This window comes from Diadema antillarum, unplaced genomic scaffold, assembly GCF_040938485.1.
Source record: "Diadema antillarum isolate AM-2024a unplaced genomic scaffold, OU_Dant_1.0 seq00000234_RagTag, whole genome shotgun sequence".
Lineage (NCBI taxonomy): Eukaryota > Metazoa > Echinodermata > Echinoidea > Diadematoida > Diadematidae > Diadema > Diadema antillarum.
In genome coordinates, this window is record NW_027271283.1 from 939,364 (window position 1) to 1,000,311 (window position 60,948).

The 60,948-nt window shown below is 38.0% G+C and overlaps 3 protein-coding genes across 4 annotated transcripts; 2 read left to right on the top strand and 1 right to left on the bottom strand.

The window, feature by feature from the left end:
* Positions 1–4,464: 4,464 nt before the first annotated feature.
* LOC139729313 (large ribosomal subunit protein uL16-like) lies at positions 4,465–13,586 on the top strand. The gene is made up of 6 exons (XM_071640240.1): positions 4,465–4,490; positions 4,647–4,678; positions 9,740–9,798; positions 10,434–10,680; positions 11,534–11,696; positions 13,180–13,586. The coding sequence occupies exons 2-6, from the start codon at positions 4,656–4,658 to the stop codon at positions 13,336–13,338; spliced, it is 651 nt and encodes a 216-aa protein (XP_071496341.1). The 5' UTR covers positions 4,465–4,490; positions 4,647–4,655; the 3' UTR covers positions 13,339–13,586.
* Positions 13,587–17,221: 3,635 nt separating this feature from the next.
* LOC139729354 (tRNA (guanine(26)-N(2))-dimethyltransferase-like) lies at positions 17,222–33,208 on the bottom strand. The gene is made up of 15 exons (XM_071640283.1): positions 33,163–33,208; positions 27,899–28,038; positions 26,999–27,195; positions 26,652–26,737; positions 25,466–25,728; positions 24,772–24,959; positions 23,702–23,927; positions 23,333–23,481; positions 22,657–22,737; positions 22,173–22,251; positions 21,435–21,569; positions 19,570–19,764; positions 19,088–19,278; positions 18,298–18,394; positions 17,222–17,534 (listed from the first exon to the last, which is right to left on the bottom strand). Exons 2-15 carry the CDS (start codon positions 27,986–27,988, stop codon positions 17,472–17,474), a joined length of 2,040 nt encoding a protein of 679 aa, XP_071496384.1. The 5' UTR covers positions 27,989–28,038; positions 33,163–33,208; the 3' UTR covers positions 17,222–17,471.
* A 343-nt stretch (positions 33,209–33,551) lies between these two features.
* LOC139729315 (uncharacterized) lies at positions 33,552–52,597 on the top strand. 2 transcript variants are annotated; one of them, XM_071640241.1, is made up of 5 exons: positions 33,552–33,658; positions 34,367–34,483; positions 48,701–48,917; positions 49,272–49,600; positions 51,563–52,597. In XM_071640241.1, the coding sequence occupies exons 3-5, from the start codon at positions 48,735–48,737 to the stop codon at positions 51,672–51,674; spliced, it is 624 nt and encodes a 207-aa protein (XP_071496342.1). In that variant the 5' UTR covers positions 33,552–33,658; positions 34,367–34,483; positions 48,701–48,734; the 3' UTR covers positions 51,675–52,597. The 2 variants fall into 2 exon arrangements, with proteins under 2 accessions (XP_071496342.1, XP_071496343.1); XM_071640242.1 differs by having other exon boundaries at positions 33,641–33,705.
* Positions 52,598–60,948: the final 8,351 nt, after the last annotated feature.

The window sequence follows — 60,948 nt, forward strand, 5'->3', positions numbered from 1 at the left end:
TCATTGTAATTCGTTTTTCGTCAAACATTTTCGAAGACAAAACATTCAGAATCGTCAATTGTCATTCAAATTCATCCCTCCCGCTGACGGATCGCAGAATAGATTAAAATCGTTTTTGTTCACACAATTTCATGAATATTTCATTCAAATTAGTCAGATGTTGTCGATTCTATATTTTGATGGTGAACCAACTTTAAGCCGACATATTTTTACTTTCTCTCGTAAATTGTATAGTTACACATTATTCCCTAACCATTTGCTTAGACAATACACACGAAAAACATGACTGCCAACCAAAATTGATTGAAATAAACGACAGTCAAAAGACATAACCCAGGACAGTATGTCAGTGTCACCTTCTGAACTTGAACTTGTAATGTTTAGGTTTTCGCATCATAATGCATGAAGCAAACTTTAATTTTTGTACCCTGGAAAGCAGCAAACATAATTATGTTATCCATTCTTTGACATTAAACAGGCTATACAATTCTACACTTAAATTTTGTCTTTAATCATGTTTGCCTAGAAATCGTTTGTCAGTGTTTTCGTTTGCGAGACGGTTACGTCTGTTTGTATCAGTGTGTACTCGGATTGCTTGTGTGTGTGTCTGTATCTGTGGTTCTGTGTGTGTGTGTGGGGGGGGGGGACACTTGTGTGTATGTTAACTCCTGAATGTAAAATGTGAACGGTTGCAGAAAAAAAAAATACATGAATGACTGGAAAATCACACCGGATAGAGATATGAGACGAATATGAATGAAAATTTAACGAAAATGATTGACAAAAGACGAAATCGATCCTGCTGTTTTGAGTGCTGCGAGTGAGACTGACGAATTTTAACTGTAAGTGACGAAAATGTATGCCAAATGACTAAATTGAATGGATTTTATTTGAAAATGAACCACGAAAGACGAATTTGAAAGTAAGATTGGCCTATATTCCCGACATCCTGCGACGAAATTGAAGTAAAAATTTGTGAAATTGAATGAAAAAATTTGACAATGCAATGGGAAAACCTATATTATTATTATCATTATTATTATAATTATTATCATCATAATAATAATTGGTTAATTTTCTATCTCTTTCGATATCTCTTTCTATCTCTCCTATATTATCCCCCTTATCCACGAGCATCATGTTGGACCCCCCTTCTCTTATTACGTATTGTATCATCTGTTGCCAAAGGGTCAAGCTTATAGCTTATTTTTGGCGACCGTTCTGTATGGTAATTCATAACACATGTACTGCATTTATGTCACAGATGTATGTGTAATCAAAATTGTTGAAATTGTAGAAATTAGCTATAATGAGTATATATATATATATATGTTTGATTATGTTGACAAAAATTTTTAAATGATGCCATACGGATAATAAATAAATCAAATCAAATCAAATTAATTAATTATCTATTAGAACAGGTATAGAATATAGGATATATAGTATAATCATACATTGTAATTATAATTATGTAAACATGAAACAAACACCAGAATGAACCAAAATGGATACACTATACGGTACATGTTTCACAAAATGAAGAAAAAGAAGAAGAAGACGAAATAAATGGAGACAACATGTGTGTCAGGGCACACAAAACGTAAAGACATTTATTATTGCCCGTTTAGGCATGTGAATCCACACATGTTGCCTCTAAGAAGTTAACAATCATTCAACTATTAAGTGTTATCACTCGACCCCATGACCCATGGTATACACATCTATCTTCAAACAAGCCACTATAAAAACATCCAATTTACAAAACACCCCCAGATAATTATCTTTAAAACATGAAACACAACAATGAAATTCCAATCAATAATCATCCATCCATTGACCCCATGGTCCAGATTATTACCCCTTCTAAAATGACATGCAATAATACACACAAGGAAGATGAAGGATCCATAAATACCCCTTTACCACTTACTCTTTTCACAAGACGAGTGTGCCAAACAGTCTTAACATGATTTTCATTCCGTTCCAGTTAGGAACCCTTTTCTGGCCCATTAATACTGTATAAAAATTCCGTCGGCCTTACACTCCGTCCCGTTGCACCCGTTAAAATATATTCCGAAGGGACGGAATTTATGTTAAACATGATAGCCTATAATTTTCTTATGAATAGAGAATTAGTTTATTTAGCGTCAAAAGGATGAAATAGAGCCACGCTAAATCATTGATACATTATGGAGCGTGAGTGACCAAACTCGAGACTATCATTACAGGGGAAAAAAAAAAAGATAATTTCGTGTCAAAGTATACTGAAAAACATGGTTTGTTTAAAAAAAGATATTTTGAACGAAAATTTAACAGTATATTATTGAGCAAAGTTAATGCCAGATATTAACTTTTATTAGGAAGGGTAATTTATGATAAAACTTGACATTTTCCCTACTACCATGTATAAGTTTTTGAGCAAATGATTTGAAAATAAGTTCTGTCCCGTCGCGCAAAAAAGGTATACTTCCTGTTTTACTGGTATTTTGTGGAAAAGTCTGATGTCAAATATATTAGACATGTATAAGGGCCTACTTTCAGATTCTCAGTTTTTATATGATAGGACTATATAGCATTATAATACAAGAAGTGTCAATAAGAAAATTTGACCATGCAGTGAACACTATTTTTAGATCAGACCTATAGTAATAACAGCATTATGTGGGTAGGTCACTATAGCCTATGATATATGCCGTATGTTGAACATTATGAGGGTCATGATGATTATCATCAATCAACGTAGACTGCAAGGAGGTGTTTTTTTTTTTACAGTTTTTGCTTGAATACAGATAAACTGTGGACAGATTTGACATCAATTGTATGGCAAATCATTCATTTACGCGTCAACCTCATTTAATGTGAGACATACGGTGCATGCAGTGTATTAAAAGGCAAAGTCCACCGCCATAAACATGTGGATTGAGAGACTGCAGAAATGTTGGTAGAACACATTGGTGAAAGTTTGAGTAAAATCGGACCATCCATTCAAAAGTTATGAATTTTCGAAATTTTAGTTCCAGGATCGCTGGATGTGAAGACTACTACAGCTTGTGATGTCGTATGGGTAGAACGATATAAAGAAAATATAAAGAAAATCAACATATTTTCACTTTTCTCGCATGATAAAAGAGCATATGACTTGCCTCTCTCAGAAGGTACTAGAGGGAGTAATATTACCATGAACATTAATATTTTTGTTACAAGCTGAGGAAATGTGCACTTTTTCCATTAAATTAAATTTTGTGCAATTCTCTTTATATTTTCCTTATATCGTTCTACGTATGTGACATCATCAACTGTAGTAGTCCTCATGTATATCATGAAAGTGAACTTGTCCACTAAGAATTGAAATCGCATGCAAAACAAACGATTAGATCATGGGTGTATGCAAGGGGGGGTCGGGAGGGTCTTACGACCCCCCCAAATTTTCAAGAGGTCCACTTTTTGTAAAAGACATTTTTTTTGAGGGCTTTTTACTCTATATAAGATAGGCCTACAACAGGAAAAAAAAGTGACCAGGTGTTCCAGCAAATTGTCAAAAACCTCGTAAATTTCGTAACTTAGTTTTAGTATGCCATAATTTACCTTATTTCTAAGCTGCACTGCCATGCCGAAAAAGTCACTTTTGTATGCACCAAATTGCCCCATTTTAAGATATAGAATTCAAAAACTCCCTACCGTGGAAGGGGGGACACCCCCCTCCCACACCCTCCCCCCGCTCGGTCGCTCCGCTCCCTCGCAAAGGTAAAGGTCCAAAAATTTGGGTTACGACCCCCCCAGAAAAAATCCTGGATACACCCCTGTAGATATATATTTCCATTTAACCAATCACTGTCAGAAAAAAAAAAACAACAACAATAGATGCTATGTACCCGGTGTGCATTCCATTTGCAAGAAAAGTATAAACTTTCTAAAAGATTAAAATCTCATAGTTTATCATAACATCTTAAGAAAAATAAGAACACTTTAGCCTTTTCAAATGTAATTGCCAATCATACTTATGTTCAGTTTGATCTGCATGCTGCAGACCTAAATAAGCCTGAAACTTGAACCTGCCAATTTAATGTATTGTATGTTTGTTAAAGTGCCTGTTAAAGACGACTTGTTGCCTCGACAGAAGATAATGTATAAAGTTTTGCGACGCATATTTAAACGCTGAATAATTATTCTTGGCCCCACCGTGCAGAACGTGCCTACCTAGGTAAATCCTTTTCTATTTTACTCTACCATAGAACAATAAAACACCTACTAGTAGCTACTTTTTCCGGTAAAGCTGCCAATCCACTACTAATTAATAATTTTTGTTTGATAATTGCTTTCAGTAACACTTTAATAAATCATATTATGAATATTTTTTCTTTTGAAAAATATATATTTTGTCTAAAAGTATACGACTGAATTGATCAGAAGAATATTCGAAATTGCCAATCTCTACTATATGAATAACCTCCCTAAATCAGCCTTTTTCGTGAGCCGTCTCATTCGAGGTACTCGTTCGCCACGAATAGCCCCAAGAAATCCATTTGCATCACTTGTAAATGTTGTTCTTCAAAAATGTTTTCCCCCGATTATGAATTATTTTAAAGTAATGTATTGAATTTATGTGATTTTTATTTAAAAATTATGGTTTTTCTCTGTTTCAGAAACCGAAAATGGGGCGACGGCCGGCAAGATGGTACGTGTAGTCTGTAGACTCTACTCCGCACATAGCAGATATGCGGACTCTGTAATGTACAGTACACTGTAGTAAAACTCGACGTTACTCATTTTGGGTCGTAAGGCCACGCTTGTTGTTTTGAAAGGGTAACAGAGTATCTATATTCTCACATGTTTCATATTCTCTACTATGTCATTTCCATGCATGTTTGGCCGTATGCGTAAATAATGTGGCAATGAACACTAAGTGCATGCAGATACAAAACTATTGTTACGGATGTCGGTGCGAAATTCACTCGCTACTCATCGTATGCGTATTAAATTAAAGTTTACGTGTCGTGCGTAGACGTGTAAGCGTGTCTGCCTTCTTGCCAGCAGGTAGGCTACAAAGTGCAAGTGTGATGAATTATAATCATGTTGGCCATCGGCATCGGGGCATCATGTTACCATATAGACAGAAAGATCCGTCTGTCCGGAGGACTCTTTTATATTTTGCCATTAACGCTGTCCTCCGTAGACAGACGGAAGGTTGCAGTACCCATTGCTGTGTGGATGTTCTTAACCACTGTCTCTATGGAAAATTGGGTGAGGTATAGCGAGGTACCCGCACCTCGTCAGGGGCCCGAATACCGTCACCCCGCTTAAAATTGTTTTAAGCGCACTAAACAAAAATTTATGCCCGGGACTGTGTTCAGTATGCTCGAAACTTGGCAGGCCCAAGCAAATTTTGGTGAAAACTGAACAGTTTTTCGCGAAAATCGGAAATTTTAATCGGAATAGGACCCTACGTGTTATAAGTATCACCACTGTCCCCGCACGCATCTTTTACGTGTATGTCTATGGGAGCATCACGGTCACCCGCACACGTCTTTTACGTGCTTTGTCTATGGGAGCGCGGGTGACGAGTTGCGGGCCCCTTCCTTAGTGCGCAATTTTTTCGCATCGTTCGCGTTTGACGACGATAGCAGCAAATTTTCGAAATCGATCAGTGAACTTGTGATTCCATTGGAATTTTCAGCATTTTTCCTGTATGTGAGTTGGGTTTCAAAGAATTTCAGTGGCGAAATGGGATTCAAATATGCGCAAACATTAACTATGACGAGGTGCGGGTCACCCAAGTATACCTCACCCTTCTCGATTGCGTCTAATTCACGGCCCTAGGTCGGCAAATTTAAAGGACAAGTTCACCTTCATAAACATAAGGATTGAGAAAATGCAACAATATTAGTAGAACACATCAGTGAAAGTTTGAGGAAAATTGGACAATCGATGCAAAAGTTATGAATTTTTTAAATTTTTGTGTTGGAACCGCTGGATGAGGAGACTACTACAGTTTGTGAGTCATATGCGTACAACAGTATAAAGAAAATGTAAAAGAAAATTCAACATATTTTCACTTTTTTCGCATAATAAAAGAGCACTTGACTTGCCTCTTTCTAAAGGCAGGGGGAATAATATTACCCATAACATTTGTCGGTAACGAGTCAGGGGAATGTGTACTTTTTTCAAAAGATGGAATTTTGTGAAATTCTCTTTATATTTTCCTTATATTGTTGTACGCATGTGACATCGTACACTGCAGTAGTCTTCTCATCCAGCGGTTACTGCACAAAAACTTCAAAAAATCATAACTTTTGAACGGATTGTCCAATTTTCCTCAAACTTTCACTGATGTGTTCTACTAATATTGCTACATTCTCTCAATCATTATGTTTATGAAGGTGAACTTGTCCTTTAAGCTTGTATGGTGAATTTATTTTTTTAAGAATACGTTACACTCACCAGATTCATGAATAATCCAACATTTTAGGAGAATTTTCAACGTAAAACACAGCCTGTCGCGTCGTCACATTCAAACTGCAGAAACATACACTATGAATCTATTAGCCAATCACATGCGAGGTAGTTTCTACGTGTTTGTTTTACTAAAACACGTACCTCGCATGTGATTGGCTTAGCAATTGTTATAGATTCAAAATGGCGACTTACTGCTCGCGAACGGCGATGTTGCGATATCGATAACATTTCTGCATTATAACCGAGGTTATGTGAGTATTTCGATTGCACAATGTGAGAAATGTATCCCAAATATTGCTGCATAATGTGTCATGTCATGTAATACTTGTTTGAATGTAAAAAAGCTGTCTGAAATTTGGTTTATCGTAACGTTTGATCTGTGCGCGACTGCTCCACACAGGAGCCGCAATCATTGACTTCGGTCTGTATACGGAGGGGATCCGTGAAGCCAGACGCAGTCTCCGCGGAACATTCCCCGACGGACAGATACAGACCGATCTTTCGGTCAAGTTACCATATAGAGTAAAATATCCCGTTTGCGGCAGTTTAAGCATTGTTAAGAGTTTTTCCAACTTGTAAACAAAGCAGGCAAATTATTTTCAACCGTTTCATAGAGTAAAATATCCCGTTTGCGGCAGTTTAAGCATTGTTAAGAGTTTTTCCAACTTGTAAACAAATCAGGCAAATTATTTTCAACCATTTCATATATCATAGACAAGATTATTCATTAACGCAATTGTTTTCATGAAAGAAATTTACCAGTGACCAACGCAGTTTTCATGATTTACCAGGGCAAAACCCGGCACAATTTTCGCCGATAAGGGCGATATGCGACGTAGTATTTCTGCTTGCGGCACGATGTACAATCCCTATGCAATACGCGCGTGCTCCGCGATCTTTAGCTGAACGCCTTCACATGTCTCGCGAACATTGCGTAAGCGCCAATTCCCATTGCGAAAGCACGTGAAAATAGCGTGCGCACATGCATTGGCCGCAAACAAGATCGCAATTCTGGCGGTGTTGTTGATGTCTTTCTCGTGTTTTTCTAAATTTTTTTTCGATAGTAACATCCACTTTCCGAAAAAAATGGCGGCCCACATCGGCTCGCGAAAATTCTATTTTACGTGAGGATATGTTTTCAAAATCCATGAACATCGAGAAAACGACAAAAAATCCAGTTTCTTGGACCATTGTTTCTTAACTGTTATGTTAAGAAGTACCGAAAATTTCATTTTGGATGCGATATGTTGTCATTTAGGTGAGAAAATTTCACTTTCGTCAGAGATCGTGCCCATTTTATCGGTTGGTTTTTGTTGATTGCTAATGTGTTAGTATATGTGTAGTGTGCATGTATACAGTGCAATGCTGTGTTTAGCTGTATATTACCGTGTATGTTGTACCTGCCGCGAACGGCTGCACGGCCGCTTACTGACGCAGCTACTTTATGGCATTAGGATATGCTTGGACAGTTGGAGAGCATTGTCAGAGAATGATTAGTGCAGTCTTGCACTGCACTGTGTGCCTGAATTCCAGTTTTATGGCATAAAATTCAATCTTCAACTCCAAGAAATGGCATGTGAAAACCTTATCCTGAATTCCAGTTTTATGGCATAAGATTCAATCTTCAACTCCCAAGAAATGGCATGAAAACCTTATCCTGTCCCTCTCTACTGGGCTTGTCCTCACTAGTTAAACATCCTCAAAATGATGAATTTTCACATCAAAATCAACGCAGACAATGGTACACTGCACATGTTACATGTGATACAGTCCAGGATGGATCTGACTGTAACGATCTCAAATGGATCACATTCACTCGCGAGCTACATTCACAGCAAGTTTGTCATTGGTATCCATTCGTTTTGTTTTTCTATCTGCTTGTAAGTTGTACCTTGTCTGTACCAAGTCTCGAAGTAGACATTGTGGTAGGTGTTCTATAATTATTTAGCATACAGACCTCCAGAGTGGTTGGGCCCTGAGGTTTGTTGTTTAACTTGATGTTTGTTGTTTAACTTGATGTTTATTGTTTAACTTGATGTTTGTTTGTGTGTGTGTTTGTGTGCCTGCATTCTCGTATCTTTCTTTGTCTTTCCTTCTTTTATTTTGCAAGTATACACTACATGGATATCTTTCTCTTTCCTTTCTATTTTTAGACCTTTTTTCTTTCGATCCTCCCAACTAATTACTTTATTTTCTTTGCAATGTTATTTTCTTCTTATCTATTCTTTGTTTCCTTGCTTCCATCTTTACTTTTATCTACATTTACTTTCTTTCCCCTCGAATATATTTTTTCCTTCTATCACTGACAATGGCAATGCCAGTAAGTATCTTCTTTCCACACCGTACAATGTACTTCTTTTTTTCCTTCACCATTCAATATCTATTCTTTCCTTAGATTATAATCTATTAAACTCTTTCTCTCTTCCTTTCCTTTACATTTTATCTCTGTTTTTTCTTTCCTTCTTTCTTTTCAAACCCATTTGTCTCTTCTTTCTTTCCTTCCTATGTTCTTTTCCTTTTCATTTTAAAGCTACTTTCTATCCTAAAAATGGGTTATTTTTCATGTTTGTCTTTTCAGTGCAATATCTTTGGTATTCATGTATTTTTCCCCCTTTCCCTGTTCTTTCTCTTTATCTGTTTCCCCATCTGTTCTCTCATCTTTGTCTCTCTTCTCTCCCCTGTATCCCCCTCTCTTTCTCTGTAATTTCTAGTCTACCAAAGGCCGTAATTCACTATTTTCTGAGATCGATGTAAGATTGTTTTCCTTCTTATTTCGTTCAAACACACACACATGCAACACAGAACAACAACAAACCTCAATCAACCGCTTTGTAAACAACCAATACTGCAAGATTTCGTACGGGCAGATGGAAAGGGAAAACCAAGTATGTCGTTTTAAAGATACCATAGATCAGAACTCACTGTGACTGCTATGATGGGATCACTACAGTCAGATCCAATGATCGCACTGCCGTGAGAAATGTGTTATAACATGTGTCATTGATTTTTACATGAAAGTTCACCGTTATTAGGAATTTAAGTGACAACAAGCCCAGAGAAAGAAAAAAGATTTTTGTGTACTGCCCTTAGAAGCTACCGATTGAATTTTATGCCATGAAACTAAAATTCAGGCACCCTGTGCGGAACTGCTGTAGCGCCCCCATTTCTACATCAGCTCAATAAGATTCTTAAAACATGTCACATAAAGGCAGTTTCAATTTATGAATTTTCAAAGGAATATTCTTTCCTGATGTCCGAGAATGTTTTTGTTTGACATTTTCAGCTACCGCTACTGCAAGAACAAACCATATCCCAAGTCCAGGTTCTGCCGTGGTGTCCCTGGTAAGTCTACAGATCATGCTGGGGTACATTACCATTCCATCACCTTCTCTATGTGGAGTTCTGGAGTACTTTGTTATTAGTAGTAATTAGGAGTACCAACATCTTTCCTTGTACAGTTCAGGCTTGTACATTATGACATGAACATTGCCATATTTTACACTTTGATAGCAGAGACAGAGAATTTTCATCCATTTTTTTTTTACATGTTCAATGGAAAATTGGGAGGTGATGACATCACCAGCTTACTCATTTGCATATTCATATGAACTGTACGAAAACTGTTCTGCTAAACGTAGCAAACCTTCATAATTTCATAACTTCCTAATTTGTATGAAATTTTAATCAAGTTTCCACCATAAGGCGTTGTACTTATAAGATTTTACTTTTTCTGGCAAGACTAACTTATAGATGGACTGGAATTTCTATTTGATATGAAAGTGTAGAGGTGGGTACAAAATAAGGAAAAATGATACCAAAGTACCATACTTCATAAGAAGGAGTATGTGCTAAGGTAACATCCTGACAAGCAGATATTTCTACTGATTTTGTTTTGATGTGAAAGGTTCGGAGAAGAACTCTAAGGAGAGGCTTCATTTCATGACTCACCTAATCCCCACTTTTTTAAATCACCACAGACCCCAAGATCCGAATCTACGATCTTGGTCGCAAGAAGGCTCATGTGGACGAGTTCCCCCTGTGTATCCACCTGGTGTCAGATGAGTTTGAGCAGCTGTCGTCTGAGGCTCTGGAGGCAGGACGAATCTGCGCCAACAAGTACATGGTGAAGCATGTTGGCAAGGACTCCTTCCACATCAGGATACGACTCCACCCATTCCATGTCATCCGAATCAACAAAATGTTGTCGTGTGCTGGAGCTGATAGGTGAGATTCTACTTTCTCTCTTCAACTCCCCGTCTCGGCCTGTTTAGAAGAAGGTTACCCCTCTATGTAACTCCTTGTCTTATTTTGCCAAGATTTCTTTACAAGGTTTGAGCTTGTCTGTTCTGTTTAATAGGTTTTCTTAGTTTGAAAGAGCATTATCAATCACTTCAATATTTTCTAAATACAGTGCACTCCCGTTATAACGAAATGCTCGGGACCGGCAGTTTTCTTTCGTTATAACGAAATTTCGTTATAACCGAACAAATGCAATATATAACGAAAACAAGGAACCACGTGTATATATATATTATATTATGTTTGCTGAATACTCGTCCTACACTGGAAAGCTATGTGAAATGTGATGGGATAACTGTATTACAATAATAAACGCAAGTTCCCATCAGAAACTGTGCGTGACACAAAGAGCGAACACACAGTGGTGTGAAGCGTTCACCCATGCAGAGACGCTATAAATGCTTGTTCCGCTACGTATTTTCGAAAGCAGTTCGCATTTCGTTATAACGGAGCACATTTCTTTTGTTTTTCTTTGTCTGTGGCGCTCGGAAAAGACTTCGTTATAACGGAAATTTCGCTATAACCGTGTTCGTTATAAGCGAATTTTGTACCATAGACTTGAATGGTGATAATTTTGGGACCAGAAGATTTACTTCGTTATAACGAAATTTCGTTATAACCGTGTTCGTTGTAACGGGAGTGCACTGTATATTATAAATTATATTTATTAAAGACTGATAAAGCAATCATTTCAGGTAAGAGGTGAATTTCGGTAAATTTCCTCTCAAAGTGAATTTGCTATTGCTAACTGTGGATACATTTCTTCTGATTGTTACAGGCTCCAGACTGGGATGCGTGGAGCGTTCGGCAAACCACAAGGGACTGTTGCCAGGGTGAACATTGGCCAGACCATCATGTCCCTGAGGACCAAGGATGGCAACAAGGCAGCAGCTATAGAGGCTCTCAGGAGGGCCAAGTTCAAGTTTCCTGGACGTCAGAAGGTGAGACATTGCATATACCTTACTTTCAGTACCTGACCAAATGGATATAAAGTCAACCTCGCCCAAGTCAACTCCAGAGGGACCAGAGAAAATCCTTAGGCTTATATTTTGACCTATGAATTTTGACATACACAATAGAAATAACACATTTTTGTATCCATCCAGGGTGCAATTTTTCTTCATTTTGGTCATTATTTTCAACTTGTGCCAAGTCAACTTAGATGAGGTTGACTGTGCAGTGCATCTTACTGTGGAAACCTTCCTGAAAAAAAAAAAAAAAAATTATTGTAGAGATAGAACTCATTACAGCAAGATGGTTTTGACATGAAACTGCTTTGTAAAGGTGTCATGTAACATGTTATTTGAGTAGTGTGTCTATAATAAGAAAACAGTAGACTGGTAAGTGAATTGATAGCACAACTGAGATCTCTGTTAGTATCAGCCTGACTTGGTATGGTACTTCCACAAGAGGTACAGGGGAAACTCGGTATAACGAACACTGCTATAACGAGATATCGGTTATAACGAGGAAATTTTCCCGGTCCCAAATTTCCTTCCACACAAGTCTATGTAAAATGCTACTCTTATAGCGAGATCGGCTATAACGAAATAACTGCTATAACGAGATAAATTTTGTGACTTCCAAACAAAGAAAAACATAGTCAATCAAACCTGCTATAGCGAGGTAAAGCAAAATGCCTTCGGTAAAGCTTTATTTCGCCTGTGCTATCATCTTCCGATATTGTAAAGCTTGATGCGCCAAAAACTGTCTTGTACACACATAATCATTTTCTTCAGTGCACTCCAGCTAGCACTGCGTTTTACGTGTAAGTGTGTGTGTGCGCACACTGATACATGCAGAAAATGTGGTGGGTAGGCCCTATGTATACATGACATCATCATGACGTTAGCAGGTGTGAGGCAATCTGATGCTGTGATTGGCCTTCTACGTAGGGAATTCCCCATCTTCACACACACGCAGTCATAATGTACATACAGAATGTTTCACATACACACAGCATTGTACAGACCATATTCAAGCTTTCCACACAACACACACCCATAAGATAACCACATACTGGTGTCCACAGACGATCTTGATACAATCGCATGCTATATAAATTTATAAATTCAAACATCTACAATTAATAAGAAACACATTCTTGATATTGGATTTCCTTGGCGAAAAACATCTTCTTACCCATAAAGGTGAGTAATTCCCTCACACACAATATCAAGTTATCAGTAGTTATTGAAATATGATGGGTAGTCCCACATGTGCAAATTAATGTCTTTATGTTATGCCTTCTTTTATGCCTACTGATATAACGAGATATCGGCTATAACGAGGAAAATGACTTGGTCCCGACCATCTCGTTATATCGAGTTTCCACTGTATTAGATTTCAATTTTATGTGTATGCCAGGTACAATTTTGCAATGAATACTGACTGATGTTCCTCTGTGTTGTCTCCCTTACCCAGATCTTCATCTCCAACAAGCACGGCTTCACCAAGTGGAAGAGAGAGCGGTACGAAGAGCTGCGCAGTGAGGGCAAACTGACCAACGATGGAGTGAGTGTCCAGTACCACCCTGACCACGGCCCCCTGCAGAAGTGGAAGGACCGCATGCTGCACCCATAGACCACACCCAGTGCAGCCAGACACCAATTTCCACAACCAGACTGAACTCTCTACTTTATAATCACCACACATTGATCTATACATAATTGACTGGATTGTATCACTGAAGTAGTGGTCACCAACGCTGTTGTGAGTCTGACCTCGCCACATCACAAGCAGCCATCCCAAATATGCGTAGTCTGATACCCCATTGCAGATTTTTCATGAGGAGCGTATGAATGTGGAAATACAGTACACAAATGCAAAAAGAAAAAAAAAACTGTTTCAAATATATTTCTTTCTGTCCTCTCTAAGTGTTGTAAGTGATGTTCTGATGATTGGGTATGTGAGATAGCTGTGAACTATTTCCTCAGTCACTACGCCATTATGTTTGTGTGTGTGTTTCATTTGTGTTGTGTTCTGTATATTGAACATAAAAATGCATGTTGGTCCAAAGTTTTGAGTTATATTTTTTTCTGTGTCAAATGTACATACTGCAGTAAAATCCAATTTTTGTTTTTCACGACACAAATACATGTACATATTGTACATTGTACCGCCATACCCAGACCTCCCAACCATTTTGGAGGAAAGAATCTGAATTTTTACAATTCCTACCTCTTATTTCTGTAGGAGTTTCCTATTTTTCTTGTTAATTTTTCTTGATATTTTTACTACACATTCCTCTTGGAACTGCTCTTTCTTACTCTTGAGCCAAATCATTGCTGCTTTCCAGTCAGAAAGGTTTGGAGGTCTGTACAAAGAGATTGTCCCAATTACAATTCCTACAGAATACTGCAGTACAGTGCATTAATGGAGAGAAAGGAGTGTACAAGATGACTTTCTGTGTTCTGCATTACTGTTGAGTGATTGGGGTCTCGATCCACAGACTTGAACGCTGATTACCTGCGAGTGCTGTGAATGAAAGTGGCTGTTAGCCAATCAGAATGTAACATTGAGTGATTGATGATGTTTAACTTGCTTAATTCCTCAGCTATTTTGTAAGCTGGTGAGTGGTGTGAAAAAAAAAAAAAGCTATTGATGTAGGGAAGACTGATTGAGGGAATGAATGACTGCATATGTTTTCTCTGAAAGTTTCGATGGAGGGTTTTCAATGGTCTTATTCATAAATATATTGTGTTAAATGGTTGACTATGGTACTGTATCATGTATGTGGCCAAGTTTGAATGGGAAACTGCAAGGCTTTGTGGAAACTTTGGCTCTGGTGATGTAGTGTGTCAAGCAGTTTAAAAGGATGGTACAGTTTTGGTTGAGACCTAATTTTAAGTTTCGAACATTTTTTGGTGAGATGATGAGAAACCACTCATGAAATATGAAAGAGCATGTAATTCTATGAGGAATTCAATGTTTGTTTGATGAAAATTGGTTTTGAAATGGCCGATATACAAAAAAAAAGAGTGATTGTAATAAAGTGTTGGACCCACACTTTATCACAATTGCTTTGTTTTACTTTGTTTTTGGATGTTTCAGTCATTCCAAACCCCATTTTCGTCAAATAAACTTCGAATTCCTCTTAGAATGGTATGCTCTGTACTATATCAGAAGTGTTTTCTTGGTATCTCGCAAAAAGTTAAAAGCCCAATTCTCATCTCCACCAATACTGTACCATCCCTTTAATCTGACATTTCTTTGCTAGTCTTTCCACTCTTGCTGTCTCTTTATTTCTCTCCCTCTCTCACTCCCTCTCAAACACATGTACATCACACATGTCTAGTGTAGCCATACATCACGGGGATAACAAGACTGCATTTCAAACTTTGGCGGTAATTGCTTGAAAAAATTGTCAAATAATCAATTAAATGATCTCCTGTCTAAATCTTAACCATCTTACCCTCAAATGAAGCCATCACATGTGGCATATCTAAAGGAAGGCAATCCCATTTGTTATGCATGTACATACAACATAGTGCGTTGACCGGCATTTTTTCTGTTTTTTGTTTTTGTTTTTGTTTTTTCACTCCCTGATTATTTGACATTTTTTAGATAATTTCTGCAAGGTTTTGTTATCCCAACAATGCATACATTGTAGCTAACTTCTCACTTTGTAAGATGAAGCTACATATTGACAGACTGCTTTCGAGTTGGTTTGACCTACTCTGGTTTGTACAAAGGAAGTATCTTTCTTATGGGTCTACTGAACTTGAAAGTGGTCAGCAACTGATGTACATTGTTTCATGGTATTTGATACTTTCATCCCCCCCCCCACACACACACATTTTTATACAATGTACATACACGATGGCCATGCTGAAGATCTTGATGGTCAATCAATTTCTCCACACGAGTACGGTACCAGTAATGTAATTTGACATTTCCAATGACAAACCATTCATTCTCAACACCAAGTTCCTCCCATTTGGTTTAATATAAAGTGATTCAGAATAATTGACTATACCTGTATCATAATTTGGTACATCAAGCAATGACTTCAGTATAACATACACACACAAAAGTGAACAAACAAACAAACGAGTGTAGAGTAAAACTTTGAACTTTCAAGCAATAAGATGTCATACCAAGAGTTTGCATCACTTTTTTTTATTCGAAATCTGGGGTGATCTTCATCAGACTGTATCGAGGCTGAGTGATTGACTGACCAATTTAAGATGACAGATTTGTTAGATAATGGTACAATGCAGCCTCCTAGCCATAAGGAACACTGTTAAAGCAGTATGCAAAAATCATTAACACGATCAACTATGCAACTGAAACTTGGGAAGAGTAAATCTAGTGGAAGTGTTCACATACACACATCCCTGTGTACTGTATACATGGTATTGTAAAAGTGGCTATTTTCCCACGAGAAATTTTTCATGCTCAGTTTGGTAAAATAAAGATTGAGTGATTTTATTCTGCAGAATCCGGACGCTGGAACATACGGCATGCAAAAATATTCAAGTATGTTTATTTTCGCACTAGCTTCTGGTTGCGCGAAATTCACAAAAACTTCCAACACTGAAATTTCCTCTTTTACAGTAACTACCTTTTGTAATATATCTCACATAGACACAGGGGATCATGAATCAAGGGTTAATTATTCCAGATGTTTTGTGGTACTCCATCCTTTGAATCAAATCCTTCACTGCTAGGGTAAGTTCACTGGGCCCCAAGGACCCTTCATGGTTAGTCTGTTTCCAGACTGATGTATACACTGAAATGGACAGGGCACAGGAGGAAGAAGATCACATGGCTCTTCTAAGCAATCTTCACCTCTATAATCAAAAACAGAAACTATTTCCATCATCTGTGTAATTACAGTTTTCTTACACAGCTGATTTGATTCTCCTTTCAGAAAGTAAGAATGAAACTTTGAAAACAAGAAACGCAAATACAAAATAAGGAAAAACATAAAAGTTTGAAAATTTATAAACTTTAAGAAATAAAAAAATAAAATACAAAATTATCATTATTATATTTTACAATTATTCATTATGAATATTATTTGCTCCATGATAACCAATCCAAAGCCACTTCACACTCTCAAATTACAAAAATAAACAAATTGTAAGATATTGCAAAGTGCTCACAAAATTACACATTGTATTTTGTTTGAAAAAATAACAAAAAAGATAACGTCATTAAACTTGCAATATAACCATATTCTTCATTTATCAATCCATACACTTGCCACTTTTCATGAGTTTAAGTCAACTGCTGGTCCGGGAGCTTCCAGGCAATGAGAACTCCCAAGACATCCTATTAGTCAATATCTGACTTCCATACAACTTGAATTTCCACCTGTAAACCTTTTCATAAGACTTTGAGGATAAGCACCTGTTTGATCAGTCTTGATGTGGCTCTGGCTCTACCATTGTTTAGGATCTTGTTCACTGACATGCTAGTATCTTCACATCATGCAGAATGCATCCACATTTCTCTGGTATGTCTGTCTCCTATGACAACACTAGTTTTGACACTGACATTGTCCATCTACAAACCACTCCAGCCTATCCAAGCACATGTTTCAAGTTGATGTTGGACTGCTCTTTGTGTCACCGTGTGACGGGACGAGTGTGCATGAGTTTTTTTAGTTTCTTGAGCACTATGACACATGACAACCATGCTGACCTTTGACCTCCCAGCATGAACTCTCATCTCCGTGAGTGATCTCTTGGCAAACCCACGGTGCTGTGTCACCTAGGAGATTGGTCCTTGCTAGCCTCATCTTCAGCTGCGTCCTCATGATCATTTCTGGCCTGTTGACATACACAAAGAGAAAACTGTACTTGGTTTGATTCTGAGTTGACATTGCAGGGGTTAAAATCATAAGAGCTACACCGCCTGATCTTTATGATTGAGAAAGCAGTCTTCATGCAAATTTCTTTCACATTAGTTACTATGGTAATAGGATACACCATGTACTGCGCAAATTGGGACTTGGAAGACAATTTAAAAAAAATGATTAACTTTGCAATTGAGAACCGAAGTGATGGAATGACTGAGAAATGAGAATTATCTCTTTTCAGGAAAAATCTGAGTGTTTTCCCACCTAGGATTACAATAGACGATGCATTTGTGTGACAGGAGGCAATATCTTTGAGAGTTGTTCATTTTGCAAATATTGGCCTATCTGTGAAATTCGTGAAAAAAAAAAGTACAAAGTATACCATGTACACAGTCACAACAATTTAATAAAAAGGAAACTTTAAATTTACTTGTTTAAATCATCTGGCATCAAGTTGTATAAAATAATAATGATAATAATAATAATAATAATAATAATGATAATAATAATAATAATAATAATAATAATAATAATAATAATAATAATAATAATAAGAAGAAGAAGAAGAAGAAGAAGAAGAAGAAGAAGAAGAAGAAAAAAAATAATAAAAAAATAGAAAAAAAGAAGGAATGAGGTCTGAAGTCATTAAGGAAAAAGGCATGCAAACACATACATTTTAATGTACAACTAAACAGATTATCAAATGGGGATGAAGATGTGTACATTGTACTTACAAATTTCTGTCCACTTTCATCGGAGTTCTGGAGTTTCCTTTTCGAGTTTTTGCCTTGTAGCCGTTTCCTCTTCTCCTCCAAAGTTTCATTACCTGCCCTGGTGGTATTTGTGTCAAGGGAAGAGGAAGAGATAATCACTGTGTATTTAGATGGGGAAATAAATAAACCACACACAATGTGCTACAACAAAGGCATGTTATTTCCAGTTGATATTCTGTTCCTGTACAAAATAATAAGAGTGAAACATTAGATCAAACTAGAACATTATGTCGTACTTTCACTATGATCATGTGGCCATTTCTATTTTAACTACATAAAACTGCCAAGAGACTGTAAATAGGAATTGGAATTGCAGTATGCCATATCTACTCTGTCAATATCACTCAAATATTTCTGGGTATGCAACAAGTATGACTGGTGTTTGTTTGGGAGATATAACAAAAAGAGAATTAGGGGTTCCCACATGGTTTGTCTCATCTTGAACACATTCCTCTGTTTGCCAAGTTCATTCCGTCCGAATCGCTGAAAGTAGAGTGCTTGCAGTGATGATTTTTAATGAAAGAGGATGACAATTAAGATGGTGACCTACAATCAACGGCCCCAATGAACTCTCTGACCCCACACCATCCACACTTCACTCTGGTCCTAGTCCTGCATTCCGACGTAGTCTGGGATCCACAATACCCTCTTAATTAAGTCTTTTGGTCAGTGTAAGACTAAATTTTGCCCTCAGGTCTCTTGACCCTGATCCTCAATTCCATCTTAGTCTCAGATAACGGCTATCACTCACATCATTTTGGCCCTGGCCCTTGGTCCCCAGTTAGCCTCGGGGTTCTCAGGGAAGCGGATCATGTTTCTTGACTTTGGGATGGCCTCAGGATGGGACTGGAAGTTGACGTCAATGCTGGGTTCCTTGCTAAGGATGGAGGTGGCTGGACTACCAGGTGTCAGGCGCTTCTGACTCACTGGGTGATCTTTGACCTGGTTGACAGATCAGACAGGAATATCACGTTTCATCACCCAAATGTGCAACATTGTGTATGGATTTCGAAGTGCTTGAATATTGCTGCAAGATAAGTTGCTGCCAGATAAGTTGCTGCCATGCAGGTCAGGTTATTGATTACTTCAACTTTAATGAAATGAGAGTGATCACATGACACTCATGACTATGTGCAAGGTGTATGGTACAAGAAAGTGACCAACAATGCAGACAACAGGTAGTGAAAGGATACATTTAAACCCTTTGGTTAGTTAGTGATAAATGTATCTCACCCAAGCTCTCAATATATCCCATATGACACCTGCTGGGGCGTCAGTCTTGATGGCTTCTGCCGAGGCATGTGAGATGGAGACACGATAACCAGCATTCAAGATGGCCGACCGCACCTTTTCCTGGGAGGGACACTCACAGTGCAAGACGTGGCAAAGACTGCTGGTGATGTAGTATAGAGGGCAGTCTGACAATTCCTGGCATTAGGGAAGATTACAGGTATATCAAGTCACCATGACCATCCATCCTTTTTTTTTTCTTCTTCTTCTTTTTTGTCCAGCTGTGATATCAAAGCTTTGGTTAAAGTAACATGATGAAGCAAGATGGAAACACCAAGTACCTTCACCCTTTCAAATGGATAAACCATAAACCATGACTTTTATGATGGCTATGTATACCACAATGTTAAACAACCTCAAGATGTTTTTCACATGGTAACAAGGAAAAGTAGAAATTACGCGGTGCGTAATATATGTCCCCGCCGGAAGTAGCATTTTGTAGCAAGATGTACAATATAGGTCAAAAATCAAGGTCAAAGGTCAAAGAAGTCAAAGGTCAATATTCTGTGTAGAAGTTTTGAAGCCCTCACCTAGTGCCATCACATAAAGCAAAAAATCGAAATCGGGTTAGAAATGGCGAAGAAGTAGCATTTTGTAGCAAAATGTACAACAAAATGTATGTCAAAAATTAAGGTCAAAGGTCAAAGAAGTCAAAGGTCAAAATTCTGTGTATAAGTTTTGAAGCCCTCACCTAGTGCCATCACATAAAGCAAACGGAATCGAAATTGGGTTAGAAATGGCGAAGGAGTAGCATTTTGTAGCAAAATGTACAATATAGGTCAAAGGTCAAAGAAGTCAAAGGTCAAAATTCTGTGTATAAGTTTTGAAGCCCTCACCTAGTGCCATCACAAAAAAGCAAACAGAATCGAAATCGGGTTAGAAATGGCGAAGGAGTAGCATTTTGTAGCCAATGTACAATATGGGTCAAAAATCAAGGTCAAAGGTCAAAGAAGTCAAAGGTCAAAATTCTGTGTAGAAGTTTTGAAGCCCTCACCTAGTGCCCTCACATAAAGCAAACGGAATCGAAATCGGGTAAGAAATGGCGAAGGAGTAGCATTTTGTAGCAAAATGTACAATACAGGTCAAAAATCGAGGTCAAAGGTCAAAGAAGTCAAAGGTCAAAATTCTGTGTATAAGTTTTGAAGCCCTCACCTAGTGCCATCACATAAAGCAAACGGAATCGAAATTGGGTTAGAAATGGCGAAGGAGTAGCATTTTGTAGCAAAATGTACAATATAGGTCAAAGGTCAAGGTCAAAGGTCACGACTGAAATTCTGTGTAGAAGTTTCAAAGCTCCCATGTAGTGCTATCATATAAAGCAAACAGAATCAAAATTGGCCCAAAAATGACAGAGAAGTAGCAAATTGAAGATTTTGATCACACACGGACGCACACACGGACGGACACACGGACGGACACACGGACGGACGGACGGACACACGGACACACACACGTACGGAGCCCGTTTCATAGTCCCCTGCTCGAACTCGTTCGGCGGGGACAAACAATGCACAACTTCAATTGCCAGCATAACTGAGTGGATGGTAAGAAGGGTTCTCTTGACAGTTTTAAAAGTCTATTCTGTGATAAAAGAAAGGTCACACACTATGATGACAGCGAACATTAGATCTCCAACACTCTTGATGATGAATACTTTGACAATCCACTCACAGAAATACTACACCACTCATTGTACATCCAAAACTGTCTAATATAAGCATCGTATTATGTTTCTATTCTTCAATAAGACTAGTCTGGTACACCAGACCTTCAGCTTATGAAATATTTGGTTTATTTCATCATCTCACCTCACTAACCACTGTCATCAAGCCTTTCATCCGATCTTTGTACTTGAATCGCTCTGGATGGGTGTCAATGTGTTTTATCAATCTTTTCACAAAGTCTGTGTCATGAATAGGATCAGCCCAGATGGGACCTCCAACCTGCACGAATAGAAAACAAATGTGTAACCACAATGACAAAGGTGCTATGTAACAACTGAAACTTTCCATACACAAAATTAATCACAAGTATGTTCTATACCATGATTGATATGTAAAATGCAGCAAAATTCTATTCAAGTTATTTCATATTAATCTGACGCACATACTGATCTCCTTCTCATGAGGCTCTGTGTAGGTGTAGATACAGTTCATTCACTGCTGCAAAAACAAAAGGATGTGAAGACATAGGCACAAATTCATGAAGGTGGTTCAAATTTAGACTATGGTTTATGCAAAGTTTTTCAGTATAAATATGTGTGACAGATTGTGTATGCCAACAGACGTCCGGTAACAAACATGCATTGACTTGCACAAGTCAAAGGTAGATCTATTTCAGGCTCTTTTGTGTGTGTGTGTGTCTGTGGACTGACTTTAAACCATGGTCTAGATTCAAACTACCTTAGTAAATTTGGGTCATCACGTTGAGATCCCTCATGTCCTAAGTGAATGCCCCAAAATCTTCACTTTGTGTACAGGAGAACAACATAATAATGTGGACTAATGGAGAACAAGAAATCAAATGACAAGCCTAGCATGACTCACATGGAATGATGAGCCACAATGTTCACAAGACTTGCCAACAGGAGGTCCGGTTGCTGGCTGGAAGACAGGATTTGGGTTGCTGAAATCAAGATAATGTAACAAATTTAGTCTCAGCTTAATTGTACAGCACTGATTCTTGATCTTCACTGTTGCCAATTATTAAAAACAACGAGCAAACAAACAAAGACAAAATTAGCAGACATCAAAAAAGAATGTAGACTACTACAACTTAGGTGTGGCTTGCTTTACTGATATATCCAGAAAAAAAAAAGTTCTTAACTTGATACGAGTAGTTAGTTTATCAATAAAATGTTGGAGTATTAGCCTTTACCAAGGATGTGTCCCATGATATGTATTTTGTCCATGAACTGAAGATATTAATGAAATTAGATCCTATGATGCAAATATTTTGGATTTGAAGGAGGAAAAGGGTAAAACACACAAGATGGAAGAGAGAAGATAAGATAGAAACAGAGACTCTCACTTGTCTTTGAAGGTGACCTTGCCAAGCCTCTGAAGACTGATGCTACCACACCCACTACACTGGTAGATTAGGGCTTTCTTGCTGAAGAGGAAAGAAGAAAACCACAACATTACACAGCTTTGATCCACTTCAAATGATTGATTTTAAGGATCTATTACAAAGTCATTTAAAAAGCTTTATCAGGTTTAATTGTCATAATGATTACCGTTATTACTAAAATAATTGCAACTAATCATCCTTTAGCATCAGTCTGATAACCTTTGTGCACAAAGCATTGTGCACGCAGGCAAAAGAAATATGTCCCATGACTGTGTGAATGACATACATCAGTAATAGTGGGGGAATACACATTTCCACATAATGCAAGACAATGAATGATAAAGAGTAATTTCTTTACAATAATTTCAACATCAAAACTGTGATGACTATAATTTTCATCATCATCTAAGAGTATGGAATTTAAAAGGATGTAACACTTGCAGGTCTTGAGCGTAAAATGCTACTTCATAAGGTTTGTATCTATTTATAATGGCAGTCTATTTCAGGATTTTTCAACATCATATTTGAGGAAAAAGTCAAGTCACTTTCTTGATATCCCCTTATGATAAAATCTCCCCAAAGTTTCTGGTAAAGATTTATTGAAGATTGTACACAGAGAGAAGAACAGTCTTCATACCTTGGTGCGTATTTGACCTTTGACTGGCTGATGTGAACTCTGACAAACACTCTCACGTAGAAATCCACTGCGACAGACAGAACGGGAACAATGTATCGGTTGTAGCGATTGGCCTGAGTCTCAATACAGTTCAGAACAATTCTTAGGGCCTGGAACAAGCAAAATATCACAAAATTATCAGAGATCAGAAAAAATAACTACATGTTAAAAAGTGCAAGGTCTAACTTCAACTCTGAACCAGTCATGTAATTTTGACTTCAGAAAACACAGTCTGGAAATTTTGAATTGCAAGTGAAAGACTATCATGTTCATCTTTATTTGAAATGCTCATGAAATATTGATTTACTTGTAAAAGTTTTCCATTCATACCATTTCCAGGCAGCTCTTTGTACGGAGAGCCATGGCACCATATTTGGCAAAGCAGGCATGTCCATGGTTCCCACAGAGTACGGCCATGTCAGTGCACGTCACACACAGTAGTCCTCCATTTCTTACTGCCTGGACTCCAGAGTCTAGGAACTGAGCAGCACTCCCATAGGGGTCCAGGTCTACTACGTTGAACGAGTCTTTGAAGCGATGCTGGTACATCAACAATCTATTATTGTAGAAGGACAAATTCTTGTAATGCAAACATGCTAGTACATGAATACCTGGTAATGTCAAGCATCTGTTAGATACGGAAAATCTACTATGCAACATCAAATGAGGGAGATCTTTAATTTGAACTTACCTGTGATAAGTTTAGAAACGACACATTTTGCATGGAACATAAATCCCCTACTCTCTTGCAACTCAAAGCAATGCTCTTGGTCTAACAACAGTAATCTCTGAATAGCAAACAAATGTTTTCTTTATGAACGAGCAATTGAAAAAAAAAAAGATTTGTATTGATTCATAAGAAATGAATGTGTCATAGCATGTTACTGGTGATATATCTTGCAATATCTTAATTTAAGCAAATCAATGAGTCCACCTATTTTAACAAAAAACTTACACAAATATTGTCGCTCATAACACAAATACACTGCATATACTGTACAAGGTGGTAAACCAAGTGCTATTTTTTCCTATAGATGGATTGTACTTATCTCTAATTCTGGCACTGTGGTTGTTCATAACAAATTCAGTCACTGGCAAAATTATCCTACAAGTCTCAAAATTATATGATGTATACAGAATGCTGTCAAATGATTACCTTTTGAATCACACTGTTGCATAAAAATTCATGGTATTTTTACTATTTTTGTTCCTAATGTGTGATGACATGAGGATAAAAACAAGGTTTACTGATAGGTGTATCCAGCAGAAGTTTAATTGCCTATTCAAAGGATTACATTTGTAAATTTTCTCTTGTCATATTCCACACATAATCACACCCAAATAACCTGCTATATCCATCAAGGTTAGGTGATGAGGAAAAGAGCTTGAAATACACTCACAATGCATCGCAGTGACTGGGTTCTACCAAGTTTTCGACATTGTTGAACTTGATATTCCTCTCTATGTCCCTGACTGCTTCCTCAGAGAAATCATTGGCCACCACTCTCTTGATTCCAGGAACCTCTTTGGCAATCCTGACAGATCGAAGGCCAGAAGCTGATAATGCCTCCAGGAATGTCAGTCCTTCCTGTCAATGAAAAGTCATGAAAAAGAAAGACAAACATATGGTCAAATAAAAAACAAGAAATGATTTGTAATCACAAGTCATTCAAGTCAAAGAAAAAATCTGAACTCCAGCAAACACAGAGTAATGTCATATGACTCATGGAAATTTCAACCTAACAAAGGTCAGTCACAATATCAAACTGTCCATGAACATTCCCCTTAACATCTTACACCTGCAGTCATTGAACATTATATTCATTGTGCGATATTTCTTCATAGACCAAGACATGACAAAGAAAATCCTGGTGTGAAACTTGACAGTAACATCTTAACTGAAATTGATGTAATCATGTACATTCTGGTCACTTCCTCTTCATCTTATATTTGACTGCGCATTGGAGATTTTATGCTCTTTGCAAACAAACCATGCACTCATATGTCAATACAAGGAAATACAAAATAAAATGTCTGCATTTATATTTCATACTTTTTAGTGTGACTGAACAGAAACTAGATGAGTTGCCATACCTCACATTTCTGCCCTGGGTGGCAGACTTTGATTTCTTCTGTCCTCTGAGACTGGACTCCTTCTTCTGCATTGTGTGTTGTTCTATTGTCCTCTGATTGGCTACCTTCAGCTTTGCTCCCTTCTGATCGGCTATTTTCTATGAAGTTGTATGAAACTTTACCAGAAAACAACAAACAAGAATAGATCAATAACATGAAAAATGCCAATTGAAACAGATTGGGTCTCACGCAGTAACTGTTCTTTTGCATATAATTTAGTTTTTCTGCAGCATGTATTTCATTTCAGTTGTAAGTTTAATCCAACAAATACAATTAAAGTTCTTTGTTAAACACCTATAAACATTAATACTGTTTGGTGTGTAAGCGAAACAACATCAGGAGTAGCCAAAAAGAATTTGTCTTGAAAAGTTGATAAAATCAGTAACCCTATATACATGGCTCGACACTAACTTTTTTGTTTGGTGGCCTGATGGGGCCACCAAAATCCTAAATTTCCAATTTTTGGTGGCCCGAGAGAAAAATTTGGTGTCCCGAAAAAAAAACAATAAAAAACATTATAAGTCCTGTTTTTTTTTAATGAGTCAAATATTTAAGTTTTATGATAGTAAGAATTAAAAGTTGGACATATCTACTCATAAATTAAACTTGCAACACTCACTCTCAGGCATTCATTCAGGCCTTTTCATCTATCCTTTAAACAAATTTAACTGCTAATTTCCGGCGCAAAAAAGTTACGATTTTATTGACATACTTTTCAAAAAATTGTGGTGGCCCGAGGCGGGCCACCAAATTTGCCCTTTTTTGAAATTTGGTGGCCCGACTTTCATTTTTGGTGGCCCCGGGCCACCGGGCCACCGTTAGTGTCGAGCCCTGCTATATATTTGCTTATATCAACAACAACAACAACAACAACAAAATCTTCAACAAAAATTATGCAATCAAGCATTGTTAGAGAGCTGCTATATAAAGAACTACCACCATAGATCGAGATATGTAACTGGTACTTTTATCTTAAAACAAATAAGCAGAAAATAAACTAACAATTGAGATTGCATGTTCAAAATCTGGGTGTAGAAAGGACTCTGAGGTCATATTTTCTTGTGACTTGGATTGACACATAATTGCTTTGTTCATAACTTACCATCACAAGCATACCAGTAATGAAAATGGCTACAGTGATACCTACTTTGTAGTACCACTGCTAACAGGATCTTACCAGTCACTCCTTTGGGCTTCAGAAAATCCTCTGCAAATAGTCCAGTGACAGCAAGGCTACAGCAAAGCAACAAATCCCAACACAACATTTGTCACGTCATTGCATCAAATACCACATGACACTGCCTGTTCTGACATGAGTTTGTGAACTACACTTAAATTCATAGCACATTGACACTTTTCTAAGGTTCAAAAACATATGATGGACAAACTAGGTGGTTTTCTTTTTTTTTTTCAGAACTGTAGTGAGGAAACTATAACTATATCAACAGTTTCCTAACCATTTTTAAACAGTGAAGAAAGAAGTAATAATCTAACCTGAGATCTCTATTAATGACTTGAGCTGGGTTGTAAAAGACTTCATTTGGGTTGGGAAAAATAATTCTGGCTTTCCCCTCTTCAACAATGGCAGGTTCCTCAGTCCCTCCATCTTCACTCATGCTGGTTTGACTGAAATACCTCTTTGGGGAATGGAACAGGCTTCTTCTTGGACAGACTTCTGAGAGACAAATAAACTTTAATGGGAAGAGATGCAATGGCATGAATGAATGGAAATACTGTGCATCCAACAAAAGTCAAGAAATATACTCCACATGGACAGTCACACGAAATTGCAAAAATGGAAACTACGTCAAAAGGGATTGTATAGTTTTGGTCGAGACCTACCTTAGGTTTTTAACATTTTTAGGTGAGATAAATGAGAAACCTCTTATGAAATGTGAAAGAGCACGTAATTCCAAAAGGGATTCAACGTTTATTGCTGAAAATGGATTTCGAAATGGTTGAGATGTCCAAAACAGAATGATCCTAATAAAAGGTGGGACCCACCTTTTATCATGGTCACTTTGTTTTACTTTGTTTTGGGATGTCTCTGCCATTCCAAACCAATTTTCATCAAATAAACTTTGGGCGTACTATTTCATAAGTGGTTTCTTGGTACAATGTATCTTGCAAAAAGTTAAAAGCCCAACCTCATCACCACCAATACTATACCAACCCTTTAAATTCATGATCTGATAACATCATTTTAATTGCATTGTCACCCTCCCTCAAAAGCTGTTTTGCTCATGAGAGTTATCTATACATAATTATACAACATGCTATATAATACATACAGAATTGGCCCCCTCTCTTTATTGATACCTGGTAATGTACACAGATTGTTGTGATTCAGCAAAGTTTACACACACATACAATTTGCAAAGCAAAATTTCAAACCTTTTGAAATTGAGTCAAGGATTGGCTGCAAGAAGCTGCTTTGACCACTGTTTCACCACAAGTCCTCCAAAGATGCAAGGTGCTAAACATAGCAGTTTGCAGCAAGTGGCACACAAGGCTGGCTTGTTCTGTTACAACTTCTGTAGAGGGTAAGAAACACAAATAATGCGACATGAATCTTACAATACAAGTTTTTCATTACAAAAAGTTTAGAATACTATAATAATAGTAACACATTAATCAAATTGAAAGAAATGACACATAGCAACCGATTGACAAATTGCCTTACATCGACGTAAATAAGCACTGAATTGATCAGTGTTTTAGTAGTAGCCATGATAAAAAATCATGGGCGTACATACTCAAGCAGGATTCGAACCTACAATGTTGTACGACCTCCAGATCACCGGACAGGCGTCATCTCCACTAGACCACCGAGCTTTGGCCCGACAGCAAGTGTTGGTTCTAATCCTTATAGCATGCAGCGGGTACTGCTTTGTTACTCAAATTCATGAATTTCTTCCTTAGAGATGTTTTCATTGCAACTGATTGACAAATTGCCCTACATCGACGTAAATAAGCACTGAATTGATCAGTGTTTTAGTAGTAGCCATGATAAAAAATCATGGGCGTACATACTCGAGCAGGATTCGAACCTACGACCTCCTGATCACCGGACAGGCGTCATCTCCACTAGACCACCGAGCTTTGGCCCGACAGCAAGTGTTGGTTCTAATCCTTATAGCATGCAGCGGGTACTGCTTTGTTACTCAAATTCATGAATTTCTTCCGTAGAGATGTTTTCATTGCAACTGATTGACAAATTGCCCTACATCGACGTAAATAAGCACTGAATTGATCAGTGTTTTAGTAGTAGCCATGATAAAAAATCATGGGCGTACATACTCGAGCAGGATTCGAACCTACGACCTCCTGATCACCGGACAGGCATCATCTCCACTAGACCACCGAGCTTTGGCCCGACAGCAATGAAAACATCTCGACGGAAGAAATTCATGAATTTGAATAACAAAGCAGTACCCGCTGCATGCTATAAGGATTAGAACCAACACTTGCTGTCGGGCCAAAGGCTACTACTAAAACACTGATCAATTCAGTGCTTATTTACGTCGATGTAGGGCAATTTGTCAATCAGTTGCAATGAAAACATCTCGACAGAAGAAATTCATGAATTTGAAATGACACATAGTGGTTCACTTTGTTGCATTTGACCAAAAGAAAAAAAAGCACCAGGTAAGTGATGAAACAGAAATGGTCCTTGGATTGGTTTCAGGGGCGGATCTAGCTTTTTATAAAGTGGGGGGGGGGGGGGGGTTGGGGGCAGTATGCGAGGGAGCGTAGCGACCGAGCCCGAGTGAGGGGAGCGAGCGAGGGGGGGAGGGTGTGGGAGGGGGGTGTCCCCCCTCCCACAGTAGGGAGAATTTTTGAAAATCTGTGTGTAAATATGGCATTTTCTTGCATCTAAAACACCACTATTTTTGGTATAGAGGTCATTGCCATGTGCAATACATACCGGTAGACAGAAAAAAAAAAATTATAAGTTAAAAAAAGAAGAAAAGATAAAAAAAAAAAAATGGTAACCGGATTTTCTTTTTTTGTGGGGGGGTTGCAACTCCCCCCCCCCCCCCCCCCCCTCTAGATCCGCTTCTGGGTTTAGGTTGATAATCAAAATGTCTTTTGCTGTTTTTCATATCTAGTTCACCGAGTGTTGACAGTAGAGCTCAGGAAGAGCAGGATTACATTTCATACCAAATGTGACTGTGCATCACAAAACCAACAAAAAGTTGCACACTCTTATTTTATGTGAGGATTCCAATTAGGTGAAATTGATAAACCTGGTCAATCTTGTGTTTTTCATATTTTCTGAAAGAGCAATTCTTCTTCTACATTATTATAAAGCTTGATATCATAAAACAAACTGAAAATTATGTTCTTAGGAGTTTCCCTAGAACATTTTTTTTTTTTTTGGGGGGGGGGGGTAGAATATTGTGACTAGACACTAGGTATGTCTTAGAGGCCCTTTTTTATTTCTTAAAAACCCTTTTACACACTCTTCACTTTCAACTCTAATAACTTTTTTTGCCACTGCTTTGAAAGTTGGTTTTAGCCATGGACACAATGTATAAATAGAGCACACACTCAATTGCAGCTTAATCTAATAATCCCTTCATTGTTGTTCCTAGAGTTTTATATCCTGCTTTTTGTCCCATTCATTGCACTGAGTACAGCTTGGACAGGCAGGATTAATGGTATCAGATTAAGTGCTTGAATTGATCCCATACTTTACAGCCTCTTTTCTTGTTACACTTTCTTCCAAAGTGTGTGCTTTCTTTCCAATATCTAAAGAGATTTGGAGAGTCGGTATGAATTGAGTTATACACCATTTCAAAGCTTCTCTTTCAGAATCTGCCCTCAACTAAGAATCCATGTTTGGCGACCTTTTTGTTGGTTTTGTGGTGCAAGGTGACTTATGGAACTTGCTCCAAAACAATTCCCCTCAACCTGGGTCGCTGCGCTCCCTCACTTGCAATGCATGCTCCCCCTCTCCCCCTTGAACATACTTGCCATTGTCTCCTCCCCCCCCCCCCCCCCATACATGAATGTCCACATGTATTAGTATTACACTACATTTATATCTCTCGGGCTCCATTTTCATGTGGGAGGGTACGATGATTTCACCTTCTGTTGTTCAGTGTTTCCATCCCCCCCCCACTACAGATTGAAATAATCGCCGCCATTGCTTGAGTTGTGACTTGCCTTTTGGCGCTACACTCCCGATCAAGCTTCATCACCATGATAACACCATTGTGGCATTGACATTGTCTAGAGACAGAAAAATCCATCTGTCCAAAGAGTCTTTTATCATTTTTTTCTAACTTTATTAACTCTCCAATAGGCGAAGGGATTGTGTGAAGAAAGATGCAGTCTTCGTTGAACATATCCCCAATCACCAGATACAGACCGATCTTTCGGTCAAACCAGGCATGCCGGAGAGCGCACTCACACTCACACAGTGTCCGCGACACAGAGTGGCTTCACAGTACAGTATCATACCGAAGCAAAGATGGAGAGTAACGTTACATGCGCAATCTCTTTGATCGTACTAAGTAGACACTATTCTACTATGAATATATGCCAATAATGTTCCACCAGGTTTTTATTTTCGAGAGTCAGGTGCTATTAGCCAAATTAAACACACACAAAAATATAGACTCTGATCGCTACAAGTGGTCTGCTGTGGATGTGACGTACGCATAGCATGTGATGATGTACATTTCTCTGTTCAGTAATTACAATAGTAAAATACTAACATGTTAAATCGTTACAGGACTCAACGATTGCACCGCGAATGTAACCACTTGCGAAATCATCAGGAACTCCCTATTCGCAAAATATAAAATTTATGGCGTATACAGTACTAATCCCACATAGACCTACAAGTTGTAGGCCACACTACCCACTGCACAGTTCACACATGTGCACAACTGGCCATTGCAACATGAAACACTGCACGTGAACATCTTGCACTGTAATCACTCAGCTCCTCTCTAAGTACTCGCGCTCGCTCACATGGTGATGGACTGCAACTGGTGACTGCAGCTGCTGCATGCATGCTGCTGGTGATCCGTGCTGCAGCTGCACTGCATGCTGCATATCAGATATTATAAAATGGGTTCAAGGATGTAGCCAATTGGAAGCACTGAAATGAGTCACGTGTGCGTGCATTAATTTCTCACTAACATGTTCGGCCTGACGTCACAATGTTTACACTAGCAGTGCGCTCTCAATCAGTTGTTACAAGTGCGTCGCGCGCTACTATACGCGCTGTCAATCCTGTAAACAACTTCTAGTTCGGGCTGCCGGCCGGCTTTTCTTGTGCGCATAACATGTGTGGCGTACGTATACTCTTATACGTACAGTACTTTTTAAGTTCAACTAATATACGTACAGTACTTATAGAGTATGTGAGGGATTTCCGAGTGCGACGTGAGTAAATGTTTGGGACTAACATCTTCGGACATCGATTCTTGAGCGAGTGCTACATGTAGCTGACTGGTATTGACCCACAAAGATACATGAAAAATGCTGTTAGTTTTCGACCCATTTTATAAAACAAATGATGCACAGGATTATTTCGTGGCGTGGAGATGCAGCTCACTCTCGGGTATTTACAATGTAGTGCCACATCAGTTCGGGAAACCCACTCACAAGGGGGGCCCCTCCTTATAAGTAACCCGTCCCCCTTATAAGTAACCCCGTCCCCCTTATAGAACCTCTAAGTAACCCCCGGGGCACCCCTTATAAGGAGTCTCCACGCTTTTTTGCAATGCAACGCAAAAATGAAAGGACTGCGGCAATTCGCTTGATTATGTCCATAAAGCTTCACAAGTTTCCTAGTTACTCACGAAACTTGAGCAAAATCGGTTTGAGGCATCATATCTAAAATCATGGATTTAAATGCGATGTCAAACGACCCATGCGAATGCTGAAGTGCGAGCGATTACTGGCGTGAGTGTCGCCAGGCGCGGCGGCGCGGTCAATGTTTGAGTGCAGACGTGGCGACTGAGTACGGAGACTTTCGTACTCAGTCGCCACGTCTGCACTCAAGCATTGGTACCGCGCCGCCGCGCCTGGCGACACTCACGCCAGTAATCGCTCGCACTTCAGCATTCGCATGGGTCGTTTGACATCGCATTTAAATCCATGATTTTAGATATGATGCCTCAAACCGATTTTGCTCAAATTTCGTGAGTAACTAGGAAACTTGTGAAGCTTTATGGACATAATCAAGCGAATTGCCGCAGTCCTTTCATTTTCGCGTTGCATTGCAAGAAAGCGTGGAGACTCCTTATAAGGGGTGCCCCGGGGGTTACTTATAAGGGGGACGGGGTTACTTATAAGGGGGACGGGTTACTTATAAGGAGGGGCCCCCCTTAGCTTGTGAGTGGGTTTCCCGAACTGACATGCACTCGGCTTCGCCTCGTGCATGTTTCACAATTGTAAATACTCTCGAGTGCGCTACATCTCCACTAACGCATTCTATCCCGTGCATCATTTGTATTCTACAAGTATGCACTGCTGCCATCCCACTGCGACTCTCCTCTCTCAGCTCCGCTCCGATCGACTGGTTACGTCAAGTACGAGTAAAAATTACATGCATATCTTTGAATAATATTTCAAGATAATGCATTCTGTTGTGATGAATGGAATATGCTTATCATACAATTGTAGAGCCGGTTTACCTCAATTTTACGAAGAGTGTCATCATTCTGTCAGTTCACAGTGATACAGGATCATACAACTGTACTTGCTTTCGCCGAGCGTATGGTGGTGCAATGGAGGCTGCCATGTTGGTGTTGCCTAATTGGGTCTTTAACGACTTGATAAAATCTCTTTAAGTGATCTTTGTTTTTACACTTTAAGACGAATAATCATAATTACCAGATATTTTTTTTTTATTATTAAAATTTTTTATAAATATATTATTGGTAAAAAATGCTAAAAATAAATCCATTCGGTTACTTGGAGAAACGGAGAACCTCAAGGCTCAACCATGTAGCTAGTAGCTGGCGCTGGCCTGGTTGTATGTATTGTACAAGTACACAATAAAAAGCCAATGAGGGATGATCGCTCCATCCGGCATCCGAACCTCCGTGCTGGCTAGCTATCCTATCGCTCCATCTCCGTCATCCTGGATCCTGTGATGTTGCCGTAGATTTGCACTGGCATTGAAGGCAGGTGAGAGGAATCGAAACACCGCATCAGCGGCGCGGGCGAGCGAGCAGGTTGGTTTCCAGACGTGATGATTCCACACATACAACAGGCCTACAGACAGTAAGTAATTAGATTCCTACACCACTCGCAACTTGACTGGCACTGCCGATCATCAACACATCACACGACGACTCCTCATCTCTGCTCTGGCTCCGTTGTTGTTTTTTAATGTTGCATTTGCCGCATCATATCACAAAGTAAACCATATAACTATTATTATAAGAAATAAACTTCACCGTCCTAAAAATTCTCTCTTTCTCGGTGTAAGGTCTCCTCTAACAGTTTAGAACTAGATCTAGAATAGTAGAAATAATTCGAGTGAAATTGATTCTAGACCTCGGACTGTAACACAGAAACATGAGATGCTGAAATAGTTTTTTGTGGTTTAATTTACAGAGGCAGAGCTATTTTAATATTTATCTTTCTGAGGGTTGGGGATGCTAAACGAAACTGGGGATGGGGGACCGGATCAGAGCTGAGCTTGTGATGGATGGTGTACTCGTCACTATATGAGTATGATGTTAGATATATACTAATTACTATTGTTAGGTTTCAAATTCAACACAATTGACAAAAAGTAGATCCAACAAGTGCTCGGCTTGACCATTTTCATTTTTAGGCTACAAGTTTAACGTTAGTGTTTACCCCATTCTGTTCCTAATCCTATATCAGCTGAGCTGAGCTGAGGAGATCTGGGTGGTGTTAAAACCAACTTTTATTGCTTTGGGCGTGGTAAGAAAACACCTTCAACTACAGAGGCGATACAACTTGACCGCCTGTCAGTCACAGGTGAGTGAATCGTTAGTATTTTTACAAGCTATTGATCTACGTCTAGACCATCACTGGGTCTTGATAGGAATTCAGGAGACCTAGTAGACTCTATACATGGTCAATGATTCACTGACCATGTATAGAGTCTAGGTCTCCTGAATTCTTATCAAGACCCCTACTCTGAATACCCTGATGTATGGTGGTACTACTACTAATGTTATGAATATATGATATTGGCATTTGCTTTTGCTTTTGAGTTAGAATGCATTGCAATTGTTCCATATCTAACATGACAAAATGTTTAACACTGCAAAATAAAAACATGCAAGTATTAACTAAATATTAACAAGTGAGGTCTCAAACTTAAATGACAACATTTTAGACTGATTTCTTTATGTTACTAGCTAGGTCTGTACAGTAGAAAACATCTGCACAAATTGTACCAAAATTCAAGAAGCATGAATTCAGAAGAGTATGAATGTAGATGTAGATATATACACTGTACATTGTACTCTGTAATTAAATGTCATTACTATAATGTTAGTGTGTCATTTCAAGGGGGTGAACATGAATCTGAATTTGGGGCACTGCAACATTTATACACAAGTGCCTTCTGGCCAGCCCAGTTTTACAAGATGTACAATGTGTATGGGACGACTTGGTGAAAAAGATGGAATTCAAACTGAGGAAAAGAGTTACATGTATGTACTAGGCCCACAGAGTGAACGAAATGCATGCGTTGATTGCATCATTTCATAATGCATTGCATGTGAATGAAGATTCATCCAGGACAATGGGAAGCGGCAATGCTACTTTAAAGCAATCCCACTATACACTTGTGATAGGTTTCTACAATTATTGTATTTTGTGCACTGACAATATACCAAGAGCTGATAATACCAGTACTTTTAATGTGTATTTCTTTTTACATGTCTGATGTTTAATCCTCAAATTCTTTAGATAATGGGTAGTGAACAGATCATTAATAGTTCAAGTTCAAGTTCAAGTTTATTTAACCAATTCATTAAACATTTGACATTTTACAAAAGGCTACAGCATTAAGAATAATGAATGGTTTGGTACCCCAAAAGAAGAAGAGCTTGTAAAAAAGACGGGTCCCGGATAAACATATAAAACAAAACATACTAAAGTTTTAAACATAACAACAAGAAGTATAATAGTAACATATTTACAATAGGACAGATGCAACACAAGCACACACACACACACACACACACACACGTGTCACAAAAACGCTCGCATGCACATACATGTAGTTCACATGAAATTGCAGAAAGATACTTTATATTTTACTATACTTTTAAATTCAGCTTCCCTGATCAATTCTTGTTTTACAAATCAAAGACACATTGACTCCTGGATTTTGAAATCGTACAACTCTATACTGAGCAGCTAGAACAACAACAACAACTAAAGGATATCCTAAATTGTTACTAGGGCTCAACAGGAAGGCTGATTTCCTTCGTAGTACTTGTATGAAGTTTGGCTCTGATGACAAAATAATTCATTCAGATTTACATCATTGTATAATACCAGGTATGCATGTGTTACATCAGATGGAGTGGCGACTCTTTATAATTCATGCAAACACATGCTTGGGTTCAAAGTGTTGACAATGGGATGTCTACATGTAACATTCCGCTACGCTTTTAAGTCATGCTCGGCACCGCTCTAGTTGCAAGATGAAGTTTGGAGACAACGAATACATTTCACTTTTCATCGAATTATGAGCTATATTTCACTGTAAAATCTGAAGTGAAATGCTCAAATTGATCGAGAAGAGTTTAGGAAAGAATTTGATATTATAAACATACATTTCTAGTTTCTTTCTAATGCGCATATCGACATGAAAAATATTTTTCTATGATGCGCACATTTGCGCATGTTATTCTGTTAATCTTTCAATCTGGGATATTTTGATCTTTCAAATAAAGTCCTCTGCTAAAGCATGTTCCAGCGTGCTTTTAAACTTTTTACTGTTAAAATTGTCGGTTTTACACTGCATTTTGATTCGCTGCTCCAATTCAAGGCACACAAATTCATTGTTGCCATCACATTGAAAGAGAGAGCGAACTGCAGTAGGGGGAAGTCTTTCCTGGTGTGAGAGCCCTAGTCCCGATTATTGCATGCTCTCTTTTGTCAAAGCACCGGGTTCCCACCTGTAGTTAAGCGCATAACTTCTCGGTGGTGCCGCGCATGACTTCAAAGGAGAGCGGGAGTTGTATCTCCTTCTCTCACACCTCCCTGATCATACACATACTCACACAAATAGAGGTAGCACATCAGTTTACATACAGTGGTACATGTAAGGTCTTTGCAAGAAATCTAATGAATATAATTATAACTTACATGTATCTCTCTTCTTAAATTGATTTTGTGAAGAGAAAGTTCTTATTGTACATGTGGCATATCATTCCATGCCAAAGGGACCTCTGTAGAAAACAGAATTTTTGAGCATAGACCTACTGTACGTCGACTGAAGGGAGAAGATAATTTGAAGAATTTGTTGCATTCTGATTATGGATGGACCAATTTAAATTGTAATATATTCTTGCAGAGGAGTAGGGAGGAGCATCAAACTAATTACTGTAAAAGTGGATATTTTCACACAAATAGTTTTTTGTGCTCGGCCAGGAAAGAGGAGTTTCGCATGCTTTTGATTCCGCAGAATCGTGACAGTAAGTAAATAATAAAGAACAATAATTGCATGCTTTTATTTTTGTGCTAATTTCTGGTTGCGTGAAATCCGCGAAAATGTCAACACCACGAAAATTTCCACTTTTACAGTACAGTGTTTGATGTGTGATTTAAGCATCATCAATGCTCTTGTACTTAGAAATATGTCAAGCTTCCCTCCATGATTTCAAATGAGAGGCATCAAGAGATGAACAGTTTGCCAGATCTGCAAGGGCAGATTTATTTAGTTTCTGGGAATAATTTTTAGATTGGAATTAGTTTTGGAATGTTTACTTTTCAGATGCCTTGCCTTATTTTTACCCTGAGTGCTTTAAAAAAGTGAAACAGAATCTTTTTCCCTCATTAAGCTATAATTCATTTGCATATTTAGGCCTTTGTTTCATTAACTACTTGAGGACAAGTTCATCTTAAGTATACATGTATATGCGGCGTGGATTGAGTGAATGCAGCAATATTAATAGAACACATCAATGAAAGTTTGATGAAAATCAGAAAATCCATTCAAAAGTTATGAATTTTTGAAGATTCAGTGCCACCAATTATGGATGATCACGATGACTTCTACAGTTTGTGATGTCACATGTATGCCTAGAACAATTTAAAGATGTCACAGGCATCAAACAATCTTTAAATGAAATGTATGTATAAAGAGAATTTTACAAAATGTCATTTTTTTCTTTCAAAAGCTTGAGGCAAGTCAAGTGCTCTTTTAATATGAGAGAAAAGTGAAATATCTTAAATTTTCTAAGTTATATTTTCTTTATATTCTTTGCATGTGACATCACATACTGTAGTAGTCTTCTGATCTAGCGATGGTGGCACTGAAACTTCAAAAATGCATAAAGTATAACTTTTGAACTGATTGTCTGATTTTCCTCAAACTTTCCTAACAATTATAATGTGTTCTGCCTTCACTCAATATACACGTGCGTATAAGGTGAACTTGTCATTGATAATGGACTGTGTATTTTGCTCACAGGTTTAAATGGAGGGGATGGCATCAGAACTTACAGTATGGTACAAGGTAGTCAGTATGTAATGAAATGTACCCTTAATGGCTCTGTAAAATTATAATTCATGGGTGGAACAAATACGTTAAATATCACTAAACTAAAATAATACAAATGTTGTCGATGCATGCAAACGTATATGTACAGTAAACCCCATAGCTTGGTAATTGACCAAGTGCTATATTAAAGTAAGTCGCAATTCTACCAGAATCTAGTAATTGTAATGTTGTATGGAGTGGTCCTCAGAGGTTTTAACAAAAAAAAAAAAAAGTACCTTACTAAACTACCGAAATATGATTAATTATACACCGTAAGAACTAAAAATCATTTTCCCTGAAAACTGTGAATAATTTCATATATACATTGTATTGATATTTGTACGACATTCATCTTCTTCTTTTTCCATACATTGCATCGTATTGCATGCAGTCAGTTGAAAACAATCCCATAATACTCTTCTAGTGCCAATTTTGAGATCATTCCAACAGTCGTTCTTCTTTTATTTAAATGTGTACTTTACCATGTGTTGTTCGCTCTTCTTTCAATCTGTACTATGTCTGTAAGAGATAGAGCAGTCTGTGTGTATGAGAAACAATCTGGTAATAACACATTGATGACAGGTTGCCAGGCCTTAGCTCACTCCTGCATGCTTGACTGTGTTAAATTTAGCTGCACTGACAGATGAGGAAAACATGGACATTCCTCAGGGGCATGGCGTTGAGGTAGAGATCCCGACTCAAGAGAGATTCATGTCTGTCTTCAGATTGTGCGCAAAATTGCATTGGATGATGCCTGCCTGGTACAGCAATTAGAAGCTGCATTGTGTAATGTGAAGTTTGGATGATAGGATGTACATGTACACAATATGTACAATGTGGATAGGACTGCCAGTGTGTTTCTATGGGTGATGGAAAAATCTCTCTTTGGAGTGCACTTTGAATTTATGGTGAGGATCTCTCAAGTGGTATTCTTCAGCTTTTATTGTTTGCTTTCCTACATAAAGTGTAATGCATGGATCAAAATAAATCCCAATCATGGCACATTAAGCAAAAATGTGAACATTTTTGTTGATTTCATTACTAATGTGGGTTCCATTGATTTCCTTTTAAAGATAATAAAAAGTTTTGGTACCTCAAAAGCTTCCCTGAATTTCCTTGTCTTGGTTTGTGTTTCAGGTTAAAGTACGTTGTCTGTGAGAATTACTCGCCCCAAAGTGCTCTCATGTCTTATAGTAATCATGCGATAATGGTTTCGTACCAGAGCCAACGCTGTACAGCGTCGATAGATATTGTACGAAACCACTGACTGCGACCAGCAGCGTGCAGCCCATTGTACGCATAGCTAACTGCGACCAGCAGCCCCATACGCATAGCGTACAAATGGGGCTTCGCATTGTAGCATTCAGGATCATGACAGAATTAGTATCGCGGGTAAATGTCAACTTAAAATCCAAAAATTTCTTCGATTTGAAGACTTACCAATTAAGTTGAAGTATTGAAAACAGGCTTCGAATAACGTTTGGTTCTGCCAATAGCCCCTTTCTGTTCGAATTGATGACTGAATGTGACTCGGTCGAGAGGACCTTGGGAGAGCTACCAGTACATACACTGGATACCATGGCCAGCGCATGCGCACACAAACATCTTATCCGTTCATGGATTTGAAATTTGTGTGCATGATGTGTTCGCATGCACTGGCTGTAGTATTCAGTGTAGTGTATGTAGCTTTCGTAAGGTCCTGTCGACCGAGTCACATTCAGTCATCAATTCGCACAGAAAGGGACTATAGGCAGAACCAAACGTTGCCCGAAGCCTGTTTTCAATACTTCAACTTAATTGGTAAGTCTTCAAATTGAAGAATTTATGGGATTTTAAGTTGACATTTACCCTGCAATACTAAATCTGTCATGATCCTGGATGCTACAATGCGAAGCCCGATTACGCTATGCGTATGGGACTGCTGGTCGCTATGCGTATGGGGCTGCTGGTCGCAGTTAATTGCATGATTACTAAGACATGAGAGCACTTTGGGGCGAGTAAGTCTCACAGTGTTAGTTATATGAAAGGTACTTTAACCTGAAACACAAACTAAGACAAGGAAATTCAAGGACACTTTTGAGGTACCAAAACTTTTTATTATCTTTAAAACAAAATTCCACATGAAAGTTAGCATTGCAGTGTAAATGCCATTGTTGCAGCTGTATTGTGAGGTACCGTACCTGTTTCTAATACCGGTACCGAAAAGAGTGATGATTTTGGTATGATTTTTCGAGATACAGCTGTATACATGGAAATCATGTTACCGTGTGATCAAATTTGAGGTACAAACATTTCAAAGTTCCATTTTGATTAAAGACAACAAAATCTTTCAACTATTCAATGTGTCCAGAACATCTAAAGCTACATTTGTAAATGTGTACAGGATGAACATGGACACTACTAAAAGACTACTACTGCCAGAAATGAGAATCATGTGAAGTAGCTGTTTCCTCTGCTAGATTTAGACCATTATACACATGTACCAGAATATGGATGTCAATTCGCCATATGTTTAGCAAATCGGGACTTCTGAACGATTTCGCAAGTGGTTAAATTCTCGATCATGGAGTGCAGTAAAGAACAGAGAAATGCTTGCATGCACACTGAGTTTATGTTGAGATGAGAGTTAATAATTTCGCATGTTGTTATATTCGCGAATAGCCCCTGACTCGCGAACGAAATTTGCATTACAAACAAAAACCTTGTGAATTGGCATTTGTAAGTACTAGCTTCATATCCTCTGTAGATAAGCTTTGCTCTCACCCACACATAACAAAAATGTACAGTGTAAAGGTTTCACATAGTGTATGCAAGATTGATGCCTTACTTTGTACAGTCAAGGGGTCAACATTAACTGAAAAGGGGTACCATGGTAGATGAAGACTAAGCATGTGTCTTTCTTCTTTGTATTGTGTGTGTGTGTGTGTGTGTTTATTTTGTGTGTATGTTAGGTTTATTAGTATGGGTTTTGTATACTCTCTTACAAAATGTGCATTTCTCATGACATGATCTGCGTAATATTGTGCTCTTTAAACCTGAAATAGAAGCTTCCCATGAAACATGCACTTCATGGTTTCTTCCCTGGAAATGAAATGGGGGAAGCATTCTTATCAAGCAGTGTACATTACTAGCAACCATAAAATTCTGCCCATTCAGCATACCATGTGCAACGCTGTCACGCTGAAATTAGGTATGCTATGCCTTGCAAGATACTCCCCTGTGATAGATTGTACAGAGAAGAAGATGATGTCTTCAGCATTAAACTGTGCAACCTCATAATTAATGGTGAATGTACAGTTTACACCAAGGAAAGATTGATGATCAAGGCAGTGAAGCTATGCCTTGCACAGCTACATTACTGTAATTCGACATGTAATTGGACAAATATCAACGAAGAAGGGTGCAACACTATACAAATGCCAACCAGTTATTTAGCATTATTTAGTTAGATTTAATTACAGCGTTGTATTTAGTGAGATTTGTCATGGAATGGTCAACTTTTGTAGTGCATCAAATGGCTTTCAATATTTCACTTTGATTTTGTGATTGATTTTGTGTGATATCACAAGCATTTGACAGTTCATCAAGAGATATTCTAGCATAACTTTACCGGTATTCAAAATCGATGAAATAGTAAATAAAGTAGATTCCTTCAAATATCTAGAAAAAATGTTTTGATAATTTTGTTTGGGTTGTTGTCTTGTGAATATATTTTGCAACAGATTTAAAATTCAGCAGAAAGCAATGCAATATCATATGACCAGGAAAAGCTTGATGAGATTTCCATAATCATATTGTATGAATCACTGATATTCAAGCTATTTAAATAACTTGTAAATATCAGGAGTTACCGCAGCTCAGTCCCTTAATGTATTTAAACAGCTTCAATTTCATCCATTTCCTCTATAAAACAAAGCTCTTTCTGAGACAACAGTCCTTATGATAATGGTAGTAAATGGGGACTATGACCCATGAAAATGCTTCATGAGTCAATTACAACGTAGATGGGTGTGACCATTTCTGATGAGTTTGATATATAGTGAAATCCTCATTCAATATAATGTAACAGGACTGATAAATGTCAAAGCCCATTTAGTACACAGTATTTATAGTACAGTAGAGTGGAACAGTAATACTGTGCTAGGAAGGCATTCATTATACCATTGCTGCCTCTGGTGTGTACATCATACATATCTCATTCAGAGCTTGCTGTACACATTGTACATAGTGTCAGCTCCCCCAAGGCTGTAGTGAGTGTATCTACATCATCTCCTACTGTGAATTACATCAGCGTGAAAGAGATGATTGATGGACAGTTTACCAGGTGTGTGAGCAGCTAAGAGGTCGTTTGAGTGAGGCAGGGCTGGCAGTTAGTGGTACCTAGCAAGGGATAGGATTCATGAGAGAGCAGTAGAGAGTAATCATGTAATTTACTGAAAAACATGATATATTCACGGCACAAAATTTTCGCGATTAGAGCCGACCGCCTTTTTCGTGGCATGAAATTTTCGTGAATTGCCACTGGCGTTCAATGCGTTTAGTGTAAACAAGAAATTTCGCGTGCATTTTAATTTTGCGAATCTTGGCGCTCGTGAAATTCGCAAAATTAAAATGCACGTGTATATACCTCGTTTTACAGTATGTTGTATTTGTTGCAGTAGAGTAAAATTAACACTCGCTGAACAATAACATGCGTAAAAGCTGCACCCGTATACAGTGTGCATACAATACACACCCTTTTGTTTGTTTCAAACACAAGATACATGTACATTGTATGTTCTTTACAAAGGTTAATTGTTCCCAGAGCTACCATGTCTCCCTCATACATGTACTGAAAGTTGCTCTCTGAAAATTTGGGTGTATTTTATGCCCTTAAAAGGAATATAGAAAATACTCAGTGGATTTAGGAATGTCTTGGTAATTTGCCTACATTGAGATGTTACATGTAATAGACAAAACATATCCCCTTTAAGCTCTCTTGAACCTTCTTGATTTTTAGTGTTGGACTGTTGGGAGCTCTTTAATTGTTCTATTTACTATTACGCCTTTTAACCCGTTGAGGACGAGTCTTGAGTATTCTCGGGCACGAGTCTATGGGAAATGCATGTTGTAGCAAAATCAGTCCTTCCTCAACGGGTTAAGAGGTGCATCAGAGTACCTGTACTTAGTCTGATTGTGTGTGTGTGTGTGTGTGTGTGTGTGATTAATGACATGGCAGCAATTAAACACATTCAAAATTTGAGTGGAATATGGGTACTTAAACTGTTTTTGAATAGGATACATCAATGCTAGGTAGTAGACAGGTGATGAATTGGTGTTACTACAGAATGATCCATGATCCACAGAGTTTGATGTATGGTGCAAACTGTAGGCCTATGCTATTGGGGGAGATTGAATGCAAATCCCAAATGTGAGACGTACACTATTCTCAACAAAATAGCATTATTGTTAAACCCTTAGGTTGGAACACTATGTATTCCTGACAACAAAATTCATATTAAGTTATCCTACTATGGGATATTCAAAATACTTTGATGTAATTCACACTTGAACTCAAAGTTTTCATGTTGCCAGTTTTGCAGCATCACCAACCAATAAGTAGCCAGCTCTTTGATTGTAGCTGGGTAATTCCATGAAGTTGGGGCACAAAGTGTGACATTTTAGCATAACTCAATTCCAATTCAGAGATGCCAACTATTACGGATTTCCCGTAATTGTTACGGGAAATGATCACGATTACGGGAGTACGGAATGTCGCCTCAAAATTACGGTTTTTGGAAATTCCGATAATGCCCTATCGCCTATGCAGCAATTGCAATATGTTGTACTAGCAGACTACACACTGTACATGTTTCATTCTCCAGCCGGCCCGCGTTGCCTGGTTGCCCGCATTTGTGTGTGTCGGTGTCTGTGTACTCGACGTGTGTGTTCGTAGCTTCCATTATAGAAAAGTGTGCGCACACGCAATTCGCTGCTTGCGTACTTTGTACACCGAACGGAAATTCGCGCGCGTGAATCCCTGTCGCCTACGGACCCTGGATGTTTCCATCGATCGCCATGGGATCCCCATGTGTGGCCGGCCGGCTGGGGACCGGAGCGTGAGTACTATTGTAATAGCTTAGCTACACACTGTAGCCAGCTGCCACTATAGACAGTACCCTATTTCGTTTTGAGTCGGGGTAGAAGCGCTCCATTGTGCAATGTCTGCTTCTTTTTCTCTACTTCTTCCGTTTTTCCCTTGCCTCCCAAGTACGAAATTATTTTTAGAGTGTTGTGTGTGTTTTTTGTAACGTTATTGCATCATTTTTCTGCAAGGAAGAGGTGAGTTTCTGTTCGTGTACTGATGATGTGCACTGCAGTATGTGCAGGTGAAAAGCGTTCGAACTTTCTTTCCCGAGTATCGTGGAAACTCGATGTATTTCTAGGCCTATAAAAGGAGATCTCATGTAACAGAATACTTATAACAAACTATTTTCAGGTCAAAGTGAATTAATTTCCCTTGTTTTGTATCGTTTATTGACGATCTCAAGGATCTCGTCGTAATACCGAATTTCCAATGTGTAGATCTATTTGATTTTCGCGTAGCTTTCGGTGCTGCAAACTTTTGCTAGGGCCTAATCTTACTACAAAACGTATCGTTCTATTTCTGTTGTTTCTCACACCTCGTTTGGTACGATTTCTTCCATTTTATGTCACTTTATCCGTTCTCTTTATGCTTTGAAATATTTAAACGTAATTCTTTCAAGTGTCTCGCACTGTTATTTTCGTAACGGCGATTTCTCCGCTTTCGTGCAATACTTCTTCGAATCGAAGCGACGTGTGTTGTCTTTTCTAAATATTTGTGTTGTTGGGAGGTGTTGATACTTTGTATTTGTTATACTTATTTATTTTCCTCGGTGTTTATCTCGAGGGACTATGCGTGTTTCTTAATGTTAATAGGAAAAGGCTAAAATGATATGAGTGATGTCTGATGGTGATGATGAAAACCGTATGCTGGTACAAAAAGACGTCTTACTGTGAATGCTGAGCGTACGTGCCGTTCATTTTATTTCACTTTCCCTCTTATTCTTCTTTCCCCCTTACCCTTCTTTCCCCTCCAAAGAATGATAAAAAAAGAAATTACATACACCTCACAACAAAAAGATCCACGCTCTACCAACCTTCGTAAAGTTAAATCTAAATGTTCAATATCAGCAAAGAATAAGGGGAAAGCACGAATGACAATAAATTAGAGCGAAGAGATTGTGAAATACTGAATACACGCAGTCTCTTCGGCTCGAAGAAACTTGACACCCACCCGGCCTCTCCCCTTGTGGAAATTTCCACAAAAACAGGTGCCACACCCAGGTGCGTGCCAGACGAAAGAATGCGCGCACTGGAATAAACAGCGTGTTAGTATCCTGGAAATATCGATCGAAGAACCAGCTCATTAGTTGAATTAAAGGAATCATTGCAAAGATATCGTGATTCTATATCCTTTCTTTTGGCGCATAGTAGGAAACATCAAACAGTCGAATATATTGTACTTAATCGAATATCTTATGTTCCCTGAACAATAAAAAAGGATCGATTAATCAGTCAATTAAAAATGCAATCACGGAAATACTTAGGTCTCGTATGTCCAGACAAATTCAAGATTAGGTCCAATGAGATGCGGTCATCACCTGGTTAGACAGCAAAATCACGACAATTAATTTCAGTTCACGCTCATCATAGCTGCTTATTACTTTTCAAAGTTTTGGCTATCAACATTCGTTCGTAGGTGTTTTTTTTTTTTTTTGTTTTGTATGTTTTTCCTCGTGAAAGACGTAATGACTTTTTTGTATCGAATTCAAACTCCATGTTTACCGTAAACAAGCCATTCAGCTCAGCTATGGCGCATTCGATCCATCGAACTTGCAGTAACCTCTTAGGCAGGAGCACATGGGTCTTTCCTTTAAACTTGAAAGTGAAACCACGTGTTTGCACATTGGCGCAAGCACACACAGCGCGGCATTTTTGCGATCATCTACAGCAGAGTTTCCGATTCCAGTCAGGGTAAAAGAAATTGGAATACTTCGGAAAATACTGATGTTTAAAATCCAGTAAAATGAAAAAGCCTGAAAACAACGCATGATTATGTTTTATAGTAAACAATAGTTGGAAACACCGAAGAGAGTTTTGCATTCGCTCACACAAAAGCTTTCTTGAGAAGATGAAAGGTTCCCCCTCCCCTGCTAGATAGTGGAAGCTTCCATAACCAGCCCAGCAAGTTTCTGGAGGTACATACATGCACTTGTACACATGCATTGCGCGAGAAAACAATAAATCAACGCTGAACATTGCGTAGTTTGGATTCTTTATCGTGCTGGTGTCCAGCTCGATACTTCGGCATGTGTCGTAATGTTTTGTTTAGAGCCTGTAGGCCTCAAAAGTCGACGAGTTTTATTCAAAATAGCAAAAAGAGGGAGATAGAGAAATTACGGATTCTGGTGGAAAAATACGGATTTTGGAGCTGCTGAGTCCGGATTTGTGCTTCCAAAGGTTGGCATCTCTGCCAATTATGCTAAATATATATATTATATATTGTTCATAGGCTTTACATTTGTATTGAGACCACACATTTTCCTGGAAATTTTGTGCCATTCAGACTCAATTTTGATGAAGTTATTAAAACGATATGTAACGGTGTCCTGTAGCATCGTGACGTGTCCATGTAGCATCGTGATAGTTAAAATCTGGTCCTAAAAGACAAATTAATGCAATTAGCTTGACCAAAATTTGATATAATATGCATAATTACTAGATAAGTCAGATAGCTAAATATCTGAATTCTCCTTTCCACAGTTTTACTTTTACAAGAAAATTACACAATGTGTCACTATGCTACGCGGTGTCCACCAAATGTAACAAAAAAGGACACTGCATAGCATTGTGATACATTTTGTAATTTTCTTTTAAAATTAAAACTGTGTACAGGAAATTTGAGATATTTAGCTATCTCATTCATATCTTGTAAGTATGCATATTGCATCAAATTTTGGTCAAGCTAATTGCCATAATTTGTCTCTTAGGACCAAATTTTAAAATATCACGATGCTACATGGACACGTCACGATGCTACAGGACACTGTTACATGTTGTTTAATAACTTCATCAAAATTGAGTCTGAATGGCACAAAATTTCCAGGAAAATGTGTGGCCTCAATGCAAATGTAAAGCCTACAAACAATAAATGTATAGCATAATTAATATTGAGTTATGCTGAAATGTATTTTTTAAATATCACGATGCTACATGGACACTGCCCCAACTTCATGGAATTACCCAGCTATATGTAGCTATCCATTTGTGTTTACTAAAAGCCATTTTACTTTCCATCTCGTGCACAGAATGCCAAGACCCAGATTTTGTACATGCCCTAAATTAAATGCTCTTCTTCCATCATTTTCCATTTGTTGATGGAAGAACATTCCAAGATTTTTTTCTTAACCTGGGAAATTTTACAGTTGATCTGCTATCATGTGATCGAAGGTGCATTTATCAGCTTACTTGTGGTGTAGAATTAAGGTTTCCAGCAACTTTCAAGGAGATTTGAACAGATGATAAGTGCAAAGCTTTTTTGATTCTGGAGTTAAAAATGCCTTTTTGAAACACTGAAAAAAGTGCAATGGCAATGCGTTTGAGCCGGAAATGCATTCCTATTAGGATGATAAATGCAAAGTAATTTTGAAACATGTTTTTTTTTTTTTTAAACACTTGGGTGGGGCCATATACTTGTACCCACCCCAACCACTGCCAAGTACATGAGTACATGATCTGTGTTCCTCAGATCAAACTGCACAGTGGAGCTGCGCATTGACAAGTCCTCCCTTTTGACACGACAGAGACCTGATTATCGTAACAGCTCGAAAAACACTCGATCTAAAAGGCCTCTACATACGCTGTGTGATAGTGGACAATGAAACATGTTTCAAACATGGAAAGGTGATAAACACAGCTCATGTCTATCCACTTGCCTACTTAATGTTTGACTAAACCATGTAATATTTCAAGTTGTGTTACAAACTTGTTTCAAGACAGTGATGTGAAGAAATTTTTTCTGGGGTAACACCTGGATGGTATGGGTATTAAGTCCTACAAGATAACACAATCTGAAGTTGTCTACACTTTGTATGTACAGGGCAAAAAATATGCTGTCTTCATTCTCAGTCATTGTCTTTCATTACCTTACAGATGAGAATCTAATGCTTACTTTATATTGTAATGAAGAATACTTAAGTTTGATAGCTCCTTTGCCCAGTTTTCAAGATTGAAAACTTCTGTGACTTAGATGCTAATTTAACCTAATGTGACTTTCCATGGATTGTGCTCTCCCATATTAATTGCAAGAAAGTCAGCTGCATACATGTACATGTTCCATACAGTGTCCACATGAATCATTAATGAGGACATCTTTCTCTTTCTTCTCTGTTGCCGTCCCTCTGTAGGTGATGTGTGTTCATCATTATCAAAGGTGAAGCCATGGAGGAATCATCGAGAAGACCCATAGTAACTGATGTCCAGTTTTATATAACAGCTGCCCTGGTCACTCTATTAGCCATTGTCATCTCCTTCAAGTGGGTATACAGGAGGACCCGACGGCCGAAGGCTTCGCCACCAGAACACAATGTCTGCCCTGTGCATCATACAGCTAGTAGCACACAGGTATATATTTTCAGTATCAATCTGTATCTCAAATGTCTGTTTTTCTCTGTTATCTTGTGTTTAACTTTAATGCAGGCATTGTAGGTAACTGCACATGTGTCGTCCTCTATTACTGTGGTATCACTGCTGCTATTATTTCCTTTCAAGACCAATGTCTTCCATGAGCTGTGTACATTGTAGACTTACTTCTTGCCTGGTCATTTGGTTGAGATATGAGATAAGACTATCAAATTATCTATCTGACAGTAAAGAAGGTATCCACACTCATCTACATCTAACAATGTTAGCATTTCATTCTGCAATCAAAATGCATTGAAGTGAACTTAAAGTCTGATCTGTGTTGTTTGGTTGCAGTCTGTCACTGAGGACAAGTCACAACAGGTAACAGCAGGGGATGGTGATGGGAGCTGTCGTTACCATGGAGACAGCATCCCTGAGGAGGGGGAGGGGGAGGAGGAGGAGGTGGATCTTGGGGACATTGGAGATGTGCTTATCAACCATGAGGATATCAAGCCGGTCAGTGCCTCCCAGACCGAGGCCTTGATTGACCAGTTAGAGGAGGACAAAGGAGCAGGAGGAGAAGAGAGCAGAGAGCAGCATCTAGCTGGGCCTCAAAAAACCAAGAAACTTGTTGAGGAGGTTTCCCGCATGATGTCAGATGAACAGAAACAGGAGGAGAGAAGGTAGGTGAAAATTTGTAATATCTTCTGCATGGCTGATATGTTACATCACTTCAAGTGTCATGTGATTGTGTTTAAACAAATTTATTGCATTGAAAGTAAAAATTATATCAACAAAGAGAAACTCTAAGATCAGTAGGCATTACAGTAGGTGGAATTTGGTTTACAGATATGCAATATGCCAAAGGGGTGCAGCACATGTCTACACTGGAATTCATTGATGATATGGAACTGATCTGAAAAGTCAGTGGTTTCTGCAAACTAGCTGATATTTTTGATAAGATAGTAAAGCAAAGAGACAAAGCATTCTTGGATCTACACTGCGATATATTCACTTTTAATAAAAGCCCACATATTCATATATAAACTGTGTGATAAAAACATCTTTGATGTACAAGTTCTCATATCAGATTTTTTAAAAAGCAAGTAATATGTGAAATACATTGCTGAGCAGTGCTTCTAGTGACGTCTTTACATGACGTTGGTTCAAATTGTGATAAATTGAAAAAAGAAATATTCTTATGGGCAGTATACAGTTTCTTGTTGCCATAAGCATACTGATAAAAAAATAATCAAATTCTAATAGAACTTAACACTTGTAGGTGACCTTTAGATATTTTAGTACAAGATACACGCTTCTATGTTTTTCAAGTTTTTGATGAAGTGTTCTAACAGCAGCACATTATGAGTTCCTGTCAGCTTGTTGTAAACATGTGATGATGCTAAGTGGTCAGGATATTGTTTTTTAAGTATTTGCTCTTCATGAGGTAGATGGACTGTTGCTATGTAACTACATCATTATGGGGGAAAGAAATGTCGCTGGGTAATGCACATTTGTCGCCTCATCTTCGCCTGTCTGTTACGTTGTAATTGAGTGTATGTGGCAGGGGTTAATATTTAGTTTAAGAAAAATATATCACTCAGGGGACAAAATGGCATGAAGTTCTTTTATTCAGCTGCAGAATGCAACCACGGCTGTTTGCCTTTTTTGTTGTTTTTGTATGTTTGTTACAGCACTGCATTATGGATTATGCTTGATTGGTATTATTTTTGGAGTAAATCATACCAACATCAGTGAGATTTCCTTAAAGTTACATATAACTATTTGTTCACAATATGATGTGGGCCCTTTCGCACAAAAAGAAGCAATCAAACACAAGTCAGAAAATCAAGCATAAGTCAGGATCAGCCAACCTGATCAGAAATGAGTATTCAGAGACTTATGAATGTTTAATTGTCTGGCTTACAGTCTATGTGTGATCCCAACTTTTATGCAACAATTAAGGCCCTGACAGCAATAAGGTAGGATCACCAAATTTACAAATCAGATGCATCTCCTGAAGATGCAGGTCTAGTTTGAAAACGGGTTTATTGGATAAAGTTCATATACAGTCAACCTTGCTCAAGTCGGGACGTTGCATAAGTCGAATAGTCATTGAAGTCAAAGGTCTTTTCAATTCCCCTTCTCTTATTCTATCAATTTTAATCCCTCGTAAGTCAAATCTTCTCTAAGTTGAAGCTATTTCTTCAGTCCAAATAGATTTGACTTAGGCAAGGTTGACTGTATTGAGGCCTACTCAACTTTCTGTGATAAAAAACAGCCACAAACAAGAAGTCACTGTGATTGCAAACACTACAACTTACATCTGAAGGTTTAACTGGTATGCCAAATTAAGATATGGATGAAGTTTGGCCAAGAAGAGAGGTCAAAATATCAGTGAGCTTTTCCTGAAAGGTGCTGTAACAGCGTTAACTTTGTGCAATTACAAGATAAAGAAAATGCTGAATTAACATCACATGGATGTCTTCTTGAGACTCGGGTAAGTGTTGATTATAGACAACTCAGCAATAACTTTCATATACTACAACCTGTCTCTACAATCATTTGCACCTCAGTGCCATTGTGTGCAATGTATTTTCTGATGTTAACATATTTATCATGTTTATTTGTATTTCATCATCCAGAATTCAGTCAGAACAACTGGAAGCCATCTTCAAGCTGGTCCAGGAACAAAGTGACACATTTGGCATCAACTCTCTCCAAGACATCCAGGACCAATTCAAGCTTTATGCCTAGGACTAAGTATGTGTGTAGACCAATCTACACTGGTAGACCAAGCTGCATTCCAGGTAACTTTCACACTCACCAGCAGGTCGACTGTAGTCTCTTTTTCAGACACCTCCTCATCTCAAATGAATTCCACCCAGCTGTATATGATGCAAGCAAAGTTTGGCATTCTTCAATATGTGTGATAAGACATCTTTAGTTATGTTCAAATGGTGATCCTCAACTTTGAGGATAAGCTCATAGTTAGGTATGGGGCACCAAGTTGACAAGTGACAGCATCAATTTTGTCGACGAAATGACAAGTTTGTCACAAAATGACAGTTTGGTCAATGAAATAACAGTTTTGTCTCAAAATTTGGTCACGAAATTGACATTGTACACTAATAAATGAACAAACTATTTTGTCACGAAATTGTCATTTTGTGATGAAGGAGACAATGCGACACTTGGTTCTCCATACTTAACTACAAGCTTATCCTCGAAGTTTAGGATCACCATCTGAACGTTACTAGACTGTCTCTGGTGAATTTATGGAGGGTAGACAAGACAAGAGAATGTTGCATAGTCATAGAGTGTGAGCCCTTGGCAATAATAGATGATAAATAGTGAGATAGAAAAGTACAAAGAGTACAGTGAATGTTGCCTACAATTGAGATGTTGTTCTACAGGAAGTCAATAAAAGTGAAACTTACCAGTGAAAAGTAGACTCAGCCTGTATAAGCTGTGACAGGCTTGTGATCAGTGCAGTCACTTAGTCATAGTAGTGAAGATGAATTATATACAAGGATTGAGGATTAAAACAATGTAGTTTGATTTAGCTGATTCAACTTCATGGGAGTGGACATTCAGAAGATAGCCTTCTTTATGTACATGATTTTTGTAATCTTCGATTAAGATATACCAAACCAGTTATTGCAGACTTTCCACAGTTTAATGAGGCTAGAAGGATATACGTGAATCATAAAATCCTGTGTACGCTGTATTTCAGATGGCAAGGGTTCAGGAGATATCATCTTTATATTATCAAATGACTGAGTTTGATCACTTGTATCAATCATTGTGCATACATCACGTTAGTTTTGCCGAAACTGAAGTGATGTGTGAGATTGATTATATGTGTGTTCCGAGTTACATTTCTAGTTCAATCTAGTTCAATGTCATATTTCTCAATATGAAGATAAAATGTAAAAATATACAATTTAATATGATTTCAGAATAGAATGTGCAACTGAAACACTGACCAAATTAAACAGATGGCAGTCATTTGACGAATACATTTGAAGGATCAGTTAAGAAAAATGCAAGAGAAATATAGGAAACTACATAAACATAAGCTTTTCAAGCTTAGGTCGTGGTAAAATTAGTAGATGTTGAAAATAGATATAAAGGGTGAATGAAATTTTAGAAAAAACTTGAGGGAAAGATGACACTGATTACACAGGGATAGAGAGTAATATTTTTTTTCAGAAATAGGAGTAAGATGAAATGAACCTCATGTTGCACAAGAGTTATTAAGAGTTTTATAGCAACAGTTTAGCTGTGTAATTTTAAGAAGTCTCCGTGGAATATAGTTACACATCAAAATTTCATTGTTGATTATTGTGTATGCATGTTCATGTAGGCATGAATTAAGCAATATGTTGTTGAGATTTGTAAATATTTTCATAAAGTTGCAAACACTGTATTGAAATACAACTGAAGCCTTTGACTTTATAAATTATACAAATGCCTCTTCAAAGGTATAGTAAATATTTTTGTTGAATTAGAGGCCTAGTGTTAAGTAGCCTTACTCTATGCTATCACCAGGCATTGCTTGCTGTACACATTGTTTGTTTCTCATGGCTAGTGCACAAAGTGTATGTATTAATCAGGGGCATTTGTAAGGATTGGCATATACTTGCCAAAGTGTTGCCATAATGTGATACTGTTCTGTCTGTGAAGACTACATCCTATTCTCGATTGCATCATATCCCTTTTTATTTGATAGCCAAACATTGTAGTCCAAGAAAACAGAATTCTGTTGCTTTGTTGAGGTTATTTCATATCAGGTCTTAGGTCTACTGAAGTTGCCAGTGTGTAACGTAATTGCGTTTAAAAGCCGGAGCCCACTAGTGTAATGTTTCCCTTTAAAGTGTTCTTTTCTTTAGATCACAGACATCAAATTCATGAGACTAACTGTGCTTTCTGCCACCTTGCTTTGCTATGCATCTTAGTGAAGTTTGAAAGTGATTATATTACCACTCACTTGCGATAAATGCTATGATGTGAAATTGGACTGCTAAATGACAATTTAAGGAAAATACAATGTAACCCCTTCTTAGGGAACACATAGATGACAACGTAGGTCCAAAAACAGATCTTTTCAACACTCTTTTTTTTTTGGACATGGGTGCATAGCAAGTTAGATGGAGATAGGCCTCACTGCACACGAGGTTTAGGAAAGCAGAAAATGAATCCTACACTGTAGATGACTGTAATGTGTCAAGTAAGCTACACAGTCAGACACAAAATAAGTCAGTCCCTGATAAAATGTTGTTGGATTTTTGTGTTTCAATTTGCTCATTTATTAGCTTGAAGTTTTTACATTACTTAGCGTTGTTTTGTTGTTGTTGAAGCTTTCAGCTATTTCAGATTTGATGTTGCATATTGCTTCTTTTATTGTTTGTGATTTGAGCTTGATTGTCGGACCTCTATTCTCTGTTTTTCATGCATCTGCTTCAAAAGATACCTGAGGCCGTCTGTTTTCAACACATCCATCTCTTCCTCTGTCCATCAGTACACACCAAATCTTGTCCAAATGAATAAAATGTTCTGCAGATTTTCATGGTTTGTACATGGCTCAGGCATCCTGGATGAGGTGTGTACAGGGGTGGATTCAGGAATTTCGTAAAGAGGGGATGCCTTTACAAAATTAAAGGGAGGGGGGTGCATGAGCCCACCCCCCTCCATTTTTTAAAACTTCTTTTGTTAAAAAAAAAAAAAGATAGAGGGGGGCTTGCGCCCATTGCACTCCCCCCCGGGATCCGCCACTGTATGTAGATGAACTGGTCCATGCACTGACTAAATTGTTGTTAAATGCCCTCAAAGTGTGAGGTAACTGACTAAACACTAAAATTGATGCCACCGGCTGCCAACTAATATGCTCTAGAATACTCCCTTTTGCATTCCTGCTGCCAGACAAATTCTACTGTGTATGAACTGCATTCTGTACTTTTCATGTATTACAGTAAGCCACCAGAAATGGTAGGGGTAAACATCAGTAATGATGGTAATTTGGTAGGGAGGATGGAAACTCATTTTAGACCATTGTTTACTTCAGATGATAGTGATAACAGGTGGAAGGTCAAGGTCAAAGGTCACCTAAATCTAACTAGCACCACTGTCATTTGCTGGCTATAACTTCCATTTTGATGATCCATTGATGATGATTATTATTGAGTGTAATAACATTTTGATATGAATTAGGAATATTTCTTTGTGCAAAAAAAGGTTGATTAAGGTCAGTCCTCATGGTTTTGGTCAATGTTAATGAATTCTATATAATGTCAATGAAGGCTTGCCGCAGACATACAAAAATAGAAGCATCCTGGTTGACTGCTTTGTGCTGCAGTCAAATGGCTTTAGTTTTTCAGAATTTACTACTGTTACAATTGTACATTGTCTTAGTATGAGGCGTGCATGGTAAATGGTCAAAACCTTATCTTGTGTGATTATTTATGAACAGAACTGCCATCAAAATAGTTCTTTGTTTACAGTCTTGATAATCCTTGCATTCTTTAGTTTTGTAGTGTTTTTTACCCCAGGGCAAGAATTTGCCACAAAATACGACACAAATTTCTAATCAATTCTAGGTGGCTGCATACCACACCTCATACACTACTACCAGGTACAATGTACATGAATATGAGGAGAAAAGCAGAATGTATGTGAGAAATTCCTCTGATGATCTTGTGAAATGGTCTGTTTGTAGTTTCATCTCCCAGTACTGACATGTTCACTGTCCTGGGGGTGTTTCATGATTTACACCGACAACTGTTAAAAGCTACTGAAATCCTTGCGTCTGATTGGCTGATAGCAAATTTGTCGGTGAAATCTCCGACGAACTCGTTGATGAAACGCCCCCGTTTCATCAACGAGTTCGTCGGAGATTTCACCGACAAATTTGCTATCAGCCAATCAGACGCAAGGATTTACACTGACAACTGTTAAAAGTTAATGAAATCCTTGGTCTGATTGGCTGATAGCAAATTTGTCGGTGAAATCTCCGACGAACTCGTTGATGAAACGCCCCCCAGATGAGACTCTTGATCTGTGACCAGTTTGAGGCTTCTTGTTGCAGCTAACCACATATTTTTATAAGGATTGTATTTTCACAAATATATCAGGTGCAGTTGAGCAGTACTTGACTTGGTTGATGTAGAGATTATTTGTGTGTGCTTTGATACTGGTGATTGCAATACACTTTTTAACTCCTAAATTTTGCTCCCTCTCCACCCCACTCCCCCACCAAAGCTGGCATTTCTGTTTCAGATTAAAAACAGCCACAAAGCCTTGCCTAGTTTTACAATAAAAGTTGATGAATATTTGTAATAAGATTTCTGTTTTAGATCCAGGGCCCTGTTTTATGAAGAGTTATAATTGATTGTATAGTTGATTTCTATCATAAGTCTACGGCAGCTTGTGTGTTAAAGAAATTTATAATCGATTATGTCTTTTGATAAAACGGGGCCCAGGAATATCACATGTTAGAGTGTAGAGCTGATGCCACTCGAAGCCATCCTGCATCGCTGCCATCCTACACTCTGCCTTATGCATAGTATTTTAGCCAGTCAAACGTGTGATCTCATAGTGTGCTATTCATTCAGCCTTGTTCATATTGTTTATTTGTGTGCCAGTACAGTATAGTTCACTTTTTTGTCAGTGATCTTAACATTAAGGAAAAAAAGAAAAGAATGGGCAATTGGTGAAAAAAGCAAACTTGTACTCGATTTAATAGTAAGACAAAGTCCCATGTTCTACATTGTACCTCTTGCTTGCTTATTTCTTTGGAGGGCATTTGTGATACATGTACTCATGCTTTTATGCAAATGATTGCCGTGTGTGTATTACACAATATGAATTAGTGTTGTGTCATAGAAATGGGCATTTTATTTGACTAGATTTTTTTTGAAAATACCTGATGTGCTAATATGTATATAAATGTTTAATTTTATTGATCCTAAAAACATGTTGTCATATTTATGGTATTTAATTTGTTTCCCTGTGACGGAATGTATTTATTGTGTTGAAAATTTGAGGCTGTGTTCTTGCCCGTTTCAGCATTGTTTGTAGTTGAATGGTTGTATTAAACTTTACATATTCTTGATACAAGATGTAAATGTTACTCTGTGTAGAATTTTTTTTTAGATGTAACATGGGAACATTTGTTGTCACTTCTGGATAAGTGTAGTACAGTCCTCAGGCATTGCCAGCTACAGACGTGTATGAGGCTTGGGGAATTATTCTTCATAACTATTTTCTCAAGTCATAAGCAGGGGCGGATCCAGGAATTCTGTAAAGGGGAGGCGCGTTTGCAAAATTAAAGGGGGGCGCACGGACCCCCCCCCATTTTTTTCTGTTAATTTCTTTTGTTTTAACCAAACGTAAAGAGGGGGCGTGCGCCCGGTGCGCCACCCTCTGGATCCGCCACTGATAAGTAACTTCTTCCGTGTGAACAAATGTGCAGCATTATTCATATCAATTCTGTTTCCAGTGAGGAAAACAAGGGATGGTATAGTTTTGGTTGGGACGGGATTCAGATTTTAACTTTTCGGAAGATGATTAGAATCCACTTACATGAAATAATAGTATACAAGAGCATACAATTCTAAGAGGAACTAAAAGTTTACTTGATAGAAATCGGTTTGAAATGGCTGAGATAAAACCAAAGTAAAACAAAGTGGTCCTAATAAAAGGTGGGTCCCACCATTTACTAGGACCCTGTGTTCAGATATCTCATCCATTTCAAAACAGATGTTCATCAAATAAACTTTTAATTCCTCCTAGAATAGTATGTTCGTATTTCATACACATAGCATGTGGTTTTTAATTATCTTGCAAAAAGTTAAAACCTAAATACCCATCTCAACCAAAACTATACCATCCCTTTAATATGGATTGACTAAACATTTGTGTGTGTGTGTGTGTGTGTGTGTGAGTGTGTGTGTGACGAAGTACACTGTAAACACATTGAGAGAAAAAAAAGTTTGGAGATTACATCTTCATCCATTAGTAACATGCACCAACACCTACACACAACCCACATTTCACTCACACTTGTCTCAGAAAATACCAGTACACAATATTGGTAAAAGTAAATTTCAAACGACTTAACAAAAAATTTAATTCTGAAATGTTGAAAACAGAGAATTTGGAAGTGGCTTCCCCATCAGATGAACATTTGATAGCAATATGACAACAGGAAAGTCTTTGTTTTTGTTCATCATAAACTGATTCATGAAATTAAAAGTAACATTAAAATACTTATATGAGATTGAGCATTTGAAATGCAATTCCATATCACCAGGTAGACACATCCTTTTCACAGGATCTGTGTATATCGACGATCGTGCTCTATTCTAAACCACAGTCACAGCGACAATAACATTCCATTTGTCTCATATGCAACTTTTTCTCTTTTCCTCTCGCCTTTACATGCCAATTGTACAAACAGTAGACATTTGTGCAGTATACTAGTGACAAAATGAAGGTTTTATTCATTTCAAGTTATCCCTTTAACAGTCAAATAAACATTGATCTTTTCAAATAAATACACATCATCAGGTGAATTTCAGTGACTTCAACATTTGCTGAATACACTCTTGATTGCTACAATTTTGAGTCACCCTTATCTAATCGTGCTTCACAATATGTCAGACAAAACCAGCTTTTCCTTTGACAATGAGGGGATTGATACCCCCCCCCCCAAAAAAAAAGGAATACCGACCAAATCTTTCACAGTAATAGTGAAAATGAAATATTAAAAGTATATACAATGGCGACGGCTGGAATGTGTGTGAGGTATGTATCTGTAAGTAAGTCACATACAGTGCACTCCCGTTATAACGAAATGCTCGGGACCGGCAGTTTTCTTTCGTTATAACGAAATTTCGTTATAACCGAACAAATACAATATATAACGAAAACAAGGAAACCACGTATATATATCATATTCTGTATGCTGAATACTCATCATACACTGGAAAGCTATGTGAAATGTGATGGGATAACTGTATCACAATAATAAACGCAAGTTCCCCTCAGAAACTGCGTGACACAAAGAGCGAACACACTGTGGTGTGAAGCGTTCACCCATGCAGAGGCGCTATAAATGCTCGTTCCGCTAGGAATTTTCGCAAGCAATTTGCATTTCGTTATAACGGAGCACATTTCTTTTGTTTTTCTTTGTCTGTGGCGCTCGGAAAAGACTTCGTTATAACGGAAATTTCGCTATAACCGTGTTCGTTATAAGCGAATTTTTTACCATAGACTTTAATGGTGATCATTTTGGGACCAGAAGATTTACTTCGTTATAACGAAATTTAGTTATAACCGTGTTCGTTATAACGGGAGTGCACTGTATTGGGTAAGATAAGGTCTTGCATAGAAATAGCTTGTTCTCAACAAGGCTCAGTACAAAAGGAACAAACTGAAATTGGATTGCTTTCTTGATCTCAGCAGATAAAATAGTTTGGTTCTAACTATAGTATGTTATAAGTGTTTTTGACGGGAAACCATTTTTTTTTAATATCCCCTCCCAATAGCTTGAGGCATCTGCAAGTTGCCTTCAAGTGAATAGTTTACTTTTCACGAATGAACACATGCTATGACTTCGAATGGGCCCTGACTATGTCTGGCTCTCAAGGTTTACTACCCTCAGTATTAGTATGCATCACGTCCACAACTGAAGATACCCATATGAACTTGATGACAAAGAATGGGTACGAACATGGGACTATTCCAGCTAATCTGGCCTTTTGTATTCTTTCTCTGTTTCATCATTCATAAAATGGGATTTCCTGCTAATGCAGTTCATGAATGACAAAGGCAGTGTTCATAGGCTAAAATACTTTTCGCTGTCTTGGGCAAGAACTATATAACCGAGAAAACTATCATCCTACAGTGTAGGTTCTTTAAACACACACACGCACACACACAAAATAACTTGCATAGTCAGTCATGGGTCTGTGTTGCCATTCATTTCACTAGCACTACAATGACCTCGATTGTAAAGATTGCTGTAAACTACGGTACTTCGCATGCCACAGGCTAAAACACAACTGTTTGGCAATCTGTACTGTACGTATGACTATACATATACCAGGGCTCAACATTACCAGTGACCCAGTGGCCCAGGGTCATTAAAAATTGATGTCGGGCCACCCAATTTCCAAAAACGCTATCTTTTGGTGGCCCGGTTCAGGCACTTAAGGTTCTAAATGGATTGTTATATATCCACTTATTTTGGGCCACTACAGTGGCCCAAAATGTTAGATTTAAAGATCTTAATTAATAGTGGCCCAAACGGGCCATCAGAGAAAGTGTTGCACCCTGCATACACACTATTATCAAAGGTTATACGAGAAATGCAACCACAGTACTGTTGCCAACTTCATACAGGTGTGACACTCTGTGTTTGGTACTTTCTATCTCTGCACAACAACAGTTATTAAATATTAAAAGTCAAGTACTGTGGAAACCACTGGAAGAAGGAAGTTTGAGATGAAGTGGGTCATAGACTCAGAGATTAAATGGTCCAGGAGAAAGGGATGCAAGTAGTTTTTTTTTCTACAAAAAGACAAACAAAACTGAACCACAAGACACATACCCAACTACAGTGTGAAAATAATGACCTATTTTTCCATGAAAAATTTTCCCATCTCTTGTTCATCCTTCATCTAAATTACAGATCAAGAGGTGCTATGATTTACCCTGTTAAAATAATTTACTTGTACTGCAATAAAAATCTTTATATACAAACACAAAAAATATATTCATATTAGTTATATGCTATATTGCACCAAGTGTACCGAAATTACATCAATTTATGTTGCCAAGACAAACAACGGTAATAAACATTCTCTCAGGTAATAATAGTTAAAACCACACAATCTTAGCAATGAACCTTGTGACTGGAAGAGTGCTGAATTCAATTTATGAATTCATAATGGACGGAAAGTTGAATGGTACCTTTTGAATACAGTAGTCTGCAATAAATTATCTATGGACAAAGTGACTACTGGAA

Bases quoted from the DNA above. Each gene is read 5' to 3' on its own strand.
- LOC139729313 (XM_071640240.1), top strand. From the start codon at position 4,656: ATGGGGCGACGGCCGGCAAGATG. The intron at 9,799-10,433 runs GTAAGTCTACAG...AAATCACCACAG, and splicing joins GTTCTGCCGTGGTGTCCCTG to ACCCCAAGATCCGAATCTAC. The intron at 11,697-13,179 runs GTGAGACATTGC...TCCCTTACCCAG, and splicing joins AGTTTCCTGGACGTCAGAAG to ATCTTCATCTCCAACAAGCA.
- LOC139729354 (XM_071640283.1), bottom strand. From the start codon at position 27,988: ATGTTTAGCACCTTGCATCTTTGGAGGACTTGTGGTGAAACAGTGGTC. The intron at 26,738-26,998 runs GTTAGATTATTA...GCTTTGCTGTAG, and splicing joins GTCATTAATAGAGATCTCAG to CCTTGCTGTCACTGGACTAT. The intron at 17,535-18,297 runs GTAAGTACAATG...GTATGTCAACAG, and splicing joins ATGAAAGTGGACAGAAATTT to GCCAGAAATGATCATGAGGA.
- LOC139729315 (XM_071640241.1), top strand. From the start codon at position 48,735: ATGGAGGAATCATCGAGAAGACCCATAGTAACTGATGTCCAGTTTTAT. The intron at 48,918-49,271 runs GTATATATTTTC...GTTTGGTTGCAG, and splicing joins ATACAGCTAGTAGCACACAG to TCTGTCACTGAGGACAAGTC. The intron at 49,601-51,562 runs GTAGGTGAAAAT...TTCATCATCCAG, and splicing joins CAGAAACAGGAGGAGAGAAG to AATTCAGTCAGAACAACTGG.